At 45.2% G+C, this 60,948-nt stretch overlaps 2 protein-coding genes across 2 annotated transcripts in view; both read right to left on the bottom strand.

The window, feature by feature from the left end:
* Nucleotides 1–4,447: 4,447 nt before the first annotated feature.
* On the bottom strand, nucleotides 4,448–38,088 carry LOC125454489 (protein mono-ADP-ribosyltransferase PARP12-like). Its single transcript, XM_048535334.1, has 12 exons — nucleotides 37,679–38,088; nucleotides 35,799–35,937; nucleotides 31,611–31,869; nucleotides 29,083–29,184; nucleotides 24,797–24,917; nucleotides 21,876–22,038; nucleotides 19,407–19,527; nucleotides 19,141–19,237; nucleotides 12,923–13,013; nucleotides 8,948–9,078; nucleotides 7,937–8,088; nucleotides 4,448–7,427 (listed from the first exon to the last, which is right to left on the bottom strand). Exons 1-12 carry the CDS (start codon nucleotides 38,014–38,016, stop codon nucleotides 7,168–7,170), a joined length of 1,974 nt encoding a protein of 657 aa, XP_048391291.1. The 5' UTR covers nucleotides 38,017–38,088; the 3' UTR covers nucleotides 4,448–7,167.
* Nucleotides 38,089–52,420: 14,332 nt separating this feature from the next.
* LOC125453955 (protein mono-ADP-ribosyltransferase PARP12-like) overlaps nucleotides 52,421–60,948 on the bottom strand; it is a 39,942-nt gene continuing 31,414 nt past the window's right edge. Inside the window, exons 9-12 of the mRNA XM_059647660.1 lie at nucleotides 57,228–57,315; nucleotides 56,285–56,415; nucleotides 55,875–56,026; nucleotides 52,421–53,198 (exon numbers count right to left, since the gene is read on the bottom strand). Of these exons, the coding sequence (XP_059503643.1) occupies nucleotides 52,876–53,198; nucleotides 55,875–56,026; nucleotides 56,285–56,415; nucleotides 57,228–57,315 (694 nt within the window). The 3' untranslated portion in view covers nucleotides 52,421–52,875. The remainder of the gene's footprint in view (nucleotides 53,199–55,874; nucleotides 56,027–56,284; nucleotides 56,416–57,227; nucleotides 57,316–60,948) is intronic.

Genomic DNA, 60,948 nt, shown 5'->3' with positions numbered 1-60,948 from the left:
TCAACAGGAAGAAAACAGATTCAGCGTCTTAACTACATTGTGATGAATGGGCAGAATTAGATGAAGGGTTTTGAAATGCTTTATTGAGGCTCCCCCTACTGGCATGAAACAAATGTGATGTCTGGAATAGAATATTCTTTATTCACTCTTGGAATATGGGTGTTTCAGGCTGGACAGCATTTTTCGTCCCATCCCTTGTTACCCTTGAGGCAATAGTGGTTGTGGTGAACTTGCCTTCTTGAACTGCTATAGTCTACGTACTGTAGGTAGAATTATCCAAATATGAATGCTCGGGGACCCATGTAACTGGGTGTAAAGCAAATACATGCACAAAGTGAATGGGCCTACACAGGCACGAATGTTTCAGAGATAGTAGGAACTTCAGATGCTGGAGAATCTGTGATAACAAGGTGTAGAGCTGCATGAACACAGTAGACCAAGCAGTATCAGAGGGACAGGAAGGCTGACGTTTCGGGCCGAGACCCTTCTTCAGAAAAGGATTTCTGATGAAGGGTCTAGGCTCGAAACATCAGCTTTCCTGCTACTCTGATGCTGCTTGGCCTGCTGTGTTCATCCCGCTCTACATCATATTATCACAGGCATGAATGTGTTGTACATAATGTTGTTCTTGGTAGAAATTTGAAAATTAACCAATTCCATTCACAGGAGCTTGTGATCTGTTACAATGACTACTAAATGACCTAGCTGATTCCTGATGGTCACACTGGATCTCTCACATGTCTTTATGCCTTCCCTGTTCCTTATTTCCCCAGAAGTCGGGCCCTTCTAAAGTATTGAAGGTTTAAGGTACTACAGTCTGAATGGTGCAAGTATTCTTAGGAAGGGGTGAGTGGGGAAAATTAAATTAGAATTTACAGACCGGGTCTGGCACACACATCCATCAATTCTTGCAGTTTCTGCAATGAGATTCTCAATACATTAAAGAGGCAATACAATTAAACGTTCCTCTTGCATCCGAATGTATCTCAGCTCATTATAATGGATCCAGTGACCATCTGAACCTGCTTGTTTCATTTTTGTCATATATCCCCATGCAAAATTATTTGTCTTTTTGTAGTGATTACACTGCTTTCTCCATAACCTACAGGTATTTTTGTTGTAATGCATGTTTCGTTAACATTCATTGGCTGCAACATGATTGATGAGCAGTGGACGATAATGCAAACTTTCTACTGTACAATATAGTGATTTTCTATACCGATTTCCCTCTAACGTGATTTTCCACAATGCGAGATCATGCAACTATTGTGTTATGGGAGAAATACTTGTATATGCCTTTTTTCATCCTCTGCATCATATCCTTCTGTAGTAATAGTATCCTGTCCTTTATCTGTGATTATGCTGCCCTTTGGACTTGGAATGCCTATCAGCATAATGCAAAGCTTGCTTCGTTCTTCTGTGAATATAATCTAGCTGCTGACTCACAACATCGGCAGTTCTGTATACTATGACTGCCTTTCTGAGAGTATGCTTCTTCTCTTTCAATGGACATGCTGTTACTGCAAGATCTCTTATACCTAATACAATCTTATCTTTAATCAGATCTTGTTCAGTTATGCAAATTCACAGAATTGTATGAACTGTATTAATGAGTTCAGATATTGATCGATAGACCATTTTTCACCTGGGGCCCAAATATTGGACACATTCTGTTCATAAGTACCAATCATTTGGGGTTCAAACCAAGGCCTAAAGGCTTTCAAAATTTCTTCATTCTGGTAATGTCGAAGTGAACAGTTCCAAACTACCCCCCCCCCGCCCAAATGGACACAAGGAAAACTCAAGTTGATAGGCCTAGTTCCATAGCGAGTATTAGGACATGTAACACATCTGGAGCAGTCTCCCATTGTTGAAGGTGATGGTTTGCTGCATTCACTGCAGAGCGAGACATCGAGGAGAGGAGGTACACCCCTCACTGGCCTGCTTGCCCTGGGCCCTCATTACCCAACTAAGCTTTCGTTCCTACTCGCATCTTCCAAAGCCTTTCCCAGCAACCAACCTCCAGTGATATCAGCGACTGCCTTCCAGCTGTCAGTGTCCTGCACTGTGACACTTGTCTTGCTGATGCTGACGGACAAACCAAACTCTGCATAGGTTGTAGAGGTTGTCTAATTGCCAGTGAAGGTGTTATTTGCATGGAATTTTGTGAAGTATCGTTAGCGTAGAGGCAAACTTTGGATGTGAACTTGGCACAACTTTGTCAACAACGTCAAGCAAGCGAGGCTGAGCAGCTTTTCTTGTGGGCGTGCAACAGTGCTCTGGAACCAAGCTCCCAGCCAAGGGCAAAGAGCTTCATTGCACTGTGGATACTTGGCCTCAACTGAAAGCTACGGAGTACACTCGATGTGAAAATAGACTGGACTGATTCAGAGAGCAGACTGATCCATGCAGGTGGACTTTAATTAGAGGAAGTGCAACAGAGGTTCACCAGATTAATCCCTGGGATGGTGAGAATGTCTTGAGAGAAGAGATTGAAGAAACTGAGCCTATGTTAGAATCGCAGAATCCTTGCCGTGAAGGTAGAGGCCATTCGGCCCATTGTGTCTGCACCGACCCTCCGAACAGCATCCCAACCAGACCTACTCCATCCATGACCCTGCATTTCCCATGGTTAATCCACCTAGCTTGCACAGCCCTGAACACCATGGGGAAATTAGCACAGCCAATCCACCTAAACCTGCGTATCCTTGGGACTGTGGGAGGAAACCAGAGGCGCTGGGAGAATGTGCAAACTTCACGCAGTCAGTTGCCTGATGGTGGAATCGAATGCAGGTCCCTGGCGCTGAGAGGCAGCAGTGCTAACCACTGAGACACTGTGCTGTCCTAATGTTCTCTAGAGTTTCAGAGAATGAGATGTGGTCTACAAAATATTTGCGGGGAATGGCAGGGTGGATGTTGACAGCATATGTTGCTTAATTGGTGAGGCTGGAACCTGGGGACACAGTCTCCGAATAAGGGGTTGGCCATTTTGGATTGAGGTAGGGACCAATTTCTTCACTCCGAGGGCAGTGAATCGTTGCATTTCTGCAACCCCAGAGGGCTGTGCAAGTACAAACATTGAACATAGTCCGGACAGCACACCACTAACATGAAGGTATACGGTGACGGCTGAGAGAAATGGTGCAGAAGTACATGGTCATCCGCAATCTGTTTCAATGATGAACTGGCCCAGGAAGGCCGAGAGCAAGACACTGATGTTTGGGCAGCAAGCCTCCATAAATATTTTCCAGGCTTACTCTGAGGGGGAAGGCTGTCCAATTTCACTGCAGGGCAATAACACAATTCAGGAGACAGCAGCTGCACATGATATATCAACTTGACTGGTATAGAGATTCGATGCTATGAGCTGTCTCTGGTTGTGGGAAGGACCACCCTTCCCAAGTGGTCAGCCACCTTCCACCTAGAGTTGGACAGCCTCAGTAACAGCACCGACCTGTCGCGATCCAGCTGCTCCAATGGGTGCTCGGGGCTTCAGGTTTTGTTCAACAATAGACAGAATCTATTGTACCAAGCAAACAAACAAAAAGACAGACCATGCCAACTCTTCAGCGAGCAAGATGGAATACCAGGAAAATGCACACGGGATTGACGGGAAACTTGCAGCTGGTCAATAACACACATCAAGACAGCCAATATCAATACGGGATGAACATTGACAGAGGATGCACAAAATCCCATAGCAAACAAGGCTTGGTTCTGAAATGTAGTCGTTGTCATAATGTGGGAAAATGCAGCAGATAATTTGTACGACGCACAACCCCGCAAGCAGCAAAGAGACAGGTGATCCATATTTATAGGGTCATGCAACAGGACATGAACAAAAATTCCCCGTGCTTCTTCAAAATGTAGCTACTGGATCTTTTGCGCCTAGCTGAAATGGCCTGGTTTTAGGATTAAAACTGATTTTAATTCATCTTCTGTGATTTGAGTTGTAAAATTATGGCTAAGCCCAATAAAGCTGGAAAGCGGCGCAATTGGGGACATGTTACACGCAAGACCTTACTCTTCAAATGTGGAGAGCACTCTCTCGTGGTCCTGACTGATAACCTCAATACTAAGTTCACTTTCAGTCAGAGATTTAGTATCCAGGCATCTGAATGACATTCCATGAGGAGGAGGAGGAAGAGAAAGGGGTAGAGGTGGTCCTGAAAATTCAGATAAGGGAGTTTCATCTCCTTTTTAGCATTATGCTTTGTGAAGATCAGAACTAATACTTTGCATGTTTGTTGTGCATCTCTAATTGCACTGGATTATTTGCTATAAATTCAAAGTACTCACACACGGGAGAGAGGGAGCTCTGTTTGAAAATCGAAGGCAACTCCTATGTTCTCAGCATGGCCTCTATCTGCAGGACTTGTGCCTGGGAATGGCAAGCTTCGAGTGCATCTGACACAGGTAAACAATTTCAGAGATTACAATTGCCCTTTTATTTTTACTTGTTCATTTTATACAACAGTTAAAAAGATTAACAACCAAAGCATCAAAGTTTAGGCAACATTTCCACCCCCACAGCTAGTTAAACATGTCAAAATCCAGAAAAAAAAAGTAGATCACCTTTCAGTTAAGCTTTATTCAGGAGTAAAGTGATTGAAACCATGGCCAGGTGGATCTCAGTAACTATGAGATTCTTCCTGACCATGGTTCCAATCACTACAAGAAGCCATTGTGATTTTGTACTTAAAAGCTATCTCCTCCCCTCTTTTCTCTGTCATAATCTCTTTGCTTTTCTAATTCTATCCTCCTGCACAAGTTGAATTCCATCATTGCACAAATGATAGTCTACTGCCTGGGCCCTAAGCTTTGGAGTTCCCTTCATAAACCTTCCCATCCTTCCTTGAACCAACCTGTTGCCAAATATAATTCTGGTCACTTGTCCCAATACCTTTTTAAGTGGCTCGGTGCCAATTCTTTTCTATAATGCACTTCGGTCATTTTATGACATTAAAGGAGCTTTACAAATGCAGTCTATTGTTGTTGGAATGCCCCTGGTCTGAAAAGCTCTGTCAATGACTCGTTATATTTAAAAGAATAGGAAGAGACAATAAGAATAGCAGTGCCAAATTTCCAACAATGGTTTACTAACTAGGACCTTTAGCAGTTGGCAATGGTAGCCATACTGTCAGAAGTCACCAGTTCATTCATTTGTGGAGAACCAATATAATACTTAGAATCTCGCTGAACAGAGACCCTCGGCCAAAGCTTCTGTCTTGCATTCATCAGAACAAGCACAAGAATCCCAAATTGCAAACGATCAGGGCATCTACTACATGAGAAAAAGGGTGCTGATTAGTTGCCATGTCAACTCTAATTGGCCGGGGTGTTGTGATGGAAAGAGCAATAGGGAACTAAGGCTCTCCAAGCTCCTGTGTAACTCAGAAAAGGCTTGAACTTATTATTTTTGCTTACAGAGAAGGTGCTCCCATTCCAGCAAGCATAAACAAGCCACATCATGAGTTGGTATGATTCTATGACTATGGTTGTTATTCTGGCTATTAGCACAACAGCCAGTGCTGCCCAATCACAGAATCATATTGAACCAATCAAGCTAATGACATGGCTCATTTATACATGTGACAAGGGCAGCCATTCATAGAACAGCACCCGTTATCTGCAAATCAAAATAATGCATTCAAACCTGGCACCTTTCTTCATTGCACAGAGGCTTGGCACGCCTGTACAGGGAGCCTCTGCAGCTTTTCCCACGGCAATACCTCTGCAACAGAGAATCCACCTGCCAACCCAGCAGCACCTTGTTTTCCTGCTGCGGAAACCCCTGTGACCGTTTGAAACTTTGCAATCCTCCTGATAAGCGCGAGACGAAAAATAAAATAAGCCTCAGCCACCTGTTTCACTCGGCAGGATGGGGACAATGACATAGCCGTTGCCATCCTGCTGTTGCTGGCATTTTACCAGCGCTGTGATAGGAGGTGGTGGAGGGGCCCCTCTGCCACACAGACAGACTGCCACGTCCACCCGGTTGGCAACCTCAGTGAATTTGGCAAACCTCAACTGCATTTGATGCCAGCCGCAACACCACTCCTGCCAACCTTTCTGGGAGAAGCCTGACTGGTCACAATGAGGCCAACCCCACTTTTACCTCCTTTTAGCCTTTGCTGTTCCGGACTGGCTGCTATTCCAGTAACGGCCACCATGTGTGGTGGTGCTGCGGAGACAGAACAGCTCTCACCTTTCCATTTGACTTAATTTCTTACATTTATTTCAAATCAGTTCAAAGAGACACTTACCAACATGGGGCTAGAGTGAAGTCAGGAGATACGTATATATATACACATACATACAATATACAGCTTGACTATAATAAAATTGCTTCTCAATAAAAATCAGGTCGGAAGTGACTCAGGCTGGGTTGCTCCTGACTCTCTGGGTAGTGGACACATAAAACCCCAGCTGTTTTCTTCGTTTCTCTTTCACCAATGCTAAGCGCTCTCTGAAATGTTTCTCTGGCTACTTCAGATTTCCAGCATCTGTCATTTCTTTTTAAATTTTTTTTTCAGTCTTTATTTTGTCAGTATAGCTTCAAGAGCACTGTGACACTACAAAATAACGGAATTTAACAGAAAGTGCAGTATATTACACCATTCCTAAGTGAAAGATATTAGACATTAATTTAGTATAGAGGTCATATCCCCCAGACAAGAAACAGGGACTAATAATCTATTAAGACGTAAAACAGAATCTCATCCAAGGCAGCTGGAAAATTTAAACACAGCTAACTAAAGTAAATGTGTAATAAAAAGCTACTAACAGTGAAAATGACCATAAAATTGCCCCATTTGCACTAATATTCCATCTGGTTCCTTTCAGGAACTTTTCTGTTCACTGTCTGGCCTGATATGAGTATTGTCCCACAGCAATGTCATTGACTCGGAAATCACCAAGCAAGCCACTCAGTTGTATCAAAATTCTTACAAAAATAATTATGACTTAGAGGATCTGGGCAGCTCTGGCATGACAGAACAGAGGCAAGCACAACTGAACCAGAAAGGATGGATTTCTAACCAATCATACAGCTGTTTTAATGTTTCCATTTCACAGGGAGACAATGAGATGAAATTACGACCAGGTTCCATCACGCAGCAGTTGTGGACACAACCATGTCCTGTCCACCTCAGACAGTGACTTGCTTTAACTTTTGTACTCTATAACGTACTCAGGGTAGATCTGGTGTTTCTCAAAGATGACGAATATCGAAGGGTTGGAGTCGTCGTTAACACAACTGTCGTAATAGCTGGACTTCGAGCCATCTCTTAAGGGTGGCCGGAGGTAACTCGAGACTCCTTTCACAAACTGCCCCACCAAAACCCGGGCGACAAACATGGTCATTGCTCCTTGTCTCGGCTGACAGTAATTATGGGAATAGGATGCATCCCTGGCAAAGTAGGTTCCTGAAGAAAGAAAGCATTTGGATTTAGGTGGCATGTCTCAGGAGCCAAACCTTTCTACGAGCAATAAAGTACCTTTCTCCAATGTAGCTGTTGCTATCATTGTCAGAAATGCAGCAGTCAGTTTGCACACAGGAAGGTCCCTCAAACAGCAATGAGATAATGAGTGGACGGTCTGTTTTTGTGACATTAGTTGTGAAATTAAATATTGGCCTGGACACCAGGGAAGAGCTTCCCCTTGCTTCTTCTTTTGATCAGGCATTTTTAATATTGACCTGAGAGCAGACAGGGGACACCCCCCCACCTTTAACATTTAATCGAAAAACAGCACCTTCGACAGTGTGGTATTCCCTCAGCACTAGAATGTCAATGGAGGCTTTTGAGCGTAAGTCTGAGGCAATCTTGAACCCACCAACTACTGACCCTGAAGCGTGAAAGCCTATCCACTGAGCCACACTGATGGCAACATACAACGGCCACAAAAACAAACTGGTTTGTAAACATGCAGGTACCTTTTCCGTAGGCAGTTCCATGAACTCCGCAGATCCTCCAGTCAAAGTTCTGCTGGCAGATGGCCTCAATAAATTTGGGATCTGTGCCGTGGAAAAGCTGCTTCTCAGCCACTTCTGCACCACCGCCGGCCTTCCTCATCTGCTCCTTCTGCCTGTCTCAGAAGTATAAGAACAGTAGATGAGATCACGTCAACATACAAGAAAGGAGCAGAAATAGGCCATTTGGCCTTAAGGCAGCTCCACCATTCTTTAAACTCATGGCCAATCTGTTTGTGTTTCGAATCCTATGTTTATCCTGAAAAGCCTCAATTTCCTTTCCTCACAAGAACCTTTCCAGCTACGGAAAAAACTGTAATGACCGCGCTTCCACAGCTTCTGCAGCAGAGTTCTAAAGACACGCAACCCTCGGGAGTCTCCTCACCTCCATCCTGAAAGGGAGACCTGTGATTTTAAAACTGTGCCTCCTTGTTCTGGAGGAGGAGAGGGTGATGGGGGCCAGAGGAGAAGTGAAGAAGAGAAAGGAATGAGTGGGGTGGATGCAATTGAGGAATGGGGGAGCTCGGGGAGATGATGGGGTCAGGATAGTGGGTGAAGAAAGTTTGGGAGAAGGGAGTGTCAGGGCATATTAGGGATTAGGAGTCAGGTTGGGGAGGCCAGGACGGGGTCTGAGGGTGGAGGAGAAATATGGAGTGAGGTTGGGATGTGGAGTCAAGAAAGGAGGATGTGTTTCCTGTGTTGTCAAGATAATCATCCTGCAACAAGGAGACTGTTTCTCCTGCAGCACCCCCACGATCCCAAACTCTCACACACACACTAACATACGCATGTGTAAAACACACGCACACATCCCAAAACACATATGTACATAAACTCTCACATACGCACACACCCCCAAATATACACACACCTAAACTCTCTCTCTCTCACACACGCACACAGACTGTCTCACCGCTGCAAGTCAGGTTGGAAGAAAACAGATCCTTAAAAAAAGATGGTGCAGCTTTTACAAACCATTGAAAGACTTCCCAAAGAGCCAGGTTTTGGACTCGCTCAATTTTCTGGATGATGCTGTTCCTCATGGTCCTCTGAAAGAGGGTCTGCACCTGTTTATATTCCTCTGAAGACTCGGGCACTTGAACCAGCTGCAGAGACAATGAATCGAGATCAGAGTTTCAGAGTACGAGGGACAGAGCACATTCAAATACAGCAATGTTGAAATGTCACCAAACGTTAGCCTCCGTTTGATTCCATTAAAATTGCTCTGCATATAAACATGTTAACTTTTCCTGGTGTTAAAATCTTCAGTGCTGTGTCTCCCTCAGTCAGATGACCATGCTGCTGAATTAATGTTGTTCCACTCTGTTGTTGATTCAAACAGCTTGCCTTATCCAATATTTATTGCAGATTAACATACCTATAATCCCTTTTCCTTATCAATGTCCAGTAATACACATGGCCTGACATATTCAGAATTCAAAAGCAGTAACTCTCTGGGATCTCTGCACTCTTCCAATTTGTACTCCTTGTGCCTCCTCCACTTCCTTCATCGCAGTGATGGCTATGTCTTCAGTCCAAGCTCTGGACTCCCTCTGTGAACATCTCTCCTCATTTTCCAATCTTTAAAATTGATCTCTTTGACCAAGTTATCAGTCACCTGTCTTAATGTTCACTTACATGGCTTGATATCAGAAATCTTGTTTGCTCTTGGTGAGCTCCCGTGAATACAAGCTCTGGGTGCTGTCCTCTACTGTCTGGATGCCATCCCTGCTTTCTTACTTCTGGTGTCCCTGTGAAGCTTTGGATCCAAATCCGGGCCTTTGTTAACAAACCATCCACTCATCCTAGCTCATCAAACTCTTCCAGCTCTACACTCTAACTAGTAATGTCTAACCTTGCTCTTTTATGGTGTGGTTTGAAGCCATACAAAGAGTTTGGGTTCAAGACAGAGTGATCGAGGAGAAGGCAATGTCAAGAAGTGTCTTCGGGCTTAGACTTAAAAGAAACACAATCATTATACTTTCATACTAAATACTGCTATGCATGATACTCGTAGATATTCCAAGCTCTGATTTATAGTTACATTAGGCAAGAATGAATCTATCTTCTTCATTTGTACATGTCCATACGCTCATGTGAGTCTTCCAGACAGTCCCATTCTAATGTGATTCTTTTAGAGTATTCAGACTCTGCCCACATTGTGCCATTTACGTTCAGTGAGGTGCAGCCTCGTGACATCATCACAATGTTGCTGCAGGGTCCTGAAGCCCTCGCATAGCACTTCCAATTTCCAAAGTCTCATCTTCCTGAGTTCACTTCCCTACTCCACTTCCCTCCATCTTCCAAACCTGGCTCTTAAAATTAATGAGCACCCTCCCTTCTACAGACCCCTTCATGAGGTAGAAGACTTTAGATTCACACCACTTCAGAAATTGTAGGTGTGGCCTTTAAGATGAGACATTGATCCGAAACTTCCACTAGTCACTCAAGTGGATATAGAAGTAATTTGTTTAAAGAGACCTCATTATTTTAAGAATCTAATTTCAGGGTGAGTGAACAGCATTCCTTCCTTCATAGAGTAAACTGCAAGGAGTAATTATAATGCTAAAAGAGGACAGATTGGGAGCAAATTAATTGCATTTCAAGAAACAAATGTGCACAAGTTAAAGAGGAAGTAATAGCACTAATTCCAAGGAGATTGTATGAATTTCCTGAGTGCTTAAGTGAATTTTATAAGTGAATGAATAGAATTCAGGTATTTAATAGGTAGAAATAAAGAATTAATGTTAAAAAGTCTAAGGAGAGATGGATTAGTAGAATTTAAGATGTGGATGTATCCAATCAAAAGAGAGTATGGGTCAAATTTTGAAGATAATAAAATGTGAGGCTGGATGAACACAGCAGGCCAAGCAGCATCTCAGGAGCACAAAAGCTGACGTTTCGGGCCTAGACCCTTCATCAGAGAGGGGGATGGGGGCAGGGAACTGGAATAAATAGGGAGAGAGGGGGAGGCGGACCGAAGATGGAGAGTAAAGAAGATAGGTGGAGAGAGTATAGGTGGGGAGGTAGGGAGGGGATAGGTCAGTCCAGGGAAGATGGACAGGTCAAGGAGGTGGGATGAGGTTAGTAGGTAGATGGGGGTGCGGCTTGGGGTGGGAGGAAGGGATGGGTGAGAGGAAGAACCGGTTAGGGAGGCAGAGACAGGTTGGACTGGTTTTGGGATGCAGTGGGTGGGGGGGAAGAGCTGGGCTGGTTGTGTGGTGCAGTGGGGGGAGGGGACGAACTGGGCTGGTTTAGGGATGCAGTAGGGGAAGGGGAGATTTTGAAACTGGTGAAGTCCACATTGATACCATATGGCTGCAGGGTTCCCAGGCAGAATATGAGTTGCTGTTCCTGCAACCTTCGGGTGGCATCATTGTGGCAGTGCAGGAGGCCCATGATGGACATGTCATCTAGAGAATGGGAGGGGGAGTGGAAATGGTTTGCGACTGGGAGGTGCAGTTGTTTGTTGCGAATTGAGCGGAGGTGTTCTGCAAAGCGGTCCCCAAGCCTCCGCTTGGTTTCCTCAATGTAGAGGAAGCCGCACCGGGTACAGTGGATGCAGTATACCACATTGGCAGATGTGCAGGTGAACCTCTGCTTAATGTGGAATGTCATCTTGGGGCCTGGGATAGGGGTGAGGGAGGAGGTGTGGGGGCAAGTGTAGCATTTCCTGCGGTTCCAGGGGAAGGTGCCGGGTGTGGTGGGGTGGGAGGGCAGTGTGGAGCGAACAAGGGAGTCACGGAGAGAGTGGTCTCTCCGGAAAGCAGACAGGGGTGGGGATGGAAAAATGTCCTGGGTGGTGGGGTCAGATTGTCACACACCACCCTACCAACCTCCGGATACAACGCATCATCCTCCGACACTTTCGCCATTTACAATCCGACCCCACCATCCCCTGTACCCGGTGCGGCTTCCTGTACATTGGGGAAACCAAGCGGAGGCTTGGGGACCGCTTTGCAGAACACCTCCGCTCAGTTCGCAACAAACAACTGCACCTCCCAGTCGCAAACCATTTTCACTCCCCCTCCCATTCTCTAGATGACATGTCCATCATGGGCCTCCTGCACTGCCACAATGATGCCACCCGAAGGTTGCAGGAACAGCAACTCATATTCCGCCTGGGAACCCTGCAGACATATGGTATCAATGTGGACTTCACCAGTTTCAAAATTTCCCCTTCCCCTACTGCATCCCTAAACCAGCCCAGTTCGTCCTCTCCCCCCACTGCACAACACAACCAGCCCAGCTCTTCCCCCCCACCCACTGCATCCCAAAACCAGTCCAACCTGTCTCTGCCTCCCTAACCGGTTCTTCCTCTCACCCATCCCTTCCTCCCACCCCAAGCCGCACCCCCATCTACCTACTAACCTCATCCCACCTCCTTGACCTGTCCGTCTTCCCTGGACTGACCTATCCCCTCCCTACCTCCCCACCTATACTCTCTCCACCTATCTTCTTTACTCTCCATCTTCGGTCCGCCTCCCCCTCTCTCCCTATTTATTCCAGTTCCCTCTCCCCATCCCCCTCTCTGATGAAGGGTCTAGGCCCGAAACGTCAGCTTTTGTGCTCCTGAGATGCTGCTTGGCCTGCTGTGTTCATCCAGCCTCACATTTTATTATCTTGGAATTCTCCAGCATCTGCCGTTCCCATTATCTATGGGTCAAATTTGAGATGGGCTGAGTAAGATAAGGGCTAAATTTAAGGAATAATTAATAAATTTTAGCAAGTCAGGTTTTTGAATGATCTCAGTGGAGAATTTCCAAATGAAAATCATATTTTATGAATGTTTAGCAATTATGACTGAGGCAGTAACTCGGTTATGTTGAAAGTGTCCTTTGAAATAGTTGAGTCAAGATTTTGATACAGCATCACTTGGCATATAGTAGTGTATCTCTGGCAAAACAACATTCTCCACATGCTATAACACTGGCAGCTGAATCATTTTACCTTAAATTCCAGACTTATATCAAGCGATTTATCCCAGGTGGCTGGAACGGATTTTCCTTGAGTGTTGCCTGACTGTCCAGGTTTTCCTTGGCTGGAAAATAGAAAAATTTCATTCGGAAATCACCTTTCAGACATTAAGGATGATTCAATGCAGGGTCAACCGTACATTAATGATAGTCCATGCACTATCAACCCCCCACTTTGATGCCATGAAAACAAACAGTGGATGCAAGTCATCAAGTGTCATCCCAGTGACCTGAGCACAGAAATTACGCCTATGATCCAGTGCAGTGTGACAAACACACAGATGCTGACCCTCCGAGACAAGCTATTAAACCGAAGACTCCTCTGACCTCTCAGGTGGAATCTGACATTCCCACGACCGCTACTCCAAACAGCAGGGCACCTCTTTCCAGTTTCTTCTCAATCTTTTGTAAGGTGTGACATTTTTGTTGAGGTTGATGTTCACGCAATCTTGGATGTTTCTCATATAAGGATCACTTAAGCTCGGCACTTAAGTACAGCAAGCAGTTAGGAAGACAAATGGTCTGTTGGCCTTTGTTGCAAGGGGATTGGAGTACAGGAGTAAATAAACCTTTGCCACAGTTGTACAGAGCCCTGGTGTGTCCACACCTCGAGTATTGAGTACCAAATCTGGGAGATGAGAGGGGGTTCACCTACATCGAGAGTCTAAGTGAATTGGGCCATCATCTTCTGGAGTTTAGAAGAATGAGAGGTGATTTCATTGAGCTGGACTAGATTCTGAGGGGGTTTAGCAGGATAGATGCCGAGGGATGGCTTCCACTTGTCAGGGAATCTAAACGTTGGGGCACAGTCCCAGGGTGAGGATTTGATCATTTAGGACTGAGATGAAGAGAAATTTCTTCACTCGGTCTTTGCAATTCTCCATCTCAGAGGGTGATGGATGCTTCATTGTTGAATGCATTTAAGGCTGGGATTGACAAGATTTTTGGTCCCTTGGGGAATCGCAAGAAACGTGAAGATTTCAGGCAAGTGTGAGTTGAAGTCCAAGATCAGCCATGATAGTAGTAAATGACAGAGCAGGCTCAAGAGGCCAAATGGTCTACTCCTGCTCCTATTTCTTGTATTTTCTGAATGTCATTTTTTCCTCAACCCTGACAAAAAAAAATTATCTGGTCGATGTCACATGGCTGGTTATTGGACATATTTGCAACTTGACTGCGACGATTCCTACATTACGACAGAAACTACACATCATTGGTCATAAAGGACTTTGGGATGCACTGAAGCCGTGAGAGGTGTGAGAGAAACATCAACCTTTCTTAAAAAGGGTTTCTATCAACAATCTTTGCTGGACTGGAGAGGGAGGTTGTGTTTCAGGGTCAACACAGGAGTTTTTAAACAGTACTAGACACATTTCCTGAGTGAAGTTGTAGAATTTTTGTCATGCCTCCCGCATCAGCTATCGCGACAAAACCAATAATTTTACCAAAGAGCCCAATAAGTATGACCTGGATTATAAGAACATAGAACAGTACAGCACAGTACAGGCTATTCGGCTCATGATGTTGTGCTGAACTTTTACCCTAAACCTAAGGTCTGTCTAACCTCCACCACTACCTTATACTATCATCCATATGCCTATCTAATAGCTGCTTAAGTGCCCCTAATGCAGTCGACTTCACTACCCTCTCTGGCAATGCATTCCACATTATTTGAGAAAAGAAAGCGTTTCAGTAACAAAAATGCATAGACTGGACTGGGGGCGTATGGTGGCTCAGTAGTTAGCACTGCTGCCTCATAGCACTGAGGACCCAGGTTCGATTCCACCCTTGGGTGACTGTCTTTGTGAAGTTTGCACATTGTCCCCATGTCTGTGTGGGTTTCCTCCCACAAATGTGTAGAGACGTGGATTGGCCATGCTAAAGTGCCCATAGTATCCAGGGATGTTGGCTAGGTGGGTTGGCCATGGGAAATGCAGTGTTACAGGAATAGGATAGGTCTGGTTGGGTGGCTTTCTGCAGTGTTGGTGTGAGCTCAATGTGCTGAATGGCCTGCTTCCACACTGGATTCTAACACTAACTTGCATTTGTGTAGTGCCTTTAATATAATAAAATGTCCCTAGACAACAAGCCACACAAAGAAATTTTAGGCCACCTGACTAAAGGGTTGGTGGAAGAGCTTGGTTTGAGGAGTGTACTGCATGCTCAGATGCAGAGGGGACTATGGAGAGACTTCCAGAGATTAGATATTTTGAACTTCACCAGAGCTTCGCTGCAGAGTCAAACAACAATCAAAATACCAAAGGTAAAAATCATCTATTAGTAGAAAGCAGCTTGGATTAGCTGCACTTAAAAAGACTGATTGGTTACTGTCACAAAGAAAAAACTTTGCTGTGTACAGCACCTTTCATGACCATAGGATGTTCCAAAGCCTTTTATAAATAATTAAATGCTTTTTGAAGTGCGGTCACTATGATAATTTGGAAAACACAGAATCCAATCTGCACACAGTAAGCTCCGACAAAGAGCAATGTGATAACGACCGGATAACCATAGCAGGGAGCAAGTCAGAGGCCAGTTTAGAGTCATCACAACGAAATTCCAGGAGACATCACCACAGTCATCGCGACTGTACGGCAGATCAGAGAGAACCTCTGACCAAAAAGAAACCACTCTGTCCATTCAACAACCAGACCCTGCTGATGCCTCAGCTAAATGCAAAATGCAAGTTAATGTAAATATAGAGAAAGATGAACGCCAATGTTTATTTCATTTTCTGTAAGTAATGACAGTACAGATCAGAATGGCTGCATTAACTGTGTATGTACAAAAAGGTTTCCTTCTCTGACCAAAGTATATTTTTGCAATTAAAAAAAACTGTGAGAAGGACAATTGGCAAGATAAAGGTATACAAGGGAGTTGCCATAAAGAGAGTGGGTCAGCATTTGAGTAGAAGTGTTGAAGCCTTTGCTTGAGAGGTTTTGGCGTGAGGAGGCTGTGAAGGGTACAGGTGAGTGTAGGTAAGGGTTCTTTAACTCAGCTTTCTTCCTGTCTGGACTGAAGGCAGTAGGGGTGGCAGTTAGGGCAGTGACACGCTCCTCTTGCAGAATATGGGAGATCGGGGAGACTTCCAGTGTCTAGGGTGAGAACAGGTCCCCTTAAAGATCAGCATGGCGATCTGAGTGTGGAGCCACAAGGGGCTGGGGAGATTTGTAATGAATATTTCTCCTATGTTTACTGAGGAGAGACTCATGGATGCTAAGGAAATAAGGAAACAAGTGGGACGTTTTGGACCGCATACATGTTACCAGAGAGGTGATGTTTGCAGCCTTAAAGCACATAAAGGTGGATAAATCCCCTGGGCCTGATCGAGTCTATCCTTGGACATTGTGGGAGGTTAGGGAAGAAATTGTAGAGGCCCTTGCAGAGATTTTTGCTTCATCTTTAGACACTTGTGAAGTTCCGCAAGACTGGAAGGTAGCTGATGTTGTTCCATTGTTTAAGAAAGGTAGCAAAGACAAGCCAGGTAACTACAGGCCAGTGAGCCTGACAGCAGTGGTAGGCAAGTTATTGAAGAGGATGCTGAGGGACAGGATCAACCAACATTTGGATAGTCACGGTCTGATTAGGGATAGTCAGCACGGATTTGTGTGCAGAAAGTCACATCTGACAAATCTTTTAGAGTTTTTTAGAGAGGTAACTAAGAGGATAGATGAGGATAGAGCAATGCAAGTTGTCTACATGGACTTTGACAAGGTCCCTCATGGCAGGCTAGTCATGAAGGCTAGGTCGCATGGGGTTCCAGGGAGAGCTGGCTACTTGGATTCAAAATTGGCTCAGCGTTAGGAATGCATAGTGTGATGGTTGAAGGTTGTTTCTCGGGCTGGAAGCCTGTGACTGGTGGTGTTCCACAGGCATCAGTGCTGGGACCTTTGTAATTTGCTATTTACATGTTTGATCTGGATGTGAATGTACAAGGCACGATCAGTAAGTTTACAGATGACACAAAGTTAGGAGCTATCGTTGATAGCAAGAAAGTTTATCAAAAATCACAGAAGGATCTTGATCAGATGGGGAAGTAGGCTGAAGATTGGCAAATGCCAATTCAATACAGATAAGTGTGAAATGTTGTACTTTGGAAAGTCAAACCAAGATAGGACTTATGCAGTAAACGGTAAGGTCCTGAGGTGTGTTGTGGAACAGAGGGACCTATGAGTACAAGTACATAGTTCATTGAAAGCAGTGTCACAGGTAGACAGGTTGGTGAAGAAGGCATTTAGCATGCTGGTCTTCATTGGTCAAGGTATTGAATACAGGAGTGGGGATGTATTGTCACAGCTGTATAAGTCATTGGTGTATTGTGTACAGTTTTGGTCATCCTGTTATAGGAAAGACATAGTTAAACTAGAAAGTGTGCAAAGAAGATCTACGAGGATGTTGCCAGGCCTGGTAGACCTGACTTATAGGGAGAGGTTGGCCAGGATAGGACTTTATTCCTGGGAATATAGGAGAATAAGGGGTGACCTTATTGAGATGTATAAAATCATGAGGGGCATAGTTAGGCTGAATGCATATAGTCTTTTTCCCAGGGATGGCAAGTTGAAAACTAGAGGGCATAGGTATAAGGTGAGAAGGAGAAGATTTAAGAAGGACCTGAGGGGCAACTTCTCCACACAAAGAGTGGTGCATATATGGAGTGGGCCGCCACAGAAAGTACAACATTTTTAAAATATTTGGATAGCTACATGGATGAGAAGGATTTAGAGGGATATGGACCAAATGCAAGCAATTGGAACTAGCTGAGTGGGCACCATGGTCAGCAAGGACCAATTTGACCAAAGGGCCTGTTTCCATGCTGTATTACACCATGACTCTAGGTGCCTGCTCTCCTGCGTATACCATATACTACAGCCACCTGAGAGGATAAATGGAGCCTCTGCTTTGAATCTGCAAGGTAGCACCCTTGACAGCGGCGTTCCCTCTGATTTGCATGGAGCATCACCCTAGGTTTTGTGCTCAGAGTTCTGGGGGCAGCCTCGAATCCATGACCTTCTGATTCAAAGAGGAGAGTGCTGCCCACTGATCCACAGTCACCATTTAATAAATGACACGACTTGTTTAAAAATCTACCTTACTGTGGCACTGAGCATCAGTCTCCACCCAAAATAGTGGGATCTCTGACTACACCACAGGCCAATTTCAAAGGCCCTTTTCTGCCACGAGCCCACTTTAACACTTCACCCAGTGCAACCCAAGTGAAAATTGGAAGTCGGGTCCTCTTGGCGGGGAATGGGGGGCGGGGGGGTGGTGGTGTGTGTGGACGTGGAGGGGATGGGTCTCTTGAGTAGGCTGGGGTGCTCAAAGTGCAGGGATACAGACACAAAAATAACAAAGACATTTCTCGGTCTGAGTTGCTGTCAGTGAGAAGACCTCAGAGTTCAGTAGATCAAGCTGCACCCATAGGCAAACAATAATTACATACATTTAAAGGGGCCTCCAGTTGGTCCCAGGACTGTCAAATCTGAGTCTCTGCTCCTTACTGCATCAGGGCTTGACGCCCCAAATGCCTGTCCTGTAATCCCACTGGAGGTAGTGAGACACAGTTGCAGTCAATAACACTGGGAATTGGTAAGCATTACTTTCTGATTTGCAGGTGGCTGTTATAAGTCACAGGGATTTTATAGCCCTTCCAAAATGTTCCAGATGAAGGCATGGATCACAGAGGAAAACTCAACCTCTGAAAAAGCTGCAGAGAATGTAAAGCTGCCCCCTATTGACAGTGTACTGCACTGTGTGAGAACAGCTCGGCTATTCCAAAGCTGAAATATGGCAACTGAGCAAGTTCTGTGCAGAAACCACACTAGTGACACTAGAAAGGGGTCCTTGTGGTGCAGTGGCATTGTCCTTATGCCAGTTCCGGGAGACCTGACTTCATGTCCGACCCAATCCGGGGTTATAATAACACCTCTACCTGCCTTGACTATAGATAATATCTAGAAATTCTTCAGTATCGCTTCAACAACAGGGCCAGAGTGTTTTGTTGAATTGCTTTCTGAAAGTAACAGAAAACTATCTGGGATTGGGAGCCTCTTTGGTCAATGGGATCAATGTCAAACAGAGACTGCACTTTTTTGCTGGAAGAGCTGAGATGGTGCCCAATGACATTCCTTATCTCCACAATGACACAGAGTAAGAAGCCTCCTTAAGCTGGGGCTGTTGACAGGCTTTACTTACTTTTGTATCTGATTCTCCAAATCTTGCTCAGAGATGAACTTGGGTCTCCTCCGGACAGCTCTCTGAGTCCCAACACGTGTGTTCGTCTGACACATTTCTGGACCAGAGCGAGGAGAGATGGGGGGAGGTGTGGCAGAAGAGGAGAGGTAGAATACAGTGAGCATCTTTTATTCCAAGAAAGAAAAAAACACTTGTAATTTTCAGATTTCTTACCGACCTTTCCTGAGTGTCAGATTATTAAACCAGTTTTCTTAAAAACACTGTACCTTTAAAGCTCAGCACATATTGATGCTTTCCAGCCGTGAATTCCACATTCCCATTGCTGTCTGCCAAATACGCCTTCTCCAGGTTAATGGATGTCGTGCTGGCAGCACTGTGTAGCCCTTCCTGTCGTAGAGAATCCAACCAGTCAGTCAGAATTTCAGCAATTGAGGTTACACAATCCAATCTTAGCTCCCCCTGCCCAGTGAGGCTCCACACTAAAGGCACAGCCTCAGTAAACTCACCCTTGCGCCTTCCAGGAGGAGGTTCTGTGGACTTCCTTCTGGTAACAACAGATAATGAAGTGGAAGTGAATTTTACTGGGAGGAGAGACGATTCCTTTTGCACCAGTCAAGACTGCCAAACTACCAACACTCACAACAGTTTATAGTAGAGGATAAAAGGGGTGTTGATTGGTTGACAAGTTGCCACTAACTGCTTGAGGCATTGCCATGGGGAAAATAGTGGAGAAATGCAGGCTTCCCCAAGCTCTAGGGTGTTTCAAACAAAGATGCAAGGTATGAACATATTCCTTTATGTTTGCCCTGAATGAGTCTCAATCTATCACTTCTGGCAAGTAAAGAAAGCCACATTACCATCGAGACTCATTTTCTTAAACTGACCATTTGTGTACATACACAATATCAGACATTAGAATGAACAACATGGACATAAATATGTGACTGAGCCGCACTGCAAGGTGTAGTAATATACCAAACAGATTTCCACATAATAACACAACATTGCGGAGATGGTAAGATAATATAACATTACATATTTATGTCATTGTCTAGTCCTGTTTACTACATGGCTATTGCAACAATTCATACCATTCAATGGATTTCAGTAGTGAGCAATACATGGGGAACATTATTTTCACACAGTTTAACTGAGGAGCAACATAACTTGGACACAACATTTGGATTTCTGCGCTGCATTAGGTAACAACACTCACCTGGGACAGCTATACACAGAGATATATGTTGCAGGCCATTGGGTTCATGTTATTTTGATAGGAACTTACAATACACTCTGCAATAGCAGGATTCTGTGGATCTCTGTACAATATCTTGGCACTCTGACAGCTTGCACATCAAAGGTTGCATGTGTAGTGCTCTTCAATGTACTTTTGTAAATAGCTAAATTGCAGCGTTGGGTCAGGAGGTCCTTCAGCTCCTCGATCGGATTGAATGGTGGAACAGCTTCATGGCTGACCTGCATTTTAACTCAATTTCAGGGTTCTGTATCATTTATAACAATCTCACTTTTGAATTGTTCAACTGATTGCCCAACACCACCAGGGGGAGGAAGTGAATTGGGAAAGAGAGTTCCAGACTGACAATAAGAAATGATTCCTGATGACACCCTGAGTTGCCTATATCTGATTTTAAGTTTGTGACCCCTTGTTCAAAGTTTTGATTGGCACTCAGCGAGTGCCATCCAATCATGGGCTCATACCTAACAATGAAAGATTTGCAAGCGTATTGTTAAGGGTTAGTGAGCAAAGTCTGTAAAACCTATCTAAATAATGTTTTTCTCTATCTACCAGGTCCAATGCTAGTTCTGAGGAAGGGTCACCGAACCTGAAACGTTAACTCTGATTATCTTCTTCACAGATGCTGCCAGACTTGCTGGGCTTTTCCAGCGACTTCTGTTTTTGTTCCCAATACTTGAAATATTTTAAAACTCTCAGTTGGATCATACTTTAATCTTCTATATTCAAGGGAGTAAAAGCCTAATCTATGCAGCGCCTGCCACTTACCTTTAGCAGAGGTATCTTTTTTGGTGAATGTGTGATGTACCCCCAGTTGAAGCCAGTACAGGGTTCCAGAGATGCAATGGTCAGAACTGAATGCAGTGCTTGAAATCAAGGTCAACTCAGGTTTTACAGACTTTGCTCACTAACCCTTAACAATACGCTTGCAAATCTTTCAGTGTTAGGTATGAGCCCATGATTGGATGGCACTCGCTGAGTGCCAATCAAAACTTATAGACTAATAAACAATTTAAGTGAATAATTCAAGCTCATTTTGGGGCTTATTTATGCCCATCATAGTTCACACGTTCTCTGCAAACAAACTGAAAATTTTCAAACATCATGTTTTTTTTTGAAACAGCTTAAAGGCTGTGGAGCCTATTACTTTCTCCAAGGCAATGACTCCAGCAATCAGATTCAACATGCTAAACAGTTACAATCCCTTCTTGTGACTATTTGAAATTTGGCATTCTTGCATTGGTCCTGAGGAGTGGAAAATGCTAACCTTCAGCAACGTGTCTCCCTCCTCAGTGAAGTTCAGATACTGGAAGACTAAGCTGCTATTAGTAAACCAAATTTTAGACAACTGCAGTATAAGTTCCAGTCCTCCATGATCCTCCCAATCTGGCAGTTATTGTTGGGAAAAAAACTAAAGTGTTAACCTGCAGGAGGGTCTGATGTTAAAGGTCACTTTTTAAAAAAAACCCGAAAGACTCACTTGTTTCCCATATTCAATCCACTTTCCGTATTCGTCCTTCCAGTACCATAGCCATTCTGTGGTCAGGATGTAATGTGGAGGTTTTGTAACTGAGGATGCTGTGGATAGGCGCCTAACCTGGCTCAAGCCACTTACCATGGCATCAAAATTAATCACCGAGGACCTGCAATAAGAACAGCAGAAATGGAGGAACATATTTACACTAGAACTAGACAGATACCGTCACAGGGAGACTGGGCAAAACATTAATAACCAATGTCAATGGGTAAATGCTTGTAAGGATCACAGTCATATGCTCTGTTGTGAATACAAGGGACAGGGAAATCGATGGAGTGACACAGAGGTAAAGCCTCCGGCCTTAATTTAGTTAATAATCTGCAGTTTGTCGCCAAGTAGGTATAGATTAACTCAGTTTCTCTGTCCACAGACTGCTGAACGTTTCCAGCATTCTTGGTGTTTCTGAGTGTATTTCATCATGTTATCTATCATCTACAGGCGTTTTACAGGACAAGATCATATTGAGACACTGCCATCATTATGTCTTTGATATATTTGTTCCTGGAGTATGGATGCCACTGGTGAGGCCACATTTCTAGTTTGCCTGAGAAAGTGGTGGTGGTGTTGGTGATGGCAGGCTTGGACACTGATCGGTGGCCTTCGGTGATCAAACCAGAGTATCTAATGGAGCGTTCTTGAATTGTGACCAGAAACGGCTGCACAGCTTCTTTCCTTATTTATGTGTCGGCTCTTTATCCAGCTGGCAAGTCTCTCTGCCTCCACCCTCCGTAAACTTCAACTCCTCGAAAACTTGGGTTGCTTACAATTTAACTTGCACCAAGTCCAGTTCACCCCTCACCTCTGTAATGGCTCTTGATTAGGGACGGCATGGCGGCTCGGTGGTTAGCACTGCTACCTCACAGTACCAGGGACCTGGGTTCAATCCCACCCTCGGGTGACTGTCTGTGTGGAGTTTGCACGTTCTCCCCTATTCTGTGTGGGTTTCCTCCAGATGCTCCGGTTTCCTCCCATGGTCCAAAGATATGCAGGCTAGGTCGATTGGCCATGCTAAATTGCATACAGGCTAAATTGCCTGTAGCACTCAGGGATGTGTAGAGTAGGTGGGTTATAAGGGGATGGGTCTGGGTGGAATGCTCTGAGGGTCAGTGTGGACTTGTTGTGCTGAAGAGCGGCCTGTTTCCACACTGTAGTGATTCTATGAAATGATTTCTCAAGGGGCTCAACTCAAATTTCTCATCTTTGTGTTTCCCTCTCGGATCTCTGCAATTTCCCCCAATTCTCAGCATTTATGTGTCCTGCACTCCCATCACAGGCAGTTATTTCTTAAGATGCCTGGGCATTTTTCACTAACCTTCTCCTTTTTTACGGTGCTTTTTTGAAACACATCTCTTTGAGGAAGCTTTTGGTAGGCCTTTACAAATTGATCTTTCAGCCAATGAAGTACTTCTGAAGTGAGTTTATGCAAAGTAGGATCACAAAAGGAGCCATGAGATTGAAAAAAACTGAATCATCTGTTTTCACTGACATTGATTGAAGGGTAAATTTTGGCCACAGGATCAGAGGAACCTCTGTGCTTCTTTGCAACAGTGGCATAATATTTTCTGTGTCTCCTCAAAAGGACAGATGGGACTTGGTTTATTGTCCCATTTGCAAGAGCCTGACAGTGCAGCACTCCCTCAGCACTTCAATGAGAGCGTCAGCCTAGAGATTGTACTCAAACCTCTAGGATAAGTCAGGAAGCCACAATCTCTTGGCTGAGAGCTACCAACTACTGATTACTGAGGCTTGGCTGCACATTAGAACTAATGCTGTATTATAGAAGGTGGAATAAGATAGTGTCACTCGGTCAAACTCTTCATTCATGGGCTTGCGCCTGCCTCACTGTCCAAGAGAGCTTCAACATAGAATAAGATCGTGCTTTCAGACCTGTCCCATGAAGAGACCAAATTAAGTATTTTTGGCTACTAAACAATAGGAACGGTGGACCATTCAGCCCCACGTTGTACAATTCAATTAGACCAGGGCTTCCCAAAGTGGGGACTGGATATGAAGTGGGGTCCACAGCTAACATTTTGAGGTCCCTTTATGTTGCAGAAAAGCCACTCAGAGGTCTGCACTCACCAATCGACTCGCTGATGTATTGACTTCCAGTCCCAGGAGACACTGTTGCACGCAGACCCTGGGGGTTCACGCAGTAGGAGCAAAATGAAGGGTGGGTGTACCAAGGCAGCAATGACTGCCACAGGACCTCCGTATACTTCCCCCACACCGTCCCCACAAACCCAAGGTCCACCAGATCAACTCCTTCGATCATTTTCAACACCTCAGTTGGATCTCCTCAATCTCACACATGCGCTAGGGTTGTAAGTACAGTCAATGTAACCAGTTCTCTCAGTTTAACTGAGAGCCCTGTTATCCTTCTGGAGAATCTCTGCTGCAACTGCATTAAGGCTCAATTTGATGGCCAGAACTGAGCACGAATATTGTAGGGCTGGTCAAATCAGAACTTTATATCACTCCTGTAAATATTCTAGTCTTCATATCGCAACCTCACTGTGATTAACACCTGGACAGTTTATTTTGTGACATTGCTTTTAATGATTTCACTACTTGAGCCCCTGATCAAGCACTGGATGTTCTTAACAGGGAGCAAGTTACATTTATGTAGTGCCTGTTGCTATCCTCACCATATCTCAGGATGCTTAAAACTATGAGTTCCTTTCGTAGTGAAGTCACTGTTATTACCCAGTCGCGGTCAGGAGGTAATGCAAAATGAAATAATCCAAGGGCTTGCCCATGAATTGCTGCATCAAATATCCTAGATTTGCATTAATGGTATAATTGGGCATTAATCAAAGACTCTGCTACTGTGAAGCGACCCGAGTTGAAACATCAGAGTGCACCTGGTCTTATTGGGATCGCAGTAATCCTTCTCAATCTGCTCCATGTTCGGGAGATCTTGCCAAGATTCGCCATGAACCTGCCATCGATAAGGGAGCTTGAAGTGAACCCGGTTACATTGATCTGAAGGCAACAGAAACCAAGAGGAGATTACTTCAAATAAAGTCACATTTACATGCTTTAGAAAGTCAAATAACACCCACAGAGCCCTGTATCCTGTCACCAAGTCACCCGTTATTGACACGTGGAGAGTCCTTGACACTGACCCAACTCCCTCAGAGCCAGCTCTCAGAGTGAGCAGAACCTCTGACCCACCTGTTTATATCTGTCAGCCAGGGCTCCCTGATCGGACCAGATTAACAGCCCCAATCAGGGAACTCAGAGTCTGGTTGACCTCGTTACAATCACTACAGGAAGCATCTCCAATTCTCTATGTTCTTTCACCCAATCTGTAACCAGCACCCTTCTGCAAAAAGACTGCTCTGTCTGGTTATTAAATTGGTTTACGTTGTCTTGAGCAAATGATTGCAATCTAACTACAGCCTTCTCAACACTTCATCCACAGGATTACATACTTTTTAATAACTTCTCAATGAATGAAAAAATGCTGGATTACTCAAAGAACAGACTTTGATTTAAAACACCGACAACAAGCATATTGTTAAGTTAATTGCTGAGAAGGCTGACTGGGACAGTGTACTTTCACTGAGATAAGGGCCAGAGTTAAAGAAGACAGCTGCTCAGACAGACCTTGAAAGACTGTGGGAAACTGAAACATCAGGAAGTTGTTTTTGCACCAGAGACACAGTTAGAGATGGAGTTGGGAGGGGAGGGGTGGGGGTGTTGGTGAGAGGTTGGGGGGGAAGGGAGAATGAAAAGGTACTGAGATTTTTGGATTTTGCCAAAAGTCAGGATATAAAGAAGATCTGCTTGAACCCCTGGAGGAAAAAGTAAGGCTACAGTCATTAAGGGAAGGTGTTTTCTGTCTTGAATGCTTAACAGTGTCTAGCCTCACACCGGGAACAGTACAGTGGCTCAGTGGTTAGCACTGTTGCTTCACTGTACCAGGGACCTGGGTTTGATTCCACCCTCAGGTCACTGTCTGTATAGAGTTTGCACATTCTCCCCATGCATCTCTGGGAGCTCTGGTTTCCTTCCACAGTCCAAAGATGTGCAGGTTATGAGGATTGGCCATGGTAAATTGCCCTTAGCATCCAGGGAATGCAGCATAGGTGGGTTAGCCAAGGGAAATGCGGGGTTATGGTGGGTCTGGGTGGGATGCTCTTTGGAGGCTCTGCATGGACATAGTAGGTTGAATGGCCTTTTCCCACGCTTCAGGGATTCAATGGTCCCAAGGGCATAAGCAAACTTTGCTGTGTGCGTTATAGACAGTCTGTCCTTAAGGTTGTATTATTGCTGTTTATTAAATAACTGCTATAAATAATAAAGCTGCGCCCACTGCATTTCGACTTTTCTATAAATGATTTTGATGTGAATATTGGGAGGATGGTTAGTAATTTTGCAGATGACACCAAAGTAGACGGTGTAGTCGACAATGAAGAAGGTTATCTCAGAGTACAACAGGACCTTGATCAACTGGGCCAGTGGGCTGAGGAGTTTAGATAAATGTGACGTGCTGCATTTTGGAAAGGCAAATCAGTGCAGGTCTTGTACAATTAATGGTAGGGTCCTGGAGAGTGTGGCCGAAGAAAGAGACCTAGCAGTGCAGGTTCATAGTTCCTTGAAAGTGGAGTCGCAGGTAGACAGGATAGTGAAAAAAGGTGTTCGGCATACTTGCCTTCATTGGTCAGAACACTGAGTTACAAGTGTTGGGACATCATGTTGCAGCCATACAGGACATTGGTTAGGCCACTTCTGGAATAGTGTGTTGAATTCTGGCCTCCCTGCTATAAGAAGGGTGTTGTTAAACTTGAAAGGGTTCAGAAAAGATTTACAAGGATGTTGCCCGGGTTGGAGGGTTTAGGCCACAGGGAGAAGCTGAATAGTTTGGGGCTTTTTTTCCTTGGAGCTTCAGAGTCTGAGGGGTGACATTGTGGAGGTTTATAATGTCATGAGGGGTGCAGATAGAGTGAATAGACAAGGTCTTTTTCCCATGGTAGGGGAGTCAAAAACTAGAGGGCATAGGTGTAAGGTGAGAGGGGAAAGTTTCAAAAGGGGCCTTTGGGGCAACGTTTTCACGCAGAGGGTGGTGTGTCTATGGTACAAGCTGCCAGAGGTGATGGAGATGGGTACAATTACAACACTTAAAAGGTATCTGGGTGGGTACATGAAGAGGAAGCGTTTAGACGAATATGGGTCAAATGCTGGCAAATGGAACTAGATCAGTTTAGGATATCTGGTCGGTGCAGATGAGTTGGACTAAAGGGTTTGTTTAAGTTTGTTAAAGTGCAAGATGAAAAACTTTCAGCAAGATTCACGTTCTGTATTACCAAGGTACTGTGAATGAAGCATTGTTAATTTTACTGTCTGATCTTCTTTCTGGGTTTGATGTGAAAAACTATGGGTACTGGAATAAAATCTTACAAAGTGAGAAAGACCCTCACAACATTGACTGCAAAGAGCGTGGGAAATGCCAATGTCCCAATCATTTGCTGCTGCTAGTTTTGCCCTGCCATCCTGGACCAACCCACTAGTACCCTATCCCCTGGAATTTCAGGGGCACTGGAAATACCATGCAAATCACCCATTTTTCGTGTTCAGAGGCCAGTTAAATCCAAGATGGAGCTGAAACGTTCAGCTCATCAGAACAGAAACAGTTGTCCATGTCCTAGTAACATAGCAATAGCCCAAACAGTTAAAAAACAGTATTGAACAGGACAGGAAGAGAGTGTCAAGGGCTTGATACTTTAAGGATGAAAGTCAGAGGCGCTTCACACTTCCTCGACATTTTACTTCTGTAATAAAGTATGATGTCTGCAGTAAATGTCTGCATTTGGGCTTGGGTTCAAACATCTAAATGCTATTTTACATATATACAAACTAATTGCGATGCATTTCTCAGCAGCGGGTTATCTCCAGTGTCACACCCTTGAAAGATACAACTGGTTGTAATGGATAAATACTTTAACATGAATTTGTTCAATTTGCTCGCTCACGCACCAAATTTCAATGAGTTCCTATATAAAGTAACTGGAATGCAGCTTTTAAGATGGCTGTTTGACCCACACACTCCATTTAGGCAAAAGATAGTCTGCAGATCACTCCCTTGCATCTCAGCTAGCGTTACTGTGTATCTCATCACCCATTCCAGCACACTTCTCACACATGACAGTGCCAAGAAGGTGGCAGGATGCATCACACTGAGAACAGAAAGTACTGAATAATGGGCTGCCTCAGATGGCCTGTAACTGTTGAGGTGTTGGTTGCTCATGTAAGTGGCTCTGCGTTCCTCGTGTTCAGGAATTCATTTGCACTCGCTGAACATTACTTGCATTATTGCAAGACTGAGGTGGCATTCCATATAATCGATGCTGCACTTTCGGAGGAACGATACAAAGCAGAGCTTTAAAATCAGCCTTACGCGTTACAAACAAAGGCAAATTTCTACACTCACAATCTTCACACATGTCCTCGGGGATGTTTTGTTAAGCTTACAGTTGCCAAGATAGTTAACACTTGAGGAGGACACAAGCTGGAGCCAATCTTTGAGCCGATTTATTGAAGCAATGAGGGTAGCAATGCAGCAACTGTAATAATCAGAAACACTGCAAATTGTGTTACTAAATAATAAGTATATTCAAATACGTAGCTCATCTGGATGATGAACAGAATAAACTCCTAACTTCCTTACAATGTCCTTTCCTTCCAATTCTGGCGACTTGCCCATCTGAGCAGTGTTCCATTTAGAAGGCTGTCTGTTAATATTTGTTTCTGCTCCTATTTTATCCTTCCCTCGAGCGTTTTGAACCAGAGACATTCCCTGAAAACTGGGCATGAGCTGGTTAGCTTACCAGACCAAGGTCAGTGATTGATCTAGTTTCTATTAATCTTCAGCGCCTAGCCTGTCAAGTTCTTCAGCTACCTTTGCTGCTTCAATTATAGAAAAACTTGTTTTTTAGATTGTTTCAAAAGCCAGACTTATAAATGTCACTTAGAATCAATTCTCTCCTGCCGTAAAATCCAAAGCATGAAAGTAGGGCTGCCTGAGTCAACTGAAGCCACATTTTAGGTCCCGGTTTTACCTGGAAACTGAATTTGTCAGCTATGTTTTATGAGTGAGGAATGTTTTATTTTGCCCTTTGAAGATTGTTTGTACTGGGATTTTTACCTTTAAAGCTGCAATTCTTCCGGACAAAGTACAGGCAGATCTCCTCGCTGTCCATATCACCACTGGAGCTGCCGGAGGATAGTCGGGTCCGGGGTGACTTTTCTGCGGGTGGCAGATCGAAGCACAATGTCAAATTCTCATGTTAGCTATTGAGGTGAACTGCCCCAACCATCTGGGGGTCACTGTGAGGAATTCCACGTTGTCCCGGTCACAGAAGTTCAAAGCTGATTGGCAAGTTCATTCTTTAAGAATCATACAGGACGGAAGGAGGCCATTTGGCCCGATGTACCTAAGCTGACTCTTAAGAAACAGCAATCCAATCAGTCTGCTCTTTCCCCACACTCTCGCAATCTTTGCCATTCTGGGACTCTAACTACTGTGGACGGTGAAATTTAAGACAACCCTTGAAGTCTTGTAAAATTGTCCAAAAATTGTGGGCGGACTTACACAGAAAAGTGCACCTCTGGCATGGGATCACCCTTTTCAAAATGCCACCAGCATCTAATACAAATAGTGGATATATGTTCTATGTTCCATGTCTGCAACTCTGGTGCATAATCCCTAGCACCCAGTTCAGAAGCCACCAGTCAGTAAAACATCAATTTGTCGACTGACAAGCTCAGGCTGACTGAGAACATGAGTATAGCATGTTGTGCCTGAGGGGTTTCAGCAGAGGTTTTGGTTAAACACAGAGTAGGCCTACTTTTGGAATACTCCATTCAATTCTGGTCTCTCTGTAAAAGGAAGGATGTTGTTAAACTTGAAAGGATGCAGAAAAGATATACAAGGACGTTGCTGGGGTTTGACGGCTTGAGTTATAGGGAAAGGCTGAACAGCCTGGGGCTATTTTCCCTGGAGCATCAGAGGCTAAGGGGTGACCTTATAGGAGTTTATAAAATCACAAGGGGCATAGATAGGGTGAATAGCCAGGGTCTTTTCCCCCAGGGTAGGGGAGCCTAATGGGCATAGGTTTAAGGTAAGAGGGCAACGATTTAAAAGGTACCTAAGGGGTAACATTTTTCACACAGAGGGTGGTGCGTGTATGGAACGAGCTGCCAGAAGAGGTGATGGAGGCTGGTACAATTACAACATTTAAAAGGCATCTGGAGGGCCATATGAATAGGAAGAGGGATATGGGCCAAATGCTGGCAAATGGGACTAGGTTAATTTAGGATACCTAGTCAGCATGGACAGATTGGACCCAAGGATCTACTTCCGTGCTAATCAGCTCCATTTTTCTACATGGGAACACATCATTTTTGGAGCCAGAATAATGAAGTCACGCCACATGCTGTAACTTGCAGTAACTCTGTTTGGGACGTTCTGACCGAATCTGGTTTGTTTTCAGTGCATCACAGATCATAACAACTTGCTGTGCAGAAATATACAAAAGATTCTCCACAGCTTCCCTTTTGCTCTTCCACTGATTATTTTAAGTCTGTGTCCCCCAGATACTGACCCTCTTGCCATTGCAACCTATCTCTCCTTATTTACTCTACTGTATCCCAGCTTACTCTTACCTAGTCTAAGGGGAACAGTTCCTAGTCTCTGCATATATCTGTGAAGATACGCAGCCTTGCACCATCCCAGGTCGTCTAAACTCTGAACTCTATCCAAGGCTTTGCCAATGTTCTACAAGTGTTAATTATTAAGTTGAAAGACGTGATCATCGACTTTTCTCTGAACATTAAACCGCTGGCCATTCAACTCTTTGAGCTTGCTCCAGTATCACTATCAGACAGTGGCTGAGTTGTATATTAAATGTGGCTGCCTCATTTCAGTCCACATCCACTGGGTGTTTTTCTGGAAGGAGAGAGGGGGAACCATGTCCCAGATTCTTGCTCTCCCTTCGAATTGAGAAGCGCTTCCTGGCATCAACCTGATTCTCATCTTATGCTGTGCCCTTCAATTCACATTTAAAGTGGGCATTAAACAGGCCTTAGGACAGGGTGCAGAGTACATGTCATGGGATGATACCACAGATGGGGACTACTGCTATGTAACAAAGTCAGAGAAGGAGGAATTGTTCTCCTTCGACCAGAGGAGTGGTGAGTATTGGACTAAATAAAGAGAAGTTTTCCCATTGTCGGTAACCGGGTTTAAAATAATTGGTTAAAGGACCAGAGAACAGGTTTGCCCCCTTGTTGTAGAGTTCTCCTTCAGGATAAATAATTTCATCAAATCATTTAATCATCTTAAATCCCTCAACCAGCGCCCCTTAATCTTCAACATTTCGGGGATGTAAGAACAGTCTCAGCAGCTGGTTTTCCCCATTAACCCTTTGTTGCCTGAAGATGATTCTAGTGAATCGATACTTCACCCCCTTCCCAGACCAGGTCCCACAGGAGTTTACACAACGTCTTCTTTGTATCACAGCACGCCCGAAATAAAGGCTAACATTCCACATCATGGCTCCATTATTTTACGGGCCTTCTACGCAAAGAGGGCTCTGGTTGTAGTGACCTTACAGTAGCTGGACAAAGCTGATAAGGCGGCAGCCAGGAAAGGGGGACAAATTGCTCGCTTACCTTTCCCATCAGGCGGTGTGTAGTTCTTGATGCTGAACAGGTTCTGGTACGTTTGCTGCAGGTTCTGTGCCACATCAGATCTCAGATTCTCCAGGCTCATGGCGCTGTTGCTGTCACTGAAACTGTGACAGCGCTTACAGCTTGACCCAAATTTGCAGGAGCCCTGGACATAGTGGAGGCAGACGTGAAGCTTAGTGCATTCATGTTTGTAGGTGCAGTTGCCATAGCGGCCAGGGCCCCTGTTGTAAAAAGTGCAAATCTGCAGGGATAGAATTCACAAATTCATGAGGCTTAAATGGAACATCTGACCAAACGACTGAAGAATGACAAACGAATCGAAAAATGATGTCGATACCGTCCCTGCAAAACTGCAAAGAGAACTAGATCGATGCTGCTCTCAGCGTGTGCTCATGTACATTCACAGGTCAGCAACGACTCTGTCAGCATGGAGCTCCCTCGGAGTCAGCTAGATGCAGGTTCAAGTCCTGTACCAAAGGCTTGAGCGCTAAAGCCAGGCCGACACGGTGGCGTGCTGCTGACGGAGTGCTGCACTGTCGTTGTTCAGACAAAATGTAGGCTGCCTCAGGTGACGGTAACAGACCTCACAGCACCATTTGAAGAAGTGTATAGGGCTCTCCCCAGTATTTTGGCCAACAGTCATCCCTCAGGCAAGATCCCTCCGACTGTTTGCCATTACAGCACACTGCTTGCGGGAGGTTGCTGTACATAAATCAGCTGCTTCATTTCCTGCAGTACAACAATAGCCAAACCTCCCATGTATTTTGGAGACAGTAGGAACTGCAGATGCTGGAGAATCAGAGGTAACAAGGTGTAGAGCTGAATGAACACAGCAGGCCGAGCAGCATCTCAGGAGCAGGAAAGTTTGACACTTCTTCAGAAACCTTTCTGAAGAAGGGTCTAAGCCTGAATCATCAGCCTTCCTGCTCCTCTGATGCTGTTTGGCCTGCTGTGTTCATCCAGCTCTACACCTTGTTACCTCCCATGTATTTTCTTGGTTAAAAAGTCCTTTGGGATATTCTGAGGTCAGAACCAACAGCTTCCAGGGGATGAGCACAAGCCAATCAGTTGCTTCACTTAAATCATTTTGGCAGCAATAACATTCAGCTTGAACAAAGTGCAATACTGGCAAGAAAAGCCGTACTGGACTCGAAACATTAACTCTGTTTCTCTCCTGTCTGGCGTGCTGAGTTTCTCCAGCACTTCCTGTTTTCTTACCACTGGGCAATAGTCAGGAGCAGGACTCCCCAGATCAGTCAAAGATCAAGCAGTTCTAACAGTGCAGCACCCCTACAATCCAAATATCAGGTTTCAAGTCTCCAGAATGGCAATCCACCTCGTACCCTTCTGATTCTGCACTGAACGACAACTAATACCACAGATCCATGCCCAAGCCTAGAAATGTTTTGGACAGTGCATTGAAGCATTGCACCCCACAAGTTAATAAGCAAACAGCTGGGTTTTCCATCCAACGATTCAAGATGCTTTTCAGAAACACTGACAAGGAATGATTTAGAAGTGAATGAACAAACAGAAGTGACACATGGTAGAAGCTCCACGGTAACTGTAGGCTGAAGTAGGACAGCTTGTTGGAAAATTTTACACAGTTATGTTAATGTCCCCCTGAGTATAGGCCAACTCATCCCTTTATCAAAGCCAAAACACATAGGTTGTACCTCAAAAACAAATGAACCATTTCATTCAACCTGGCATCAACCCAGACATTGGAAACTACAACTACAAACATAATCTTTTCAACCCTGCAAAGTCTTCCTTACTAACGTCCGGGGGATAATGCCAAAACTAGGAGAGCTGGCTCACAGACTCGTCAAGCAACAGTCTAACATAGGAAAGACCAAGCAGAGGTGTCAGCACAGCGATATACAGTCAGGAGGGAGTGGCTCTGGCAGTGCTCAACATTGACTACAAACCCTATGAAGTCTCATGGCATCAAGTTAAACATGGGGAAGGAGACCTCCAACTGATTATCATGTACCATCCTCCCTCAGCTAAAAAATTTACTACTCTTTCATAGAACAGCACTCGGAAGGAAAATGAAGGTGGTAAGGGTGCAAAATTTCAATATCCACCACCAAGACTGGCTTGTCAACAGCCCTTCTGATTGGGCTGGTCAGGTCTTAAAAGACATAGCTGCTAGACTAGGTCTGCAGTCGGTGGTGAGGGAACCAGCAAGAGGGAAACACATGCTTGACCTCATCCTTATCAATCTTCCAGCTGCAGAATCATCTGTCCATGACAAGTATTGGTGGGAGTGATCCTTGTGAAGGCGAAGTCCAGCCTTTACATTGAGAATACCCTCCATCGTGCTGTGTGGCACTATCACGGTGCCAAATGGGACAGACTTCGAACAGATGTAGCAACTCAACACTGAGGATCTGTGAGGTGATACGGGTTATCAACATCAGCAGAATTGTACTCCAGCACAACATGTAAACCATGATGAAGGGTTATTGAACTTGAAATGCTCATTCCGTTTTACTTTCTACAGGTGCTGCCAGGCCTGCTGAGTTTCCTCAGCACTCTCTGTTTATGTTAAAGCCAATGGAAATCAGAGGGAAAACTCTCCACTGGTTGGAGTCATACTAGGCACATAGGAAGACAATTCTGACTGTTGAAGGTCAGTCATCTCAGCGCCAGGGTATCTCTGCAGGAGTTCCTCAGGGTAATGTCCTCAGCCCAAACATCTTCAGCAGCTTCACCAATGACCTTCCCTCCGTAATAAGGTCAGAAGTAGGGATGTTCGCTGATGATTACACAATGTTCAGCACCGCACACAACTCCTCAGAAACTGAAGCTTTCTGTGTCCTAGATATTGTCTCTGTCCTAGACATGTAGCCAGGCTTGGGCTGACAAACAGCAAGTAACTTTTGTGCAACACAAATGACGATTTCCAATAAGTGAGAATCTCCCTCGACATTCAAGGGAATTACCATCACTGAATCCCCCACTATTCTGAAGGTTACCATTGACCACACACTGAGCTGGACTAACCGTATAAACACAGCGGCTATAAAGAGGGTGAGACTAGGTACACTGTAGCAAGTGACTCATTTCGTGACTCCCCAAAGCCTGTCCACTATTTACGACGCGCAAGTCAGGAGTATAATGTAATATTCCCCATTTGCCTGAATGAGTGCTACAATAGCACTCAAGAAGCTTGACACCCTCAAGGACAAAGCAGCCCAATCGATTGGCATTACATCCACAAACATCCATTACCTCCACCACCAACAGTCAGTAGCAGCAGAGAGTACTATCCACAAGATGCACTGCGACATTCACCGAAGATCCTTAGACAGCACCTTCCAAACCCTGAACACTCCCATCACGGAGGAAAAGGGCAACAGACACATGGGAACACCACCACCTTCAAGTTCCCTCTCCAAGCCACTCACCTCCCTGACTTGGGAATATATCACTGTTCCTTAATTGCCACTGAGTCAGCATTGCAGGTCCACCTACAGCACATGGACTACAGAGGTTCAAGAGGTCAGCTCACGACCACCTTTTCAGGGGCAAAGTAGGGATGGGTGACAAATACTGGCCCAGCCAGCAAGACCCACATTCATGAACGAAGGAAAGAAATAAAGCCTGAAGCAGAAGAACAACTTGCATTTGCGTAGCGCTTTCAATGTGGGAAACCCTCCCATGGAGTTCCATTGGGAACGCTATCAGACAAAGTCTGACACCGAACCACAGAAAGAAATACCAAGATAAGTGCCTGAAGGTTTTGTCTATAAGGAAGGTTGTAAAGGCAGAGTGGTGGGGATGTCTAAGGACCAAATTCCAGAGCTTTGGGCTTTGATGGCTGAAGGCAAATCAGCCCACAGTGGTGCAAGAAAATGTGCGGAATGACAAACTGGATTCAGAGGAGTGAGGAGATCCTGGTGGATTGTGTTGTTGGAGGAGTTTACGGGGAATAGGGACAAGCGGGGCCACGAAGATGGGGACCAGAAAGATGGGGATTCCCTGAGCAGGGAATGGGGTCCGAAATAAAACCAAGCCGTGGGCAGTTTCTGCTCATTGTACCTCACTTCGCTCAACCTCTTCGCTGCTCCCATGCGAGGAATGAAAGGACAGCACATTTGGCTATGGCTGGCGTTAAGGGGAACCAGAGATGTACACAGTTGCTGGATTCAAAGCTCCTACCTCGGGCAGCAGAGATGTATCATTCTGAAGCAGCAGCTGTCGCAGTTCCACCTCTGTCAGCTTGTGAAGGCTTCCTCTTGAAGACAGTATGCTCAGGTTGTGAGGAGAATGGATAGCATGCGAGAAGTTGCAGGCATTTCTGAAAGAGAAACAGAAGAGGTCAGCTCAGCGATGTTGCAGTGTAACATCATGGGAGTGCCACAGTGTTGATGGTTCAGTCTGTCGTTCTTTCTTAAGATAGCTGCCAGGATTGAAACTGGGACGGCAAGGCAAGAATTGGAGGAGTCAGCAAAAAGATTGTTATTTTTTCTTTAATTCATTGGATGCAGGCATCAGTAGCTAGGCCAGTATCTATTGCCCATCCCTAACTTCCCAGAGGGCAGGCAACAGTTAGCCACATTGCTGTGGGTCAGGAGTTACATGTAGGCCAGCCCAAACAATGGGCTCTTGGCCATCATTACACTCTTAATTCCAGATTTTTTTTTTAAGTTGAATTCAAATCTGGGTCTCTGGATTAACAGTCCTGCAATAATACCACTAGGCCGTCACTTGCTTTTCATTGAACAGAACATGATTCACCGGTCATTATAACATGGCTGTTTGTGGAAGTTGGCTGTGTGCATATAGGTTGAAACGGTTCTGGCATCACAACACAACTTAACTTCCAAAAGCATTTCAGGAGCTGTAAGTACTTCGAGGCATTCAGAGGTTATGGAAAGCAAGATACGATTCAAAACCTTTCCTTTTCAGCAGACTCTGACTGTTGCACCACTGGGTCACAAAGCTAGGCATGAAGGAGAGAGGGATAAGGGTTATGTCAGATTTAGGGAGGAGTGAGGTTGGGGCTTTTTGAGAATTGGTGGTGGCGGGAATGGCTGTAGGATATGGCAGAAGAGTTTTCAATCAGCTCACGTTTCGAGGGAGTTGAAGACTTAGCTGGTTATGGATTCTATTTCTCTGTGTTTCACAATATAACCTAACACACACCAAACCCAGTCCACCCATTAGCCCTGTGCTCACTGACTTGCACTGGCTCTCCCAGACCAGCAAGACCTCAATTCGAAACAGTTAGTTCTAGTTTTGAACTCTCCTTCATGGCCTTGCCCCTCCCAAACTGACTTCTACTAGGCCTGGGTAACCCTCTGTGATCTCCAGCGCTCCTCCAATTCTGGTCTGGTACAGCTCCACCATTAGCAGCCATGCCTTCAGGCCTGTTGGGAGGGGATCTAGATCTCGAATCCCTCTTTATGCCCCCCTTTAAAAAAAATCCCTGAAGCAGAGTGGCAGAGTCCAAATGTAGAGGGGATAGGATTAAGATGAGGGGGGGAAAGATTTAAAAGGGACCTGAGGGGCAACGTTTTCACACAGAGGGTGGTACGTGCATGGAGTGAGCTGCCAGAGGAAGTGATGGTGGCTTGTACCATAACAACATTTAAAAGGCATCTGGACAGATACATGGGTAGAAAAGGTTTAGGGGGATATGGGCCACATGCTGACAAATGGGACCAGTTCGGTTTGGGAAAGCTGGTTGGCACGGATGAGTTGGGCCAAAGAGTTTCCATGGTGTATGACTTTGATTGAGTGTTTGGTCTCCTGTTTTCACTATGTCCTTATATGGCTCCCTATCAAAATAACCCAATAAGACCCTTCTGTAAGTCTGGGGGCTCTCTCACTGCCTGGGAGATACTGTATGGATTGAATGCTCTGTTTTGCTCTCAAACGTTTCTGCCTCTTCTGCTTTAGCCCTGACTCTCCACGTAAAATAAGTGACTGTGGCCAATCTCCTGGCCTTCCTCCCTCACAATAAGATTTCGGGGTCGAGTGAAAGGGGGGGATTCCCTCCTCCTCAACTTGTCTCGAAGCAAAACGTGTCACTTTACCTCCCCTTGGAGAATTTGCAATTGCCCAGGAGGAAGAATTTGCAGAGGTGGAGCTGGCCGCAAGAGCCGCCGCAGTTCTTCCTCAGAAAGTCCTTGCACAGTCTGACCGAGGTGATGGCAATGATCTGGCTGTTCTCAGTCAGCTCCGAGCCGGCCAGCTTGGGGCCCTGGCCCGGCACGATGGCGAAACATTGGCCGGCCCGCAACATCCGACACAGTTCCCAGTCTGTGACCTGGAAAAAGCGGAAGATCTCCCTCCGTAAGGTGCTGTACTGCATACAGCCCCCGCGGGAGCACAGCAGCCTCAGGCTAAGATCTCGAATCTTGTCCAGAGCCATCCCTCCTGCCTAGGTCAATTCTAGCAGAAGTGTGCCTGTTTTTTCTCTCTGTCTCTCTCTTACTTCCTCTTCTTGGTCCAGGAAAACAGAAAAATGAAACTGAAACTTTTGAGCTCAGCCTTCCTCTCGCTGATTGGCTGTTCCCTTCTGTGTCTCCCCTGAGAGGGAGGGGTAAGTTTATCACAATAGTTACAATAGAGGTCTCTGCATTCAGCTCCGAGACTGAGCAAGGAGGAGAAACTTAACACCAGAGATCCTGCAGAGAGGAAACGGCTCCTCCCAGAGAGACAGACTCATACACAGAAACATTGAGAGGAAGTCAGAAAGGGAGAGAAAGAGTTCCTCAAAAGAGAATCAAACAGAGAGACAGAGACTCGGGAAAGCTACCCAAGAACACAGACGCAGAGAGAGATAGAGAGCGGTAACCAAGGAGAGGAGGTTAACAGGAGAGAGGAGAGTGAGGCTCAGAGGGAGGGAGACTTAGAGAGAGCGAGAAAGAGAGTTAATATTACAGCTAGACTGGAACCGCCAGAGTAGCAGAGACTCTGAGAGAAAATCAGAGAGACGTACTCGGAGTGCGGGACTCAGAGGGAGAGATAGAGTCAGACTCAGAGCTGGGGAGGGATACTTAAAGAGAGAAAGAGCCTGAGGACAGAGAGAGTAGGCAGAGCCAGTGACTCAGTGATACTCGGAGAGAAAGAGAAAAGAGATACTAAAAAGGGACCTGTGACAGTGTGTCTCGGTGAAAGGGGATCAGGATGCGGGGGGTAGTGACAGATTGATGAATGGGTGGGCATCTTGATCGGGGGTAAAATGGTGTTTAAAATCAACTGCAATTTTATAATTTGCCTTAAGTCACAGCCTCATCATCTCGCTGCTCCCCACCTCACTTGTAATCCTGTTCAGAACACTCAAACCCACCTTGAAGTATCCCAGGATCAGTACACCAAAGGCTGTCCTGGAAATAAAAAGTGTCTCTTTCAGGAACATGGGACAAACAGTTAAAATAAGAGGGAAGCATATAAATACAGGATAGTTGGTCACTGCAGAGAAGGGATATTGTTAAGGGGCGAGAGTCTCGTTGGAGAGGCACAGTGTTAGATCTAGTCCTACAGTGACAGGCACTTCCCGTTGATCAGACAGACGTGGTAGGGCGACCACAGCTAGTTGAGACAATCCCAGTTTTTCATTAATGTCTCTTAATCCCAACAAATTCCCAAATATAGTTCAAACGTCCCAGTTCTCTTAATCCCAACAAATTCCCAAATATAGTTCAAACGTCCCAGTTCCTCTTTTTGTCCAATATAAACTGGGTTTGGGGAGATAAATCTATGTGTAATTTCATCCTTCTTTCTTTAGATACCCTAAACACACATTGTACAGCGTTGCACACGGTGAGTCTGTACCCCTAACCTGCACTGGCCCTTTGATGTGCCTAAGGAAGTTGTCACCACGTTTAAAGCGCTTTATTACTGATGACGCGCCGGGAAAGGTTGGCCAACTCGCGCTGGACGTCTACCAGGAGATGTTAACATGTCTTCCTATTTTCAACTTCCCCTCTCAATACCTGGCATTGATCGTCCAATGTGTCAATCATCACAGAGTCCCACCTTCCCAAGGTTCTTCCGCACCAATGTACGAATTAGGAACACTGGTAAACCATTTTCTTCCTCAATCCTGCTCCACCATTCCATAAGGTCATGGCTGATCTGATTGTGCTTCATCCTACTTCCCTGCCTACCCATCCTCCATTCCCTTTGGCTCCCTTATTAGTCAAGAACCTATCCATCCCCGTTTTAAATGCACCCTGCCTCGCCTGTTTGCTGGGAAATAGAATTCCACAGATCCACAATCGTCCAAGGGAAACAAAATCTCATCTCTATCCTAAGTGGAAGATTCCTTATTTACGAGATGTGCCCCCTCATTCTAGACTCTGCAACAAGTGGAAACATCCTTTATGCATTACCCTATCAAATCACCTCAAGATCTTATATATTTCAATAAGATCACCTAATTTTTCTACAGGCTCAACCTGTCCAACTGAAATAAAATATTCCTACCTTTACATTTCATTCCCTTTGTAATTTATGACAAATTTGAATGCTTTCCTACAATTGCTCACTATCATATGTGGTAATTCAAATACCAGATCATCCAGATTGTTCATACCTCAAGAGTTCTGCAATCTCTCTCCATTTAAATATCATGCTGTTTTTCTATTCTTGACTCGATCACATTTTCCCACATTATACTCCATCTGCCAATTTTTTTTGCCTATTCACTTGAACATATTTTCAATGTGTTCTATTTTCAGTTTTTGAAAATCTGGTCACCACCACCCCCCCCCCCACCCACCCCAGACACACACACTGAAAGTGATTCACTACTTTATTGGGAAACCTGCACACCAACAGTGACTCATACAGACACTCTCACTGTGAGATAGAAATACACAGACACCATGCTTGTGCCTTGGAGGCAGTGTAATAAAAATTCATTAGGCTGATTCCTGGGCTGATGGGCAAGTGTTGTAATGGTGCTGAATAGTTATAAGACAACAGTTCAGAATTGTGTACCTGTAGTTTATTTACTATATGAATCGAAATCCTTGGAAACCTGGTCCATGTTTTCTGTTGGCCTGGTTGGACAAAACAGGTGAATCAGAGAATTTTAAGTACGTTTATAAAACCTTTAGGGAATGATTCCGGGAACAGCGAGACTTGATTTCAATCATCCCAGTGAGGTACTGTGAACCATGTCTACTGATGGCCAGTCACCCTTACTAGGGCTTTTCTTTCACTAATCTTGGCAAAGGCATATCATTTGTTGGCAACGCCAAAGTTCATACCAACATGTCATCCATGTTTCCAATCTATCTGAATTCTTCTGTCAATATTGGCTGACAAGATCTTAATTGGATGACTTTATCGCCGTTCAGGTAGTAGACTGTGTTAATAGATAACACCGAGTGGAGCTGGAGTGATACAGCAGGCCAGGCAGCATCAGAGGAGCAAGAAAGTTGACGTTTCGGGTCGGGACCCTTCTTCAGAAATGGCAGGTGGGAGGGAGCTCTGAAATGAATAGAGTGAGGAATGGGTGGGGCTGGGGAAAGTCGGTCGGATGGTGATAGGTGAGTGCAGGTAGGGAGTGGAGGGGATTGGTCAGTGAGGTGTTAATACTTGTTTTCTAGTGGATTCCTAAATCATGCCGTTTCATAAATCTTTCACTCCCCGCTAACCCCCCACTACCCCCGGCCTCTGCTGGTTGATCTATATTGGACCCGAGGCCAGCAACATCTCAAGTGCAAAATTCTCATCCTTGTGTTCAAATCCTTTGGCTCTCCCTGTTTCTGCATCTTCCACCAGCCTTACAATTCCGAGATCCCTGTGTTCCTCCAATGCCAATTTCGTGTCCGTCCCCAATTTTCTTTGCCTACCCTGTGGTCGACATGTCTCAGTTGTCTCGGCCCTAATCTATGGAATTCCATCCCTAAATCTCTTTATCTCTCTATCCCACTTTTTTCGTTTCAGTCAGTCTTTAAAATATGGATTTTTGACTGAACATTAGTGACAATCCTAATGGCTGTTTTGATTTGATTTATTACTGTCACGTGTACCGAGATACAGTGAAAAGTGTAGTCTTAGATGCTTTGCAGGCAGGTCATACTATATAAGTGCATCAGAGTAACAGAGTGCAGGATACAATGTTACAGCTGCTGAGAAGGTGCAGAGAGAGATCAACATTAACATTAGACAGATCTGTTCAAAAATCTGACAATAATGGGAAAGAAGCTGTTCTTGAATCTGTTTGTATGTGTACACAAACTGTTATATCTTCTGCCTGATGAGAAGAGAGTCTAACTGGTGTGGGATGGGTCTTTGATTACATTGGTCACTTTTCCCAAGACAGTGGGAAGTATCAATGGAGTCATTGGAAAGAAGGCTGGTTTGCGTGACAGACTGGGCTGTGCCTGTGACTCTCTGTAGTTTATTGCAGGAAATTGCAGGGATCCTACGATTGTAAATACCAAGCAGTTGGTGGTACTTTCTTTGTTTTAATATTATCCCGCACAATGTTTCCATGGCATTTGTGACGGATCATTTTTCCTCTTTTTATGCTTGCCTGGTATCCAACACATGCGCACACATACACGCACACACAAAGGCATGATGAGAGAATGTGACTCTACTCCAATTTGATCCTTCATTGCCTCAGATGAGAGGGCAATCTACTGATTCAAATCTGTCAGCTTCTACAATAATGTGATTTCCTTCTCTCTTTAACAGATGGTGCAAGTGTGGAGTAAGTGTTTGAAGAAAGAAAAGGCAAGATTATTAAATTCATTGCTTAGGGAAATAGCAAACCATAGCAGGATAACAACGACAGGGGTATGGGGGGAGAAAATGACATTGACATTTCATTTAGGTCATGTCTTTTTGTTTGGCTTCAGCACATCTGAAAATGCTTTCCGGCCAATTCAGTGTAATGTAGGAAACGGGGCAGCTAATTTATGCACTGCACGCTCCCAACAAAACTGGATAATGATTTTTGTGCTGTTTGAAGGGCGACTGGGGATCACTCACCTCGGGCCCTTTCTCCCCCAAACACAGCAGGGGTCAGAGATAATGGGAACTGCAGATGCTGGAGAATCCGAGGTAACAAAGTGTGGAGCTGGATGAACACAGCAGACCAAGCAGCATCTCAGGAGCACAAAAGCTGACGTTTCAGGCCTAGGCCCTTCATCAGAAAAGGAGGAGGGGGAGAGGGTCTGTGTTTTGAGCTACAGTCATTTCTAAGGCAGAAGATTTTTTTTGATAAGGTTGACACATGAAGCAACTATGGAGGGGTCACAAATATGCTTGAGTGTTAGCGAGTTTTGAGAAGATTTGTAGCTCAGTTTGAGGTTCTGGATGTGAGTTTGCTCGCTGAGCTGGAAGGTTAGTTTTCAGACGTTTCGTCACCATTCTATGTAACATCATCAGTGAGCCTCCAACGAAGCGCTGGTGTTATGTCCCGCTTTCTATTTATCTGGTTAGGATAAACCCAAGGAAACCTAACCAGAAAAATAGAAAGTGGGACTTAACACCAGCGCTTCGTCGGAGGCTCACTGATGATGTTACCTAGAATGGTGACGAAACGTCTGAAAACTAACCTTCCAGCTCAGCGAGCAAACTCACATCCATGCTTGAGTGTTTAAGCTGTGAGGAGCGTGAGGACAGAAGGAAAGGTGCATTTACGTGGTGATACTCCAAAGTGCCTTCCAGCTAAATAGTGACATTTTGAAACACTCTGCCGGTAAACATGGACTTGGCAAGCGATGAGATAAAGGACCATTTCATCTGTTGGCGTGCTGTTGTTTGAGTGACCTGCTGGGAGTTACTGTATGCTTATCTTCAAACAGGCAAATGAGATGTTTAACATTCTCTGGAAGAACAGAACCCTTGTTTATCCTTAAACTCAAAAATATAGCCTCAGTCAGGAAAGCATGAATCTGACTTGGACTGCTGAATTGGAGCTTCTGATCAGAGCTGAGAGTACTATCGCCATGGGGGTGGTTAACAGAGAGTGAGGAACAGAAAGGGGAGGGCCCTTAAGCCTATACTATCAGCGAATTATATTGTGGTTTATCTGTGTTTTAACATCATTTGTCCCAATGTTTTTTTAATATCCCTCAATAACCTTAACCAACAAAAACAAACAATCAATTCCAGTTTTGAGATTTTTAAACTGATCCCAAAAGTCAGAGAAGGTTTTCCGATCTTCACTTTTCCTTTGAGAAAGCACAGAAGGAACTACGGTGCTGGAAATCAGAAACAAAAGACAGAAATTGCAGGAGAAACTTGGCAGGATCTGTGGAGAGAGAAAGCAGAGTTAACGTTTCGGGTCCAGTGACCATTCCTCGGACCCGAAGAAGTCTGGCCATGAAGCTTCCGCACCTGTCGGGCTTTTCAAGCAATTTCTGTCTTTGTGTGCTTGTGCTTCTCTTCCTTTTAAATCGCAATAGTTTAGACACACATGCAGGGATGGCCAAAGGAAAATGCCACAATTGGCTGTTTTGGCTGTTGTCAAGGGAATAGCTCACTAACAGTGACTCATACATATATGTCTGTGCATTGTGCAAGATGGGGAAGTGTTTCACTAAAGCTTGCTCTTCCTGACGTACTTCTCAACTAAGGTAACAAAGTGTGGAGCTGGATGAACACAGCAGGCCAAGCAGCATCTCAGGAGCACAAAAGCTGACATTTCGGCCCTAGACCCTTTGATGAAGTTGCTGCTTGGCCTGCTGTGTTCATCCAGCTCCACACCTTGTTACCTCGGATTCTCCAGCATCTGCTGTTCCCATTATCTCTGATACTTAAAAACTAAACTCGTCTGAATCTAACAGACTGCAGTATATAACATGGCAGGACGTGTGAGGACCAGCTCATCAACCAAGCTTTCCTCACAGTCACGAAGACTGGAGTATTATGACAAAAGATTTCTTAAAACCTCCTCTCGCCTTCAACAGAGAGGTGGGAGAGGAAGAGTAGACACGCCAGTAAAGGGGAAAAGCACTTTGGAAAATTCCTATTTGACTCCCATAGGAGATCAAAATCTACCTGGAAGTCATCTACAAAGACATGTATATTGAACAGTTTCTGCCCCAGCTCCCTGCGGAAGGCTGCAGAGAAACAGAATCCAGAATTGTAGGACAGGTCTGCATCTTAATGACTCAGCACTCTCTGGGTATGGTTATAAAGCTGACTGTCTGGACTATGGTGACTCAACGTCATGATAAGCATGTTGCAGCACATGACTGTTGTCTCTACAATGGACTCAGCCAGTTTACAGTGTGTCCGCAATTTCTTCACACCTCCTTTAACATGAGGATTCACAGTAATTGAATTAGTTAAATTTTAACCATGTTATAGGAACATGGGAGGCTATTGAACCCTTTCAGGTCCTAATTCCGTTTACCCAGCTCGGCCCCATATCACTTAATTCAATAAAAAGCCGTCTCAGATTTGGGGTTTCAAATCAGTCGAGCATCAATTACCAAGTATTGAAGAGAACTCCAAAACTTCCACATTTTTATATAAAGGCCAACGTTGCTTTGTAGAGGGTGCAGAGGAGGTTCACCAGGATGTTGCCTGATATGGACAGCGCTAGCTATGAAGAGAGGTTGAGTAGATTAGGATTATTTACATTAGAAAGATGGAGGTTGAGGGGGGACCTGATTGAGGTCTACAAAATCATGACAGGTATAGACAGGGTGGATAGCAAGAAGCTTTTTCCCCCAGAGTTGGGGACTCAATTACTAGGGGTCATGATTTCAAGGTGAGAGCGGAAAAGTTTAAGGCAGATATGCGTGGAAAGTTCTTTACACAGAGGGTGGTGGGTGCCTGGAACACATTGCCAGTGGAGGTGGTAGAAGCAGGTACGATAGCATCATTTAAGATGTATCTAGACAGATACATGAATGGGCAGGGAGCAGAGGGATACAGATCCTTGGAAAATAGGCGACAGGTTTAGATAGAGGATCTGGATCGGTGCAGGCTTGGAGGGCTGAAGGGCCTGTTCCTGTGCTGTAATTCTCTTTGTTCTTTGTTCCATCAGCCTTTCTGATTATTTATTGCCCTTGCCAGAGGTATCTGGAACCCCCTCTCCTTCATGTATCTTTGGGATTCTTCTGTGTCTAGCATTAAACTATTTAGAAATACTTTAGCATTATCCTTAACAAAAACAGAAATTGCTGGAGAAGCTCAGCAGGTCTGGCAGCATCTGTGAAGGAGAAAACAGAGTTAACCTTTTGGGTCTGGTGACCCTTCCGCAGAGCTGTTTTTGTTCTTTCGGCTTTTATTTAACATTTTGGGTCCAGTGACCCTTCTTCAGAACTGGTTGTAGCTGGGAGAAGGTCGGTATATACGCTGAAGATGGGGTGGAGGGAGGGGGGTTGGACTAAATGACAGGTGGAGATGGAGCCCAGAGAGAGAACAACTGTTAGACAGAGAAAGTAATGAGTAAAGGTCAGTCTAGGAGAATCAATAGCTGCTGATGGCGACCATTATATGCTGAAATGATAAGATTGTAGTAGCAGCTCAAGTGATGACAAGGCCTCTTGGTGGGGTTAAGGGTTAAGAAAGGTACTCATGCCCTAAAACTATTATACTCGATAGTGAGCTGCAGGATCCCCAAGCAGAAAGTGAGGTCTTGTTCTCCCAGCTTGCACTGAGCATCACTAGAACACTGCAGCAAGCTTGAGACAGAGATGTTCGCCAGGGAACATAGTGGTGCATTGAAGTGGCAGGCAACTGGAAGCTCAGGGTCTTTTTTGTGGACAGAACATAGGCGTTCCGTGAAGCAGTTGCCCAGTCTGTGCTTTGTCTCCCCACTGTAGAGGACACCACATGGTGAATAGCAAATACTGTGAAATAGATTGAGTGAAGTGCAGCTAAAACACTGCTTCACTTCAAAGGTGTGTTTGGGTCCTGGGATACTGAGGAGGGAGGAAGAAAACGGGCAGGTGTTACAACTCCCATGTTTGCAGGTGAAGGTACTGTAGGGGGTGCGAGGACATGTTGGGAATGGAGGAGGAGTGGACTAGGGCGTCCCAGAGGTAACAGTCCCCGTGGAAGGCTGACAAATGAGTGGTGGGGTATCTGTGTCCGGTGTTGGTGGGATGGTCAGGGAGGAAAAGGGGACCGTATCAATGTTATGGGAGGGATGAGAGGGGGTGAGGGCCAAAATGCAGGAAGTAGGTCAGACATGGCTGTGGACTGTCAGTTATGGTGGTGGGAAATCCTCAGGTGAGGAAGAAGGTGGACATTTCAAAGGCTTCCCTGTCGTAGTTGACATTATCAGAACAGATGCGATGGAGACAGAGGAACTGAGAGAATGGAATCGAGTCTTTACAGGAAGCAAGTTTACTGTGGGAGTTGATGAGTTTTTGGTGGATATTGTGGGTCAGCCTATCCCCAGAAATGGAAACAGAGGCGTTGGAGATGGGAGAGGAGAAATCGGAGATGGACTCGGTGATGGTGACAGCAGGATGGAGATTGAAAGCGAAATTGACAAACTTTTCCAATTCCAGATGAGAAAGGAAAGAGGGACTGATGGTGTCATTGATATACCCGAGAAAGAGTTGTGGGTGGGGGGCCTGAGAAGGACTGGAACAGGGAATGTTCCATGTACTCCATAAAAGGGATAGGCTTACCTGGAGCCCATATGGGTACCCATGGCCGCCCTTTTGACCTGAAGAAAGTGAGAGGAGTTAGAGAAGTTCAACGTTCCATGGTGTTTGCCATGGTCCGGGGGAGATAGGAGGAGGTTATTGCAATGTAGAGGCCAGTCTGCCAGGCAACAACAGCACCATACTTATCAGTAGGCTTAGTGACAAAGTCAGAGCTGGTTCTGAGAGCGCAGAGTGCAGTCATTTCACAGGCAGATAGGTTGGAACACATAGGCAGTGCAGAAGCATTAGGCGACTAATGTCACATCAGCAGTTCTCGGTGACCTGGTCAAATGTAGGTAAAGGGCTAGAGGGAGTCCCCAGGTGGAGGGAACAGCACAGAGGCTAAGGCAATGGAAGAAGAATCAATACCATGTTGTGCTTGAGATTCATTGAGGTGGGGGTGCAGGGGGATAAAACCGAGACTTTTGCTGAGGACAGAACATACAGCAGAGAGCAGAAGGGATATTAAATAAAGACAGGAGGTGGGACAGGGAGAGGGATTGGAGTCGAGGGAAGGGAATGAAAGGTTCCAGGGGAGTGTGGGCATCTCTGGATTGTTGCATCTTGTGTCCTTTAATGTCTGAAAGGAAAAGAAAATTTTGTTTTTTTAGTGCGTCGGAGGATGAAGTGGAACTGTGATGAGGGAGGTGGGTGTTGGTGCAGGGCAGCTCGGAGCCAGTGTGAGGCAGTGTTGACGGAGAGGGAGAGACAGAAGTGAAGTGTGTGTATATGTCGATACATGGTGTTCAGTGTGGATCTCAGGATGTAGCGAGAACAGTTGTCTGTGGAATCTTGTCTGTCACGGAGATACCTGTGATTCAAGACATAAAGGATCTTTGGGCAGAGATAGTAAGGACTGCAGATGCTGGAGAATCTGAGATAACAAGGTGTAGAAGCTGGATGAACACAGCAGGCCAAGCAGCATCAGAGGAGGAGGAAAGTTTGACATTTCGGGTCGGGACCCTGCTTCAAAAAAAAGGGTCTGAAGAAGGGTCTCGACCCGAAACGGTAGCCTTCCTGCTCTTCTGATGCTGCTTGGCCTGCTGTGTTCATCCAGCTTCTACACCTTGTTACCTAAGGATCTTTGGGTTGTTTTTTAAACGTCATCCTGTTTCAGTCCAAAGTAGAGGATATCATCTCTGCTTGCATTGAAATCAATCTGCCACCAGTTTTTAGAAACATTTTTCTTCGATAGGATCCGGGCGCCATTGGCACTTGTTACCTGACTTTAATTGCCCTCAAATTGAGAGACTTGCTAGGTTAATTCAGAGGACAATTCATGAGTCACACTTAGGCCAGACCAGGTAAGGATGGCAGATTTCTCTCCCTAAATGACCTTAGTGAACCAGATGGGCTTTTACAACAGTCCGTGGTGGTTTTTTAATACTGAGTGGTTTCAATTCCAGATTTAATTAATTTATCTTTAATTTCCAAAGGCTGCCATTGACAGATTTAAATCTGTGCTCCTGGAGCCTCAGAAAAAAATCACCATCAGGCCACCCTCTCCTGCTCTTCACAACAGGCCCTTGTGGTTGGCATGTTCCAAATGGAGGTAATGGTTCAAGAAAGTGGTTCACTTACCACATTCAAGGTCAAGAAGGGAAGGGCACTCAATGCCAGCCTGGCTAGCAATGCCCACATCTCATGAAGGGATATAAAAAGAGTGATCCGGGCAGTCCAGCAGTGGGCTCATCGATGGTCATCGAGCTGGTGGTGTTGTGGAGTTGTGCGGAGCCATCTGTCATCATGGCAACCCCTACCCTGGAGCTGCCATCCCCTGGTGTTCCGGGAAGGCTGGAAGGAGAGATGGTGTCTCTGGTTGAAAGTGTGGGACTGGCACTGACAGGTATTCTCTATGAATGCCTTCTCCTCCTGGAAATGTCATGGCACCCAGCTGGACCCTCTGCCTTGCATCCCACACCTGCAATCCACTTGCTGCTACTTCAGCCTCCTTTCAGACATACCTTTGGCTTTGCTGTCGCATCCTCACAGATTCTAAGAATGAATAACGCCAAATACTCTTCGAGAAAACAGAAGATTTTGCCACTTCCTGGGTAAGTATATTCACATTCACTCTCCTCAATGGAATAGATTCCAGTCTGTTTGAAACATGGACCACAAGAGCAGGAGGAGGCCATCCAGCCCTTTGAACCTGCTCTATCATTCTTCACGATCATGGCTGATCATCCAGCCTGTGCCGTGTTCCTATTTTCTCTCTGTACCCATTGATCCCTTTAGCCTTACAAACTATATCCAACACCTTCTTGAAAACATGCGACTGAGAGTTCCACACCTGTGACCCCTGGTTCTTGATTCTCAAGTCATCAGAAACATCCTTCCTGTGTTGACCCTGTCTAGTGCAGTTAGAATTTAACAGGTTTCTGTGATCCAACCCAAGGATCCAACTTTAATATTGAGACTAATATTAACCTTGAATCAAAATTGCGACAGAAGGAGACCACTCAGCTCGAACCTGTTTTACCATTCAACAAGATCATGGTAATTTGTAGCTTAGCTCCGTCTAATTGGCTTAGTTTAACGTCCTTTAATACCCTTGGCCAGCTATTACAAAATAGAACCAGTACTGACTGATATAGATAACAAAGTGTAGAGCTGGATGAACACAGCAGGCCAAGCAGCATCAGAGCAGCAGGAAAGTTGACATTTCGGGCCCAGACCCTTCATCAGAAACACATCAGTGTTCGTCTGTTAAGATAACAAAGTGTGAGGCTGGATGAACACAGCAGGCCAAGTAGCATCTCAGGAGCACAAAAGCTGACGTTTAGGGCCTAGACCCTTCAACAGAGAGGGGGATGGGGTGAGGGTTCTGGAATAAATAGGGAGAGAGGGGGAGGCGGACTGAAGATGGATAGCAGAGAAGATAGGTGGAGAGGAGAGTACAGGTGGGAAGGTAGGGAGGGGATAGGTCAGTCCGGGGAGGACGGACAGGTCAAGGAGGCGGGATGAGGTTAGTAGGTAGGAAATGGAGGTGCAGCTTGAGGTGGGAGGAGGGGATAGGTGAGAGGAAGAACAGGTTAGGGAGGCGGGGACGAGCTGGGCTGGTTTTGGGATGCAGTGGGTGGAGGGGACGAGCTGGGCTGATTTTGGATGCAGTGGGGGAACGGGTCGAGAACGCCCTTGACCACGTCTCCCGCATTTCCCGCAACACATCCCTCACACCCCGCTCCCGCAATAACCGCCCTAAGAGAGTCCCCCTCATCCCCACATACCACCCCACCAACCTCCGGATACAACGCATCATCCTCAGACACTTCCGCCATCTACAATCCGACCCCACCACCCAAGACATTTTTCCATCCCCACCCTTGTCTGCCTTCTGGAGAGACCACTCTCTCCGTGACTCCCTTGTCCGCTCCACACTCCCCTCCAACCCCACCACACCCGGCACTTTCCCCTGTAACCGCAGGAGGTGCTACAGTTGCCCCCACACCTCCTCCCTCATCCCCAACCCACGCCCCAAGATGACTTTCCATATTAAGCAGATGTTCACCTGCACATCTGCCAATGTGGTATACTGTATCCACTGTATCCGGTGTGGGCTCCTCTACATTGGGGAAACCAAGCGGAGGCTTGGGGACCACTTTGCAGAACACCTCCGCTCAGTTCACAATAAACAACTGCACCTCCCAGTTGCGAACCGTTTTAACTCCCCCTCCCATTCTTTAGACGACATGTCCATCATGGGCCTCCATGTGCATTGGGTGTAGGAGTTGGGAGCTCACCTCGCGGCCATACGAGACGTTGGTTCGGCCACTTTTGGAGTATTGCATGCAATTCTGGTCTCTCCTATAGGAAAGATATTGTTAAAACAGAAAGGGTTCAGAAAAGATCGACAAGGATGTTGCCGGAATTGGAGGGTTGGAACTTTAGGGAGAGGCTGAATAGGCTGGGGCTATTTTCTCTGGAGTGTCGGTGGCTGAGGGGTGACCTTATAGAAGTTTATAAAATCATGAGGAACATGGATAGGGTAATTAGGCAAGGTCTTTTCCCCCAGGGTGGGACAGTCCTAAACTAAAGGGCAAACGTTTAAGGTAAGAGGGGTCAAATATAAAAGGGACCTTAGGGGCAACTTCTTCATGCAGAGGGTGGTACGTGCATGGAATGAGCTGCCGGAAGAAGTGGTGGAGACTGGTACGATTACATTTAAACAGCATCTGGCCGGGTATATGAATAGGAAGGGTTTAGAGGGATATGGGCCAAATGCTGGCAAATGGGACTAGATTTATATGGGATCTCTGGTTGGCATAGATGAATTAGACTGAAGGGTCTGTTTCCGTGCTGTATATTGCTATGAGTGTGATGCTAAGTCAGTACAGAGCTAATCCATGTAACACATCCTCGTTATTGAAAGCCTTCACATCTGGCATTTATTCTGAATAACTTTCATTTTTGAATTTAATACTTGATTTAAATGTACAGTATCAGGGGGCTTTTCCAATATGCAGAAATGATGAGGAAGGGTTCTTCTCTCTGATCTAACAACTCGCTATTTCTGCAGTGTGGAGTCACCATTGTATCTTTTAACTGAAAATATGAGAGGAGCAACTGGAGGATGAGGAAGGATCAAAATGAATGAAAAAGAATTTAAATAGCATCTTTCACAACCTCAGGACATAGATTCCCTACAGTGTGGAAGCAGGCTATTCAGCCCATCAAGTCTTCACTGACCTGCCGAACAACATCCTACCCAGGCCCACCCAATCCTGATAACCCTGGATTTTCCATTACTAACCCACCTGGCCCGCACACCATGAGAAATTTAGCATAGCCAATCCAACTAACCTGCACATCTTTGGACCCAGGCGAAACCCAACGCACACACGGGGAAAATGTGCAAACTCCACACAGATAGTCACCTGAGGGTGGAATCGAACCCGGGTCCCTGGCATTGTGAGGCTGCAGCGCAAACCACTGAGCCACTGTGCTGCCCAAGACATCCACCTTAAAGTGTAGTGACTAGATTGTATACAACACTCCAGCTGGGGCCTGACCAGTGTACTACTTACACCTCATGCCAGAAACGTGATGCTGGGATGTAGTTCACCATTACCAATCCTGTGCTTATATTGTGTCTAGGGCCTTCCAGATTACCAGTGGGTCAGGATGGATCACTTGTGAAGCGAAACAGAAGAGGCATCTGTCTTAGTTAACAAGATGGTTTATTCCATTATATCAATCAGTGTTAATTACATTACTAGTCAGGCATAAACACTATAAAAGACTCTCAGGAGCTGTACTGAACGCATCAGCTCCCTTCAACTAGCCATGCAGAACTCAACTGTCTATACCAAAAGACTGTGACATTACCAGATTGGGTGGATTTTTGCAGCATGAACATTAACTCTTTCATAGCCATTGTTTTATACAGTAACCAATGATTTATAAAATTTCAGCACACTGTCAACATGAGTAGAAAAGCAACATTGAGGAGGTTGTAAGTCTAGTTATTGTAAATTATTTGATTGCTTATTGTATAGCCACCAACAAGAAAATGATCATTTTGATTGTCCAGACTGATTGAATGCCCATTTGGAGTGATTAATGGTTAACCGTAAAGCATTGATGAACTGAATTAAGGAGATTGAATGTGTAAACAGCAGCACAGAGGATGGACATACAAGCTGCTGTCACTTGGCTGACGCTGACTTTCCTGACATGACTCCCATTATCCACTGAAAGAAGCCAACTTTGTTGCTGTATTCAATGACGTACTCTGGATAGATCTGGTGCTTCTCAAATATGACGAAGACTGATGGGTTGCAGCCATCGTCAGTGCAGCTGTCATACAGATTGGTGTACGAGCCGTCTTTTGAAGGTGGCCGACAATATTTTGCGTTTCCTTTGAAAAACTGGCCAACCAGGACCCTCGCCAGAAACATAGTCTTCGTGGCTGCTGTGGCGGCGGAGAAGTAATTGTCGGCGTAGGATGCATCTCTGGCCAGGTAACTCCCTATCGATGGAACAGACCATTGTTAAGTACACACACACACACACAGCAGTGAACAAAGACAGACAGAAATGAAACTGCTTTTTCTTTTACCGTGTGGGCATCTGACCAGTCCACAGGCTGTGCACCTTCTGATGGAGATGCAGTCCCAGAATTGGAACAGATTCAGATAACCACCCAACACAACCTTCCCAAGTCTTGCCTCACTGGTGCAATGAGCTAGCTAAAAGCTGCTGGATCAGAGCTTGCACACAAAACGAATAAAAAACCTGATCAACGGGATTGCATTTCAGAAAGTGGACCTGCCTCCCAAGAGCTGGGGGTGGTTTTCGACATTGCAATGGATGGACCACCAGGCTGGTAACCCTGCACCATTCCTCACCACCCACAAGGATAATCTACCCTCACGTGTGAAAATCTTCTCCTCACCTCTTATCTTCTTTCACTTGCCCCCTCCCCGTAGGACTGTGCCCTCTTTAAGGTAATGAAGTGGGCAAGGGTTTAGTTCAGTTGCCAGCGTGCACCCAGTCACCATGCGGACAAACACAGCAGGGATTCCTCGTGTCCTCAAACGACCAAAGCACAGGGAAATAAAACACTCTGAAGCTCACACACGCACAGGATATAAAAATTCACACACGCATGAGAAGGCACAAAGAAACGCCCATGCACACATGCTTGCACACACCCTTCGGTACACACACACACACACACACCAAGGCAGTGGTTAGGAGGAAGCTCTGTTCATTTTCATTCTCCCTAGAAATTTCAGCGCAGAAACAGAGATATCTGGGAACGTACACAAACAAATGTCTCGAGGTAGCCGGGCAGGTTAGTAAAGATGGTCCCTCCAATTCACAAGCGTATAAAAAGAGGTAACTGGAGAAAGCAGAAGGGAAGGTCTGTGATAGAATGGAGAGAGGGAGAGGTTAAATGGTAAAAGGCGAAAGGCAACAGGGAGTGGTAAGAAGGCAAGTAGAGGATAAAAAAAGAAACAAGCCGGGGGCGGGGGGGGGGGGGTGTGAAAGGCAGGCTGATAGGATAGCTCCTGTTTGGGCCTCCTCCATCAGGCTTTGGGACCCTTTCTCAACAGTGGTGCCCAGGATGGTCAAAATGCTCCAACTGAAGTCAGAATACAAAGCAAAAAAGAAAGAAAGATACAACAAAGAACAAACTAGCAAAGAGACACGATACAACATGAGGGCAGAGGTGACAGTCAGAAATTTTTGAAGTCCACATTGAGTTCACTATAGCCCAATCAACAGAGAATAAAAATGACAGGCCTCGAGAAACTCAGGGTCATTCTCAGCTTCACTGAGCACCCAGTCAGTGCTGAACCCCACCACCACCCCCCCCATCCAATGTAGAGAAGACGACATGGTGAATATCAGACACAATACTACATTAAAAGAATGACAAGTAAATTGCTGCTCTACTTAAGATGAGTGTTTAGAGCCTTGGACGATGAGAAGGGAGGGGTTGAAAGCACAGCATTGCATCTCTGAAGCCTGTATGGAAAAGCGCCCCAAGGAACGACTTCTGAGGAACGGTCACGGAATCCGAAACGTTAACTCTGATTTTTCTCCACAGATGCTGCCAGACCTGCTGATCTTTTTCCAACAATTTCTATTTTTGTTTCTGATCTACAGCATCTGCAGTTTTTCTTTTCGGTTTTTACTTACATTCAGCAACTTCACGTTCTACATGTGTGCCTTTCTCCTGATAAAAAAGGTGCTGCTTTGGGTTGCCTTTTGGGGGGTTATCCTAGCTTTTTAGGGACCTGTGCATTTGTAGACCTAATTTAGATCTTCAACCCTTCTACCTGTGCCTCGTATATATTTTTATGCAAGCGGGTGAGTATGAGCTAACTGTCCTCCTGTATACCCAGAAGCACTGTGTACAGGTAGCTGTCACACCACCTCTGCTGAAAATGCATGAAGGTTGGGAATGCTTGGTGTGCAATGATCTAAACTAGCTTGGTGTTCTCCTTAGCACAAGAGAATGTTAGCAGGAGGTTTAATAGACGTGCTCAGAATGGGGTTTGATGCAGGAAATAAGGAGTTTCTGTTGGTGGAAAGGTCGATTACCAGACGGGGAGGGCATAGATTTCAGGTAGCAGAATCAGAAGGAAGACAAAGGGGTTTTGTTTTTAAAAAGCATAGGCAGTTACTTTATCTGGAACGCAGTACTTGAAAGAACATTGTGAGTAGATTCAATAATCACTTTGGAAAGGGGATTGGATAAATACTAGAGAGAGAAAGAAAGTTGCAGTTCCCAGACCGGGACATGTGGGATTGGTTAGTAATGTTTCTGAATGCACTCTGTCAGTCTGTTCCCTATCAATCCGTGTTTCTAATTGTCACATACCAACTTTCTTTAAAAAAATCAAACATATGTCAAACAGTGTCCAGTGTTCGATTTAAGGGAGGTAATTATTAAGAGTCAATTTTACCTGTTCCCACTAATAAATGCGCTGCTGGTCATAAATTATGAAATACATCTGGGAAGTCCAGAGCTCAAGCAAACCAAAAATAAAATGCAACTCCTTTCTTTAACTTTCCCATAGATTAACTACATCCATGCTGTATAACAATGCCCATGTCACGAGTTATCAGGCATGTTGTGTCAGCTGCAGATGTAAACAGAAACTCAAGGTGAAACACTGATTTTGCCTGTTACCTTTCCCATATCCTTCGCCATGTGTCCCACACGTCCTCCAGTCAAAGTTCTCCTTGAGAACTGTTGAGATAGGTGAGGAATCCCAGCCATAGAAAAGCTGTCTCTCATCCACGGCTTTACCACCGTTTTTTTTCTTCATTTGTTCCTTCTGCCTGTCTCAGAAATACAAGAAAAAACCTCCTGTGACCTTCCTGGAAGAGACTGGAGGAAAGATATGCTTCTAATGTGTCAAACATTTTCTGCCTCAGGCTTAATAAGGAAAGGGCAAACATAATTTAAATTTGCCCCCATTACCTATGATATTCACAACAATGAGTAAAGTTCGAAACCATTTAATTGACCAGAAAAAGCCTTGAGAGGACCAGGGTCATGAAAGGTGCTATGGAAATGCAAGTCTTCCTTTTACAAACCATTGAAAGACTTCCCAAAGAGCCAGGTTTTGGACTCGCTCAATTTTCTGGATGACGCCGTTCCTCATGGTCCTCTGAAAGAGGGTCTGCACCTGTTTATATTCCTCTGAAGACTCGGGCACTCGAACCAGCTGCAGAGAGAATGAATCCAAGATCAGAGTCTCAGAGCACGAGGAACAGAGCACATTCAAATACAGCAATGTTGAATACATTTGTTTCGTTTTAATGACAGCTTTAAAATGGAAATACTTATTGAGCATTACGATGACACTACAAATAAGAGTCTGGTTAATCAGGGAGATGGACTAGTCAATGGTGAATCTGCTAAATAGGCCTGATGACTAGCAGTGTATATTAACTAGTTAATGAGCGAATCTGGTTAATGAGCGAGAAACAGTAGGAACTGCCAATGCTTGAGTCAGAGATCACAAGGTGTGGAGCATGAACAACACAGCAGGCCAGGCAGCATCACAGGAGCAGGAAAGCTGGCGTTTTGGGTTGGGATTCTGCTTCAGGAAATCTGAAAATTTTCTGTTGAAGCGTCCCAACCCAAAATGTCAGCTTTCCTGTTGCTCTGACGCTGCCTGGCCTGCTGTGTTCTTCATGCTCCGCACTTTGTGATCTCTGGTTAATGAGCAAATCTGGTTCGTGAGTGAGAGGGTTAGCATTGTATGTCTACTGTCCCCCAGTTAAAGACTTTGCATTTAGAAAGCACTTCCATGCAAATTGATTGCCATATATTGCAGCAGTGAATACACTTCAAAAGCCATTCCAGTGGCAGTAGAGTGCTTCAGGACATGCTGGAGTAATGCAACGTGCTACATGAATGCAAACCTTTATTGTGTGCTCCTTCAGAGCTTTATTACCTTAAATTCTGTTCTTCTCCTATAGTATAGTGAGTGCAACATGAATTGCAATGCTCCATCAGCTGATAGTCCTTTACCTTATACCCATGAGATGGCTGAGCTGACATTTCCCAATGCGTTGGAATGGCTGTGCTTTGAGCTGGCCCATCTTTGATCTTGTCATTACTGTAAGAGGAGAGGCAGCAGTTAAGCGAAAGACATTTTCAGAATGACCCTTGAAAGCCTCCAACTGGCAGCGTGCTGTCCCCCCAAGCAGCAAATGGCATTTGGGCCATTACTGTACTTTATAAAATGGGTAAACAGGACAATGACATCCAACACCTCAAATCTGTCTTGCCATTCACTTGGATCGTGGTGGGGGTCACAGGTCAACTTTATTTATCCACAAGTTGCTCGAAACTATTTCCTGACCAAACAAAAATCTGTAGATCTCAAATGTGAGATCAGCGTTTGACTTTTACAGCCCTTTGACAGAGCGAATTCCAGATTTCCATCAGCCTGTGTATGAAAAAGTGCTTCCTGATTCCTCCTACCTGGCCCAGCTCTCATGTTAGAATTGCTTAGAGAATCATGAGCCATTTTATTTCTTACAGATGGCGTTCTTGACCAGTTGTGTTTTGCAGTAAGATAACTAGCATATTGCCAGTGGCCACAGTCATTGATGATGTGTGAGGAATGTTACAAATCAGTCTGTTTCAATCCAATACATCAAGGATCTATAGCCCCCTCTCTGGTCGATTAGCTGGATGGACAAGGACTATGTTTAACAGCCCTCTAGGAAGTAAGACCTTTAGAAATAGGAAGACAGAATATGGCGTGTTGTGTCTGCTTTGCCATTCAATACAATTGTAGCTAGTCTTTAACTTCAAGTCCTCTTTTCTACTCTTCCTCCCTATCCTTCAAGTCCGTGAGGAACCAAGAATTCTCAGCGTAAAAAGCGTGCAGTGGTGGAGATCAAGAATTCCAACAACACTCAATCCTTTGAGTGAAGAAATTTCTCCTCATCTCAAAAAGGTCCAAAACGATTGATCTCTTATTCTGAGTCTGTTCCTCTTTTTCTAAGAGTCTCCACTCAGGAGCCTCGGTGTCTACCCTATTAAGCCTCCTCAGAAGCTTGTGTGTTTCACCAAGATCAAATCTCAAAACATAGACCCAGTTTGCACAGCCTGCCACCAAACAACAAGTCTCTCATCCCAGGGGTCAATTTATTGCACAATCCACTGCATCACTCCCCCACTGTCTTAGATGTGGAGATCAAAACTGCACATAGTACTCTAGCTACAGGCTCAATGAAACCCTGTACGACCGTAACGTAGACTTTACCCTTGTGTTCCAATCCTCTTACAATAAAGGCCAATGTGCCATTTGCTTTCCTACATTGTTAAAAAAAATTCAGTCACAGGATGTGGGTGTGACTTGCTGAGCCAGAATTTGTTGCCCATTTGTAGACGCCCTCGAAAGGCAGTGGAGGGCTGCTTGCTTGAACCACTGCAGCCCATAATGTTTGGGTAGCCCCACAACGATGTCAGGTTGTCCATCTTCATTGCCTCTTTTGAGAGTTGAGATCAGTTCAACTGAATGGCCTGCTAGAGGTAATTTCAGACCAGTCAAGGATGGTAGTTACTTTCCCTAAAGAGGATTATTGAACAAGGATGGGTTTTTGATGACAATTGACAATGCACTTTTAATTCCAGGTTTTTATTGAATTCAAATTTCACCATCTGCCCTGGCGGGATTTGAACCCAGCTTCACAGAATGTTATCTGGGTCTCTGGGTTATGAGTTAGGCTATTTCCCTCATGGTTTGCTCGACCTCCATGCTAACTTTGTGTGTTCCTGGTGTGGTACACCCAAGTCTCATTGGACATCATCATTCCAGTTTTAACAAAGCATTCAGCATTTTTCATTCTTAGGACCAAAGTGAGTAACTCGCACATTATATTCCGCAGCTCTCTTGTTACCCACTCACTTAACCTGTCTCTTTTCAGTGTCTAAGTGTCACCTCCGCAGCCCATCTCAAAGATTAATCTCCAGGATATTGTTGTAAGCAATGCAGGACAGAAAAAAAAATTGTGCTGACATGAAAATAAATGGAGTTTTCTCTTTTCTTTTGTACATTTGTTCATTAATTATAAAAACAAGGGACCGTAGGACAAAGGCTATTGTGACTGATTGCCAAGGTTCATTCAATCAGATGATGAGCAGTTCATTCACTTTCCAATTGTGCAGGAAGGCAGGGCTCTGTGATGATGGAAGTGCTGAGTGTGTGGGCAGTCATATGATGATACCCATCAAACACAGTCAGCAAACTTACCAGGAGTGTCAAGGAGGGATCTTGTAGCACAGTGGTCATGGCTCTACCTCTGGGCCAGGAAGCTTAGATTCAAGTCCCACTTGTTCCAGAGGTTCGCACTAACATCTCTGAACGGGTAGATCAGAAAATTTCCCACCAGGGGCATCAAACTATTCATTGCCTCCTCAGAGGTTTAAATACGATTAATGATAAGGACAGCTCCATTTGTACGAGAATGGGGAAGACATGCACAAAGATAATACTCAAAAGAAACAGGGTAATCAATATAACTCCAATGTTTGTAGGTGAGGCTCTGTAAGACTCAGTTTTTTGGCTCAGAAAGTTCGGAAAGAATAAAATTGGGCATTTACAATTGCAATTTGCACCTCTAATACAAGGGGGTTGGACTAAAACTGAGAAAAGTGACTTCAATTGTACACTGATAACAAAGTGTGAAGCTGGATGAACACAGCAGGCCAAGCAGCATCTCAGGAGCACAAAAGCTGACGTTTCGGGCCTGGACCCTTCATCAGAGAGGGGGATGGGGAGAGGGAACTGGAATAAATAGGGAGAGAGGGGGAGGCGGACCGAAGATGGAGAGAAAAGAAGATAGGTGGAGAGGAGAGTAGGGGTGGGGGGGTAGGGAGGGGATAGATCAGTCCAGGGAAGATGGACAGGTCAAGGAGGCGGGATGAGGTTAGTAGGTAGGGGTGGGAGGAAGGGATGGGTGAGAGGAAGAACAGGTTAGGGAAGCAGAGACAGGCTGGGCTGGTTGTGTGGTGCAGTGGGGGGAGGGGACAAACTGGGTTGGTTTTGGGATGCGATGGGGGAACGGGAGATTTTGAAGCTTGTGAAGTCCACATTGATACCATTGGGCTGCAGGGTTCCCAAGCGGAATATGAGTTGCTGTTCCTGCAACCTTCGGGTGGCATCATTGTGGCACTGCAGGAAGCCCATGATGGACATGTCATCTGAGGGATGGGAGGGGGAGTTGAAATGGTTTGCGACTGGGAGGTGCAGTTGTTTGTTGCGAACCAAGCGGAGGTGTTCTGCAAAGCGGTCCCCAAGCTTCCGCTTGGTTTCCCCAATGGAAAGGAAGCCACACCGGGTACAATGGATACAATATACCACATTGGCAGATGTGCAGGTGAACATCTGTTTGATATGGAACGTCATCCTGTGGCCTGGGATGGGGGTGAGGGAGGAGGTGTGGGGACAAATGTAGCACTTCCTGCGGTTGTGGTTTGGTGAAAGCACACCATGAGTACGTTGACCTGTGTATTAAGGGGACAATACACTTGATTTGGAGATGGAGTCGAGGTTCATTAGGTTGGTTCCTGGGATGAGGACGTTCCTCCAATGCTGAGAAGCTGAGTTAATTAGACCTGTATTCTCGAGGATTTAGAAGAATGAGTGGTGATCTCATTGAAATGTAACACCTTCTGAAGGGGCTTGACAGTACAAAATCATTCCCCTTCCCCCCAAACAAATCCCCTTCCCACCCCC

The sequence above is a fragment of the Stegostoma tigrinum genome, chromosome 7, assembly GCF_030684315.1.
Source record: "Stegostoma tigrinum isolate sSteTig4 chromosome 7, sSteTig4.hap1, whole genome shotgun sequence".
In the NCBI taxonomy this organism is placed as follows: domain Eukaryota; kingdom Metazoa; phylum Chordata; class Chondrichthyes; order Orectolobiformes; family Stegostomatidae; genus Stegostoma; species Stegostoma tigrinum.
This window is presented reverse-complemented; position numbering and strand designations above follow the sequence as displayed.

Bases quoted from the DNA above. Each gene is read 5' to 3' on its own strand.
- LOC125454489 (XM_048535334.1), bottom strand. From the start codon at position 38,016: ATGGCTCTGGACAAGATTCGAGATCTTAGCCTGAGGCTGCTGTGCTCC. The intron at 31,870-35,798 runs GTAGGAGCTTTG...CTATCCCTGCAG, and splicing joins ATACATCTCTGCTGCCCGAG to ATTTGCACTTTTTACAACAG. The intron at 29,185-31,610 runs GTAAGCGAGCAA...TGCCACCCGCAG, and splicing joins CACACCGCCTGATGGGAAAG to AAAAGTCACCCCGGACCCGA.